This window comes from Vicia villosa, linkage group LG6 (genome assembly GCF_029867415.1).
Source record: "Vicia villosa cultivar HV-30 ecotype Madison, WI linkage group LG6, Vvil1.0, whole genome shotgun sequence".
Classification (NCBI taxonomy): Eukaryota; Viridiplantae; Streptophyta; class Magnoliopsida; order Fabales; family Fabaceae; genus Vicia; species Vicia villosa.
The window spans coordinates 24,160,039-24,232,127 of NC_081185.1; the positions used below are offsets into that span (position 1 = coordinate 24,160,039).

The 72,089-nt window shown below is 37.5% G+C and overlaps 5 protein-coding genes across 5 annotated transcripts; 3 read left to right on the forward strand and 2 right to left on the reverse strand.

Annotated features, from left to right (window-relative positions):
* The first annotated feature begins 17,686 nt into the window (after positions 1-17,686).
* LOC131609014 (heat shock 70 kDa protein 4) lies at positions 17,687-20,137 on the forward strand. Its single transcript, XM_058880635.1, has 2 exons — positions 17,687-18,030; positions 18,285-20,137. Exons 1-2 carry the CDS (start codon positions 17,817-17,819, stop codon positions 20,012-20,014), a joined length of 1,944 nt encoding a protein of 647 aa, XP_058736618.1. The 5' UTR covers positions 17,687-17,816; the 3' UTR covers positions 20,015-20,137.
* A 15,666-nt stretch (positions 20,138-35,803) lies between these two features.
* On the forward strand, positions 35,804-38,359 carry LOC131609015 (heat shock 70 kDa protein 4-like). Its single transcript, XM_058880636.1, has 2 exons — positions 35,804-36,148; positions 36,403-38,359. The coding sequence occupies exons 1-2, from the start codon at positions 35,935-35,937 to the stop codon at positions 38,130-38,132; spliced, it is 1,944 nt and encodes a 647-aa protein (XP_058736619.1). The 5' UTR covers positions 35,804-35,934; the 3' UTR covers positions 38,133-38,359.
* A 2,135-nt stretch (positions 38,360-40,494) lies between these two features.
* LOC131613381 (uncharacterized) lies at positions 40,495-41,661 on the reverse strand. The gene is made up of 4 exons (XM_058885054.1): positions 41,414-41,661; positions 41,193-41,332; positions 40,937-41,148; positions 40,495-40,857 (listed from the first exon to the last, which is right to left on the reverse strand). The coding sequence occupies exons 1-4, from the start codon at positions 41,659-41,661 to the stop codon at positions 40,495-40,497; spliced, it is 963 nt and encodes a 320-aa protein (XP_058741037.1).
* A 41-nt stretch (positions 41,662-41,702) lies between these two features.
* Positions 41,703-42,872, reverse strand: LOC131613382 (uncharacterized). The gene is made up of 2 exons (XM_058885056.1): positions 42,518-42,872; positions 41,703-42,331 (listed from the first exon to the last, which is right to left on the reverse strand). The coding sequence occupies exons 1-2, from the start codon at positions 42,870-42,872 to the stop codon at positions 41,703-41,705; spliced, it is 984 nt and encodes a 327-aa protein (XP_058741039.1).
* A 1,330-nt stretch (positions 42,873-44,202) lies between these two features.
* On the forward strand, positions 44,203-47,477 carry LOC131609016 (uncharacterized). Its single transcript, XM_058880638.1, has 3 exons — positions 44,203-44,384; positions 44,923-45,839; positions 45,978-47,477. The coding sequence occupies exons 2-3, from the start codon at positions 45,751-45,753 to the stop codon at positions 46,738-46,740; spliced, it is 852 nt and encodes a 283-aa protein (XP_058736621.1). The 5' UTR covers positions 44,203-44,384; positions 44,923-45,750; the 3' UTR covers positions 46,741-47,477.
* The last annotated feature ends 24,612 nt before the right edge of the window (positions 47,478-72,089 follow it).

Here is a 72,089-nt window from a genome sequence, read left to right on the forward strand (position 1 = left end):
TTCTCAAATACATACTTAATTGGATCCATTTTGGAAATCAATAGGGTGGTGTGGTTCAACATATACTGTCTTAGTCGGCGAGCAGCCCACACCAAAGCACAGCAAGTTTTCTCAAGCAGCGAGTATCTTGTTTCGCACTCGGTAAACTTTTTGCTAAGGTAGTATATTGCATACTCTTTTTGACCAGACTCGTCATGCTGACCCAACACACATCCCATTGAATTTTCAAGTATTGTGAGGTACATAATCAAAGGCCTTCCCTCAGCTGGAGGGAGCAAAATGGGAGGTTCAAGCAGATATTCTTTGATGTTGTCAAAAGCTTTCTGACAATCTTCATTCCACACACATCCCTGATTTTTCTTTAACAACTTGAAGATTGGCTCACAGGTAGCAGTCATATTGGAAATGAACCTGGAGATATAATTCAAACGTCCGAGGAAACCTCTCACTTGTTTCTCAGTCTTTGGTGCTGGCATTTCCTGAATTGCTTTGACTTTATCAGGATCTACTTCAATTCCTCTCTGACTGACATGAAACCCAATAATTTTCCAGAACGGACACCAAAAGTGCATTTGTTTGGATTTAAGCGGAGACGATACTTTCTCAAACGCTGAAACAACTTTAAAAGATCTTCCATGTGCCTCTCCTCTGACTGGGATTTGGCAATCATGTCATCCACATAAACCTCAATTTCTTTGTGCATCATATCATGGAAAAGAGTGGTCATGGCCCTCTGATACGTCGCGCCATCATTTTTCAACCCAAAAGGCATTACTTTGTAACAGAATGTCCCCCATGGCGTAATAAAGGTTGTCTTTTCCATGTCTTCAGGTGCCATCTTAATCTGGTTGTATCCTGAAAAACCATCCATAAAGGAGAAAACCTCAAACTTTGTCGTGCTATCCACCAACATATCAATGTGAGGTAGAGGAAAATCATCTTTCGGACTGGCTTTGTTCAAATCTCTATAATCAACGCACATGCGAACTTTTCCGTCTTTCTTCGGAACAGGCACAATATTGGCAATCCATTGAGGATATACAGAAGTGACAAGGAAACCCGCATCTATCTGCTTCAAGACCTCATTCTTAATTTTTTCTGCCATATCAGGATGACTCCTTCTTAGCTTTTTCTTGACAGGAGGACATTCAGGTTTCAACGGAAAACGATGCTCCACAATATCTGTGTCCAATCCAGGCATGTCTTGGTAGGACCACGCAAAAATGTCAACATACTCTTTAAGAAGCTCTACCATCCTCTTCTTAACATCTTGACCAAGCAGTGCCCCAATCTTGACTTCCTTTTTATCCTCTTCAGAACCCAAGTTGATGACTTCTAACGGCTCTTTATATGGCTGAATGGTGTCTTCCTCGTGCTCAAGCAGTCAGGAAATCTCATCAGGAATACATTCATCACTCTCTCCTTCCGCCTCATACACAGGACACTCGAAGTTGGGAGAGGGTGCAGGGTCATTACTTTCAACGGTTTTATTGATTAATCTGCACAAGTGATTATTATTTCAGAAAAAGGAAAGATATATGCAAACATGTAATCGTGCAGATTATGGCAAATGAAAACAATTTTTAAGGTTTTTTTTTGTGTTACCACTTTCCAGAAAAAGCAAAAAGATAAAAAGCATGTATATGCAGAAACAAAATGACTTTTATTGATGATTTTAATGCTTAAAACAAACAGAAAAAAGCCCCAACAACATCACTTTCATCTTGGGCAGAATGAAAGGATTTTGAAAAACATAAAAGCAAATTACTTTGAAGCATGAGTACACTCAGGAATGTCAATGGTGATCCAATTCTTAGTCATCTTTCCATGGGTCACAAAGTTTGGCACTTCTGGCTCTGGTTCGTCTTCAACAATAGCGTTCACTTCTGGAGGAGTCGGATGTAGAAACCCAGCACTATGGAACATCTCCTGATAAGGACGAAAATCAGATTCAGGTTTCATCACAGACTTGTCTGAGGCAGAAAATCCCAGACCAGCTCTATTCTTGTTCTCTTGCAGACTCACCACTTGTCCCCAGACTCCTGAATGTCCATTCTGAACCACCAGTTGAGCATCTTTGAAGGAGGCAATGGAAGCTTCATCCTTTTCGAATTCATCATTAACGGACAGGGCTTGGAATGCAGTTCCAATGACCACTTCATCAGCTTCTATGGTACGGAACGAAGAGAGATGACTAATCAGCAAAGCTTGTTCTCCATTCACAACGACCATCTTTCCATCTTTCACAAATTTCAACTTTTGGTGGAGAGTCGAAGTAACTGCCCCAGCCTCATGGATCCATGGGCGTCCCAATAAGCAACTGTATGCAGGTAAAATGTCCATCACTTGAAAAGTAATCTTGAAGACAAATGGTCCAATACCAATAGGTAAATCAACCTCTCCAACCACTGATTTCTTCGATCCATCAAAAGCCTTGACAATCACATTACTAAATCTCATTGGTGTGCCACCATAAGACAGTTTAGCCATAGTGGATTTCGGCATAACATTCAGCGATGAGCCAGTATCGATCAACACAGTGGACATTGACTCCTCTTTGCAACTGACAGAGATGTGCAAAGCCAAATTATGATTTCTCCCTTCCTCAGGCAAATCTTCATCACTGAAGCTCAAATTGTTACATGCAGTGATATTACTCACAACCCCATTAAACTGATCCAGCGTCACATCATGATCCACAAAGGCTTGATCAAGTATCTTCATTAAAGAATCCCTATGAGCAGGAGAACTCGTCAGCAACTCCATTATAGAGATCTTGTACGGAGTACGATGCAACTGATCCACAATCTTATAATCACTCATCCTGAAAAGCTTCAAGATCTCATCCATCTCCTTTCCTGAAGATGATCCAGCATTCACTTTTGTCGCATCATTATTGTTCACAGGCACTTGAGTAGGATTCCTCTGGACATCCACAACTGTTTGGGGTTGAGTAAAAACTCGTCCACTTCTAGTCACTCTACTAACATCTGCTATATTCTCAACAGAAGACAGAGGCTTAATCTCGACTTCTTTTCCAGCTTCCAACATGGTGGCATTGTATCTGTAGGGTACAGCTTTGTCAGAACTATAAGGTACAGATCCAGGCAAACATATCACAAGAGGTTCTACAGCAGCTTTGCCATAATAACCAATCTCTACACATTCCGGGATTTCAAAGCATGGTTCAATCACATTGACATCATTTTCATCTCTATCCCTCAGAATCTCGATGAGCCTTTGATCTATCATCTCTTGTAAATCTCTTCTCACAATATAACACCCTTGAGGATTAACTGAACAAATCCTACAAGCAGCATGATTATGCTCATAATGACTATACTCACACAGAGTGGCATGCATCTCTACCAATGATCCTCTGATGTGTTCCACACGATAAATCTTATACTTCCCAGGGCATCCATGCACCATATTCACAGCAGACGCTTCATGAGTTGGCAACGGATTGTTCTGCACATTTGGGCCAATATCACGGAAAGAAAGCATTCCAGAACGGACCAATCTCTGAACTTCATTCTTTAAGGACCAACAGTTTTCCAAATCATGCCCAGGAGCATTCTGATGAAAAGCACAAGTGGCATCAGCTTTGTACCACCAAGGGAGTTTCTCTGGAACAGGAGGTGGTGACCTTGGTTGAACCAACTTCTTATGAATTAGAGCAGGATACAGTTCAGTGTACGTCATAGGGATAGGATCAATATTAACTCGAGGATACGGATTCCGCCTTGCTGGTTGTTGATTAACAGGAGCTACAGGCACTGAATTCACAACAGGAGTTACTGACGCCACTTGTTGAGATTGATTTCTGAATCGATTATTCCTCCCATGAGAAACAACATTAGCATCTGATTCTTTCTTCTTCTGAAATGAAGAACCATACTTCTTCGCACCACCAGACGAATTGTCATTCCGAACTAGACGACCTTCTCGCACAGCTTCTTCCAACCTGACACCCATACCCACCATTTCGGTGAAGTCTACAGGAGCACTTGCAATCATCTTTTCATAGTAAAACGGACCAAGAGTCTTAAGGAAAATTTTAGTCATCTCTTTTTCTTCCATCGGAGGAATCACTTGGGCGACAACCTCACGCCATCTCTGAGCATATTCCTTGAAGGATTCCTTTTCTTTCTGCATCATAGCTCGCAATTGATCTCTATCAGGAGCCATGTCCACATTATACTTGTATTGCTTCACAAACGCCTCAGCTAAGTCATTAAAAGTGTGAATATGGGTGCTATCAAGGCCCATATACCACTTAGAAGCAGCTCCAGTCAAACTGTCTTGGAAATAATGGATCAACAGACCTTGATCATCAGTGTGAGTGGACATCTTCCTTACATACATCACCAGATGTGCCTGGGGACAGGAATTTCCTTTATACTTCTCAAATTCAAGTAACTTGAACTTAGCAGGCACTTTCACATTGGGAACAAGGCAAAGATCATGCACGTTCTTTCCAAACAGTTCTTTCCCACGGAGAGCTTTCATTTCTTTCTGTAGTTCTTCAAACTGATCTTGGAAACCATCCATTCTGTCATGAATTTCACTTGGAGCAGCATCATAAATGGGCTCTGGGACAAAAGGACCAGTATGAACAATAGGAGATGTGTTGACCATAACAGGAGTCAATGGACGAGTCATCTCAGGAACAGACAAATAACCTTCAGGCATGCCCCAGGGATATCCATTAGGCATATGTTGCTGAGTAGCACCAACAGGAACAGCAGGAATTGTTGCAGCAGCAATTAGCTCGAGTGTTATACCGGTGAGACAGCTTGATTCTGTATGAAGAACACTGAATAAGACCTCGGGAATACTCTCGGAAGCAAGACCAAAATGCAGAATGATGCATGAAATGCAATGCAAATGATTTTTATTTTTTATTTTTTTGGTTTTCAAGGAAATTTAAGACATTAATTGTAAACATTAGCAAAAAAACATAAAACATAACAACATTCTTTATTAATAATAGAAAAGCTTACAAAAGGATTCAAAGATCCAAAATTACAAAACAAAGGAAAAGCTAGAAACTAGAAGGGAACACTTCTGATGAAGATTCAACTCCTCTCTGCAGCTTCCTACGGAGCTTCTCCAACTCATCTTCATAAAAGGCCTTCAAATGAGCATTCTCGACCATCAGCTTATCAGCAACTTCCTTCCATGCAACTGAATCTTCTTGTTGTCTCTTTCGCTTTTCTCCATGTTGTTGAAGCAACTCTTCTTGATGACGGATTTGATCATCCTTTTCCATCAACCAATCATCTTGTATATCAAGCATTTCATCCTTTTCTTTCAAATGTATCTTCAACTCTTTATTCTCCATTTCCAAAGCATGAAACTTCTTCTCCCAAGCGTCTCTTTCCAATCTCATCTTAGCCACGAGCTCTAGATGCCCCTCACTACTTTCAATAGGAGTAGTGAAAGATAATGGTGGAGTAATGGGTAGAGAAGGCTCCTCAAGTAAATAAGGCATATGAAAAGTATGAGCTCTAGCTTGAACCCAATCAGTGTAGTCTTTGAGAGTAACACATTGTTTCGTTCCCAAATGTCTCTTCCTATCAACATGGTGCCAAGCACGCACAAACCGATTTCTCATATCTGAATTTCCATCTTGATTAAGATAGAAGATTCCTGACACAAGAATACTAGCGGGTCGCTCCTTCATGGGGTAACAAAATTGACGCCTTGCAAGAATGGGGTTGTAGGTAATTCCTCCTTGTATACCAAGAAGAGGTACATTAGGGAATTCTCCACAACGATCAATAATCTCACCAATGTCATAAGCAGGATTGTACCAATGGATATTCCCATTAGTAAGAGGCATGATCTTCTGAGACCATGAGAGACCATCAGGATTGTTCAAGAAATTCTTAGTCTGAGGTAAGTGCGAAATAAACCACTTATAGAGCAAAGGAGTGCAACAGTTGATAAGTCCACCTTTCTTATCAGTCCTATGGTGAATGGAATGATAAGTATCCCCAAGCAAAGTAGGTACAGGATTCCCAATCATGAAGATCCGAATAGCATTAACATCGACAAAATTGTCAATGTTGGGAAAGAGTATCAAACCATAGATGAGCAAGGCCAAAAATGTCTCAAAAGCAATCATACTTCCTTTACTAGCCAACATAGAAGCCTTTCCAATCAAGAACTTAGAAGTCAACCCCCAAATTCCTCCTTTTTTGGTCATGTTTGCTTTCACATCTGATATTTTCAACTGAAGAAGTTCTGCTATCTCATCAACTTGAGGCTCTTTCTCCAGACCACTAAACGGTATATCATTCGTAACTGGCAAACCAATCCAATAAGAATACTCCTCCAAAGTGGGCATAAGTTGGTAATCCGGAAAGGTGAAACAATGATAAACTGGGTCATAAAACTGCACAAGAGTCTCAAGAATCCCCTTTTCCACTTTGGTCTTCAAGATAGAGATCAATTTCCCATAACGGTTTTTGAAGTTGTCAAGATTAGGAATCAAAGTTGCTAGCTCTTTCAATTCCTTTGCACTTGAATTCCTGAAAGTGTACTTCTTGATGCTTCTCTTTTGATCCATGGTACCTGTGATGTTTACAAAAAATGTCTCTAAGTTCCTTGAAAACCATTTATGAATGTCATTTTTATGAATGCATGAATGCATGGTTTATGCATCAACCACAATCAAGAGCACACAAGATCACAGCAAATCACACAAAATCACACAGTCCAGGTTCGACGTCACGAGCATGGAGCCATGGGTCTACCCATCCCACAAGGCGTGATCTAAGGAGTTTTGTACCTGCCAATCGGGTTCTACAAAGGTTCCCATAGTTTTCAATCTTCTATCGGATATTACCGGCACGCACAATTGCTCATGGGCGCCAATAATATGCCTAAAAAGACCTCGTCTGAGCGTAGTATCGCATGACAACAAGCTCAAATTGGTACTTGATCTTGTTTCTGCACTACATCCTAAAAAGGCTTAGATGGGTTAAAAAGGTTCTAGGCCATTCAGCTTCTACGGACACTCACTATTGAAAGTAATAGCGTTATCACGATGGTTCGTAACAACCTCTACTACCTTCCATGAGGCCTCCACTGATTGGGGTTCCACCATATGACGCTCATGGTAAGGATTGCTCCTGACATGCGACTATTGGTCTTACCACCTCCTATCTCAAGTTACTCACCAAAGTCCGGGTTAGAACTTTATCTCATCACAGAGGAACCATCGAGCACCAAAAAGAAAAAAAAAGAAGATAAACAAACAAAGCACACAATAGTATATACAGGTAAAACACACAGATAAACAAAAATAGGCTTAACACACTTAAAACTGGTTCCCCAGTGAAGTCGCCATTTTTCTGTAGCGGGGAAAATCTGAGATCGAAGCCATTGGATTGACTCGACTCAATATTTCAGTGAAAGTCGCCACCGCGCTTTATTGTTTCCAAAGGAAAAGGGAAAAGAACGAGTAAAACCCAAAGTTTTGTTTTTAAAACAAAAAGAAGAGATCTTAGGTACGGGTGTTGTTTATACAAGGGGAAGATTTTAAGCAACCCTCATATCTGTGGTACTCCACAGGAACCTTTTTGAAAATCTGTGTCGTGTGTGCTAAAAACGGTTTGTTTTATTTTTTAAAAAAATAAGCTCGGCAAGACGTTAAGCCTTGTGCCTACATATCTCCTCGGTGCAATGGAGAAGTCAGAGCTAATGTAGTTTCGCTTAAAAGGGAAAACATTTTTAAAATGAATAAACACTTTATCGTCGTCTGAGAGAAATACTCAGCCATTGATCTTGAGCATGAGAACAAATGAGTTCTTTGCTTCGCAAATGAAAGAAGGGCTCCAACTCGGATAAAATCAACGAGTATGCCACTAGCTCTCTCACGCGGAAAAGATCTCATTATATCAATCAATTTCAAAATCGTGGGGTATAACCACTCGTTTCGACAATTAATAGTGTCTAAACTTTTGAAGAAAAGAGGAAAAGGCCACTAGGGGCAAAAGATATTTTTTAAAGAAAAGGGTTTGAAAAGGTTTGCAAACATAAGAAGGTTTTTGAAAAAGGGAGAAGATTTTGAAAATTTAAGAATGGGAGGAGATGAAGAGGCTATCCTATTGCGTAAAATAAAAGCTAAGGAAAGAAACGGTCTAACCGAAGAAGAAGCCAACACTTGACATTATGAGTCAAGGTAAATTTCCCATCCTTTGGAATATCAATACTAACACATTAACGCTTGGGGATCCAGATGAACTTATTATCTTAGCACCACTTTGCATTAAGCACATTAAAATTCTGACGAAAATCGGGCAGAGTAACGGCTGTTTTCGGGTAAAATCCTTATCTCAATGCCTTGGAATTGACCATCAAGGGCTTTCAAGGAAATATCTGCATACACAAACAGACAACAATCCAATTCCAGACAGACAGAACAACAACAGAGTAACAACAGAATAGGGGTCCAGAGGCACTAAGTCCATAAGTCCGAATCTCCAAAATGCTAGGGATAGTAACCAATAGTCCAAAGAGAGCCTTATGTGTTTTTTAGTTTTTTGTTGTTTATTAGTGTTTTAGCATAAAAGTAAAGTATGGTCCAAGTGGACAAAGAGAAAATGGCGGAAACATAAACATATGTCCAAATGGACAAAGAGAAAATAGCGGAATATAAACGTCCAAATGGACAAAGGAAAAATAGCGGAATGTAAATATGATGAAATGATAAAATAAAGCAATAAAGCGAGAAATATAAAGAGCGGAAATTAAAGTTAGTTGTTAGATGTTAAATATAACCATCTTGAAACTTGTCAAGTATGTTATCAAAGTTAGTAAGAAAGATCGATGGTGAGTGAAGGATGTTCTCGGATTTAAATTCAATGGACATTTATCAAAAGCTTGATAAAATCATAGGGACTACACGATAAACCTCCATAAGTCTTAAATCAACCGCATACAATTCTCTTCTATATTTGATCTTTTTTATTCGGGATACGAAATATTGCGCTATGTTAAGCAGATCACCAAGTGATTTATGTAGAAATCACCCTACAACGAGGCCGGTCAAAACTTTATGTGCTAATGCATGCGAGAGAAGCGATATGTAGACCACTCTCCGAAAGCAATACCGCACGAAAAGAAAAATGGTGAGTGATCTAGTCTTTACCAAGAATCCATAAGAATTCTCAAGGTATTAAGACTTTCATCGATCAAAATAAAGAGAAACAAAAGATGGAACCACATTAAAAACTCCTTTCATCTATAATTTCAATCACTTAATTTTGCGGATTTGGATTCTCATCCTATCGACGCCCTAAGTCCATTGAAATTAGAGAGAAATTAGGCCTCTAACTTGTGATTCAAAGAAAAAAAATCAAAAGAAAGGAGTAGAAGATGAGTTAGAACCAAAAACAAGTCAAAAAAAAGGCAAAAAACACATTCTGCTCAGATGTAAATCGATTTGCACAGAGTGTAAATCGATTTGCATAACTCTGTTTTCAAATCTGCGCAGTTTTTAGTTATGTAAATCGATTTGCACCAGATGTAAATCGATTTGCACGACACAGTTTTTCAAAAAACAGCAAATAAAGAGAGGAAAACTTGTTTAAACATAAAACCAAACACCTTGCGATCTTGGATCAATTTGTGCACGAAAATGTATCAAGTAAGCAAGCAAAACTCATCAACGTAGCACCAAAGGTGCATCAAACATAAACAACAATGGATCACATCTTAAATTATGGAAAGGATCTAGAATTTTACCAAATCTTTCACAAACTTTGAATCTTCTTCAAGAACACACAACCACAAGCTTTGATCTCTCACAATTGATGAAGAAAATAGTGTTTATGTTGAGGTTTAGCTCTAAATTAGTGAGGTTCAAGATGTGACTCACTAATTTTATGGAAGAAGAAAAGAGCTTTGAGTGAGGGGTTTGGAAGAGGTGAGGAGAGAAAGAGCAAGAGTTTTCTTGGCTATCAAAGCTTGAAAAATGAAGAGGGGAATGCCTCAATTTATAGCACTTAGGCTTGGGAAATTTAATGGCTTGGAGTTAGGATTGGAAAATAGAATTAGGCTTGGGAAAAGGTTTTGGAGCCAAAAAAGAGATCCAATGGTCTTGATGCAATCACATGAGGGTTTATGATTAAATGATGTAGGAAATCAAATACAAGAGCTAAGTCATGCTTCCCATTCTTGCAAATGATGTCAACGCTTTCAAAAGCTGAAATTTGCCTTCATTTTTCCAAATTCGCACTGGTACAATCGATTTACACTTTATGCAAATCTATTTACATAGCTGAAAAAGGCAAAATCTGGGGCAAAAACAGTTATGCAAATCGATTTCTGTCTTATGCAAATCGATTTGCACTGATGGCAGAAGCAAATCTGGTGCAGAAACAGTTGTGTAAATCGATTTACACCTTATGCAAATCGATTTTCATAGTGAAAATGTTGAAAAATGCTCCTTTTGATGGATGTTATGACTTGGTACCTACAAAACATAAACACACCAAAGCACAAGGCAATATTTTTGGTATTTTGGTTAGTAAAACAATATATACAAGACTAAACATGGGTGCTTGATGATTCCCTTGCAGATGAATTGAGCATAACACCACAAGTAGAGTTCTAAGTTAAAACTTCTTGATTGATGATTGGTATGCAAATGATGTGTGATCTTAGGGTCAAAAATTGGGGTGTGACACCTTAGTTTTTTTTTAAAACCTTGTTCCCTAAAAAAATCAGGGTTTGCCCTGAATCTTTTCAAAAACCTTTCCCTTTTATTTTTAATTTATTTAAACATTTTATTTTTGTTATGTAATAATTTTATAAAATAGTTATTTATATAATTAATTATTTTACTTGGTTTGTTTGCACCAATTAGGGCTTGTGTAATTAATCAATAGATCTATAATGCACTAACCTTTTCTCTTCTTAATTTTTCAAGGCTGATCAAGGAGCGACGAAGGCTCAAGATGTGTAAATTAATTATTGTTCTCTCTTATTTTCTGCCTTTATTTTTCTGTTACCCTATAAGGGTTTTATTGTAATAGATTAGGTTTATTTTCCGCCTTTTAATTTCCCCCAGCCCCGCAGGTGTTTATTGTAATAGCGTAGGATTTTAACTGTTTTATTTTCTGCCATGGTTAGTAATCTAGGGAGTGCAAGCCTATAATTAATCTAGAATCACCTAATTACAAGATAATATAATCGAATTGAATCACGTGATTGTGCACCCACACACCTTTAGGGTAACCCTTCTTGTTGCCTGTTGCCTGTTGCCTCTAATTATACTAAAAAATAGTCAAGTCCCTCGACTCCGAGGATACCTAAAAGCAAGGTTGCCTTTAAAAGATTGAAAATCATCATATGAGATTTTGTCCCTCGATGCTGCCTCGGAAAAACATGATGATTGTCCATATTGCTAAGGTATCCTCGCCTGTTGCCTAAAAATGACTATTATATCCTTCCCTTAGACTACCTGCCCTCTTTATGGCAATGGACAGTCTTGTGGCGAACGATAACTTCGATGACCATTCAACATCCAATTAAAAGACTTCCTGCCCTCTCATGGTATGGATAGACCCTTTCGCCCGAAAGACTTAAAGAACAAAAAAGACAATCTTAGGGTAGGTGTTCTTAAATGCTTGCTCACATTCAATTCAAAATTCAAAATGCTTTTCACACCTCCTTTTCAAATCAATTCAAAAAGGCCACGCTTATTTACAAGCTAAAGTCCTTAACAAATCTTTTTCCTATTCACACACTACACTTACTTTCAAACAATTCAAACATTCAAAAGTGAGCTAAGCAATTAAGAGCCCATGGATAACCATGGATACAAAGGGTGCTTACACCTTCCCTTTGTATAACCTACCCCCCGAACTCAATCTCTTTTAAAAGGTTTTTCCTGTTCTTTTTGCCTTTCCAATTGAATAAAATAAAAGTCGGTGACGACTCTTGCTTACCACAACATTTCTTTAAAGTTAGTTCACCGTATTACAGTGTGTGTAATGTGAAAGATTTTAGCATGTGAAGTGAGCCTAATATCATGGGAGTGGCCATACTTGAACTGATCATACAATGACTTGTATGTGATTTTCATATCATCTACAGGTTCAAGTTTGTATGGGGTTTCACCCTCATAACCTATGCCAACTCTCTTGTTTCCACTAACAACATATATCATAGAGGCAAGTTGACTTCTACCAATACCTCTAGATAAGAACTTCCTGAAACTCAAGTCATATTCTTTAAGAATATTGTTCAAGCTTGGAATAGACATTTCTGAACCAGAAGATGACTCAGCATCTTTAGATAGTTTTAAAACTTTTTCTTTGAGTTCAGAATTTTCTAATTCAAGCTTCTTAGTTTCAGATACAAAGAGCTTTCTCAGATTTTTTGTATTTGATACTAAGCTTAGCCTTGATTTCAAGAATTTGAGCCAAACTGGAAGCTAGCTCATCTCTTGACAGTTCAGAAAATACCTCTTCAGAGTCAGAGTCTGATTCTGATGTAGATTCTGATTCAGCATCCACAGTAGCCATCAGCGCTATGTTGGCTTGCTCGTCTTCAGAGTCTGATTCTGATTCTGATGAATCTGAATCATCCCAAGTTGCCATAAGACCTTTCTTCTTCTGGAACTTCTTCTTGGGTTCCTCCCTCTGAAGCTTTGGACACTCACTCTTGTAATGTCCTGACTCCTTGCACTCAAAGCATGTGACCTTCTTTTTGTCAGATCTTTTGAGTCCAGAAGATTCTCCTCTTTCAGGCTTTTTAGAACATCTGAAGTTCTTGAACTTCCTTTATTTACTCTTCCAGAGTTGGTTTACCCTTTTGGAGATCATGGGCAGTTCATCTTCTTCTTCTGATTCTTCAGAATCTTCTTCTTCCGCCTAAAAGCGTTAGTGCATTTTTTATTCAAAGATTTTAAAGCAATAGACTTACCTTTATTTTGAGGTTCATTAGCATCCAGCTCTATTTCATGTATCCTCAAAGCACTGATCAGCTCTTCCAAAGATACTTCATTCAGATTCTTTGCAATCTTGAATGCAGTCACCATTGGGCCCCATCTTTTGGGCAAGCTTCTGATGATCTTCTTGACGTGATCAGCCTTTGTATATCCCTTGTCAAGCACTCTTAATCCAGCAGTTAGAGTTTGAAATCTTGAGAACATTGTTTCAATGTTTTCATCATCCTCCATCTTGAAGGCTTCATACTTCTAGATTAATGCAAGAGCTTTTGTCTCTTTGACTTGGGCATTTCCTTCGTGAGTCATCTTTAATGATTCAAAGATGTCATGGGCAGTTTCTCTGTTTGATATCTTCTCATATTCAGAATGAGAAATAGCATTCAGCAGAATAGTCCTTGACTTATGATGATTTTTGAATTGTTTCTTTTGATCATCACTCATTTCTTGTCTTGACATCTTTGCTCTACTAGCATTTACTGGATGTTTGTAACCATCCACAAGCAATTCCCATAAATCACCATCTAGACCAAGAAAGTAGCTTTCCAATCTATCTTTCCAGTATTCAAAATTTTCACCATCAAGTACTGGTGGTCTAGAATATCCATTTCCATTTTCATTGTTGTGTTGATCATTTGAAGTAGATGTAGAAGTGGATGTAACAATATCAACCATATTGACTTAGTGTTTTTCTCACCCTGAATCTTTTTCTAACACGGTTAAGTGCTTGCACCTAGAACCGGTTCTCTGATGCCAATTGCAGGATAGAAAAACACTTAGAAAGGGGGGGGGGGTTTGAATAAGTGTAACTTTAAAAACTCTTAAGATAAAAACAATGAACACAATATTTTTATCCTGGTTCGTTGTTAACGAAACTACTCCGGTCCACCCCCTTAGAGTGATTTACCTCAACTGAGGATTTAATCCACTAATCAATCTTGATTACAATAGTTATCCACTTAGAAACACTCTAAGTCTTCTAGAGTATACTGATCACACCTTGATCACTCTAGGAAATCACCACTTAGAAACTTCTAAGTCTTATAGAGTCTACTGATCTCACTGATCACTCTAGGAACCTTTTACAAATCAATGTAAAATAAATGTTTACAAGAGTATGAATTTGCTTCTTAGAAAGCTATAATCACAACTGTGATATTTCTCTTAAGTTCTAAGCTTAACACTCACTACATATTACAAAGATTGTGAGGTTGAAGATGAAGTTTGTAAGTATTGATTTCAACAGCGTTTTGGTATTCTTGCAAGAGTTGTTTTTTGCTTCTGATCAGAACTTCACTATATATAGACGTTTGAGAAGATGACCGTTGGAATGCATTTAATGCGTTGCGTGACTGGACAGCTTTGCATTTAATGTTTTCACTGTTTTGTCAACAACCTCGAGCCATGCTTTTCTCTGCTTTTACTGACTTTGCCTTTTGTAGCTTCTAACGTTCCTTTTGTCAGTCAGAGATTAGACTTCGTAGCTTGTCATCTAGTACTAACTTCTGATCTCAGATTTTGTGAATACAACGTTTGAATAATCAGAATCAGAGTTACAGCTTGGTGCAGAGCATCTTCTTGTCTTCTGACTTTGAAGTGCTTTAGCGTGATACCATAAGAACTTCAGTGCTTCTGCTTCTGATCTCAAGTTCTTCTGATCTCAAGTTCTTCTGATCTCAAGTTCTTCTGATGCTTCATAGACCATGTTCTGATTCTGCTTAACCATCTTCTGATGTCTATCGAGAGCATGTTCTGATGTTGCAATCCTGAACCTTTTGAGTCAGTGCTTCTTAGCGCTGAATTGTGCATACTCCTTATATATTTCCTGAAATGGAAAATGCATTGGATTAGAGTACCACGTTGTCTTATACAAAATTCATATACATTGTTATCATCAAAACAAGAATATTGATCAGAACAAATCTTGTTCTAACACTTACAATCTTATATCCACACATGGAACAATAAGATGTAATCAATACAAACATAAAGAATTACAAGTGGTTGAATATTTTTGGTAATAAGTAAAGTTTTCTCACAATAGGTTCTTATGTACTCAATGGAAATGATGAAGAAAATTTTCTAAGTATATGAAAGTGTATGCTGAAAATTTTCTTTCTTAAAAGAGAAGTTTGAACACAATGAATATTTGAAAGCAAGAGCACAACAAAATGATTATGAAAAAATTGATGGTTGGTGTGTGTTTTCAAAAAGAATCAAGAAGCCTTTATATAATGTTAAACACCCTTCCAAAAGGCTGCAAAAACATTCTCAAAAGGGTGCAAACACATGACTTAATTTCAATTTCGTATCGCTGAAGAAACAATGAAAAGATGCAATGTTTCAGTGGTAATCGGTTACCCACTCCCAACGTTCATATTTTTTGAAATTTTTAATTCAGTAACCGATTACTGAAACAAGGGTAATCAGTTACCCATACAAAAACCAGTGGGAATACTTTTCATAGTTTCAGTAACCGGTTACCATATAGGCAGTAACCGATTACTTCATCAAAAAAGCCAAAAAAACATTTTCATCAAGTATCATTTTTTATCAAGACCTTAGGTTTACCTCAAGAGTTTAGAGAATTTCACACCAAGCAATAGGAACCAAGCTTAGCTCAAATTTTTCTCATCGTATTCGTAATAGACTGTCAAATTGAGTGAACTATCCAAGTTTTAGAAGACCTTTTGAGAGCTTATGTCTTACAGCAGGGTGGTAGTTTGAATAATCACTTACCTCTTTTAGAGTTTACTTATAATAATAGTTTTCATTCTAGTATTGAGATAAATGCTTTTGAGGCTTTGTGTGAGAGGAGGTGTAAGGTGCCTACGTTGGCTTGAGTTGGTGAGAATGTTGTGCTAGGACTCGAGGTAGTTCAGCAAACCCCAAGGTTTGTCAGGCATAGAAATATTGTAAACTTACTCCTAATTTTATTGTTTCTTACCAAACTTGAAAAATAGTCAATAAAGTCTCTTACAAATTAGCTTTACCTCGATAGTGTATTTCATGTCTCTGATCTTCACATAAGCTATTGATCTTTCACATGTGATTGAGTTGGAAAATTTGCAAGTGAGGGAGAAAATATAGTCGCCACTGGATCAACAAACGTTGACATACTATTATGTAAACTTGCCATTATGGAAGTTAGCATGCCATATGGCTGTTGAAGACCATTCATTGGCATTGTTAAATCAGTCGCATAAGGCCTAAAATTACTAGTCCCCACTGACCTTGGGGTCACTGGTTGACCCTGCGTTTGAATGAGGGACAATCTTGGTCCATTTACAACGTTCGACAGTATGTCCGTCATACTTATTGTAGAGGGAATCGCTTCGGTCATAGTTGTTGCAACCGTGTTTTCCCCTGTCGAATGGGGAGGTTGTTCTACATTTCTATTTGATGGATTAACCATCCTTCTAACGTACTTCCTTTTTGGTATTGGTTTGTTATTTCTGGCTACCATATCACTTCTCAATCTCATGCAACAGAGTTTGAGATTAAATTATATGCAGAACTAAAATAAAACAAGGTTTCAAAGACAAACCAAAACTAGACAAAAAGGATCCCACTGAGCGTGCCAATTTGTTTACCATGGATTTTGGTAAACAACCGCTAGTCTTCCAAAATTGTTACTTTGGTTACTTACTGGATCGACTAGATTGATCCTAGGATATATGTGTATAGTTTTTCTTTTAGGTTTTCTTATCAGTAAGTTCTTCGATGTTGAAGATTAATTTAAAAGTAATGCAAAGAAGACTCATAAAACAAAATGTAAGCAAGAAAAGGTAACTTCGACCGAAATTTAAATTGAAATGAAAATGATTTGAATGTAAATGAATTAACGTTGGAATAAAAGATGGTGCTTCATACGTACATGTTCTCTGAAACTCTTTCTCAACAAACACTTAGATACTTTGAGTGATTAAGTATGGTACAATATTGAACACACCGAAATCTAATGGTAAGACCCTCATTTATACTACTTCGATAGAAACAATAACAAACTGTCTCTTTTCCAGAGGATGACACATTCTCGTCTGCATGTGCTTCGCCTTTCATAGGTCTTCATGCGTCTTTCTAAAGAACAAATCAGGCCAAAATACATTTATCAGCCTTATTTCGAATGTATCTTTGTCAAACTTCAAGTCCGAACTACTTCAAAAACCTTCAGTGTAACATCATTTCGCCAGTATGACAACCTTTTTGACAGGTCTTAGTTGAACTTCTCTAATTTCACGTAGAAATCAGCTTGTTTATCTAAAACATTTCCTTAAATTTTTAATCTCACACCTTCTTAAGTGTCGAAATTATAGCCAACACTCCCCCTCAAAGGATAAGGACATACTCTAAGTCATACACACTATCTACAACCTAAAGAGCATCATGCTCACTACAACCTTAACACACGACTAACTTAATCGTCTGTGTGTCTACAACTAAATAACATCAACCATCTACAGAGTTTCTAATCTCAAATGTGCTGCTCCCTTGAATAACCTCAAAACTACTTTAATGAGATTAATTGTTAGTAATTCTTTTGTTCATTCTAGTAGCTATTTGATTTTAAAAAGTGATTCTAGAAGAAAGAAGCATCTAGAAGCAACCAGAAGCAGAAAACGTGTAAACGCACTATTAGGCTATTCGCATCCGTCCTACTATTCTATTCCAACGGAAAAAATAGAACATTCTAGAATCCCTTATTCCTGTATAAAAATCAAAACAAACACTCCCTTATTACAAACTCATTCACAGATCCCTACTTCGAAACCCTAACCCTAACGAACTCTTTTATCTTTCCGCTCCTCTTACACGAAATCAATCTCTATCGTTCAAAATCTCTTCGACGATGGCCGGAAAAGGAGAAGGTCCAGCGATTGGAATCGATCTCGGCACAACATACTCCTGCGTTGGAGTATGGCAGCACGATAGGGTCGAGATCATTGCCAACGATCAAGGAAACCGTACGACGCCGTCTTATGTAGCTTTTACCGACAGTGAAAGGTTGATCGGTGATGCCGCTAAGAATCAGGTCGCCATGAACCCCATTAACACTGTCTTCGGTAAGATCTCTAACTTTTCATTCACCACCAAATGATTGATTCATATTTATTTTTAATTTTCAGTAAAAAAACCTATAAATTTGTGGGATCTATAGTGATTTATGAATCTGTTCTATTGAATACTAGTATGAGGCAAAAGTATCGTTCGATTTTAGATTACTGATATAATGATATGCTTGGTTGTTAGTATTTTGTTTTATGAGTTTTAACTAATTTGTGTGCTAATTGGTGATTTGAATTTGTATATACTTTAGATGCAAAACGTTTGATTGGAAGGAGAGTTTCTGATGCTTCTGTTCAGAGTGATTTGAAGCACTGGCCATTCAAGGTTATAGCCGGTGCTGGCGAAAAGCCTATGATTGTGGTTAACTATAAAGGTGAGGACAAGCAATTTTCTGCTGAGGAAATTTCCTCTATGGTGCTCATTAAGATGCGTGAGATTGCTGAGGCTTATCTTGGTTCTACTGTCAAGAATGCTGTTGTTACTGTTCCTGCTTACTTCAATGACTCTCAGCGTCAAGCCACAAAGGATGCCGGTGCCATTGCTGGTTTGAATGTTCTTAGAATAATCAATGAACCAACTGCAGCTGCTATTGCTTACGGTCTTGACAAGAAGGCGACAAGTGTTGGTGAGAAGAATGTGTTGATCTTTGATTTGGGTGGTGGTACTTTTGATGTATCACTTCTTACTATTGAAGAGGGTATTTTTGAAGTTAAGGCTACTGCTGGTGATACCCATCTTGGTGGTGAAGATTTTGATAACAGGATGGTTAACCATTTTGTTCAAGAATTTAAGAGAAAGAATAAGAAGGATATTAGTGGAAACCCTAGGGCACTTAGGAGGTTGAGAACTGCTTGTGAGAGGGCAAAGAGAACTCTCTCATCAACTGCTCAGACAACCATTGAGATTGATTCTTTGTATGAGGGTGTTGATTTTTACACAACAATCACTCGTGCTAGGTTTGAGGAACTTAACATGGATTTATTTAGGAAGTGTATGGAGCCTGTGGAGAAGTGTCTTAGGGATGCAAAGATGGACAAGAGCACTGTTCATGATGTTGTTCTTGTTGGTGGTTCCACTAGGATTCCTAAAGTTCAGCAGCTTTTGCAAGACTTCTTCAATGGCAAGGAGCTTTGCAAGAGTATCAACCCTGACGAGGCTGTTGCTTATGGAGCTGCCGTCCAAGCAGCTATTTTAAGTGGCGAAGGTAATGAGAAGGTTCAAGATTTGTTGCTTTTGGATGTTACCCCATTGTCTCTTGGTTTGGAAACTGCTGGTGGTGTCATGACTGTACTGATTCAAAGGAACACCACAATTCCAACCAAGAAGGAGCAAGTTTTCTCTACCTACTCAGACAATCAACCCGGTGTCTTGATCCAAGTTTATGAGGGAGAAAGAGCAAGAACCAAAGACAACAACTTGTTGGGCAAATTTGAGCTTTCTGGCATTCCTCCTGCTCCCCGTGGTGTTCCTCAGATCACAGTCTGTTTTGACATTGATGCTAACGGTATCTTGAATGTCTCTGCTGAGGATAAAACAACTGGGCAAAAGAACAAGATCACTATTACTAACGACAAAGGTAGACTCTCAAAGGAGGAGATTGAGAAGATGGTTGAGGAGGCAGAAAAATACAAGGCAGAAGATGAGGAACACAAGAAGAAGGTGGATGCAAAGAATGCTTTGGAAAACTATGCTTACAACATGAGGAACACAATTAAAGATGAGAAGATTGCTTCAAAGCTTTCAGCCGATGACAAGAAGAAGATTGAAGATGCAATTGATGCTTCAATTACTTGGTTGGATAATAACCAGTTGGCTGAGGCAGATGAGTTTGAAGATAAGATGAAGGAACTTGAGAGTCTTTGCAATCCAATCATCGCTAAGATGTATCAAGGTGGAGCTGCTCCTGACGTGGGTGGGGATGATGATGAAGTTCCTCCAGCTGCAGGTGGTGCTGGCCCCAAGATTGAAGAAGTCGACTAAGTTGTTGATTAAATGTTGTTCCAGACCCATTTAAGTTTAAATTTAATTTTGGTTTTATTTTGTTCTGGATCCTTTTAATTTTAATTTGGTTTTAGAATATTTATTGGTCAGTGATTTGGCAAATTCCTTTTTGATATGGATACATTGATACAGTTTTTGTGTTTGATTGTGAAAGTTATATGTATCAATTCTTTTTAGTAATGCAAGGAAATAATTTTACTGGCCATATCTAGCCCTTCATTCTATTTATATCATCTGGACCTTCATTCTAATTTTAAATCACTTAAAGTTAGTACATTGAAAGAATTATTTGTCAAACGGTGAACTATTAAAGGCAAAAGAAAGAATGAATGCTATTAATGAGCTCATTCTAATGAGTGAATGCACCACAACAGTTTTCAACCATGATGATTATGAGTGATAGTAGATTAAAAATGACTCTTGCTGTTACATTTAACTTTAAGAGGAATAACTTTTTAGTTATTTGTTATGAGTGAAAGTAGATAAAAAATGAGAAGAAAGAAAAATGTGATATTATGTAATGACGATAATAACCTTTGTTTAAAATTGAAGAAAAACTATTAAAGTCTTAAATAATTTTATTTTTATCATTCTTAAGTAATATTTATTTTAATAATTTATATAATTTCAAAAGATACCATACTTCACAATTTTGCTTTAAAATATCTGTGCCAAATTTATTTTATCTATATTTAATAACTTAATACAATTAATTATATTAATTATATTATATTAAGGCCGCAAAAATATATATATTTTTAAAAATAACATTCATTCATGTAAAAAGAATAGAACAATTTGTATCTAAAAGATTTAAATGAGAAAAATGATAAATTGAAGTGGTAATAAGACTGCTTTGTCAAAAAAAATATATTTACAAATTGGGTGTTTCAGTCATTTTGATTGTATTAATGGTTCATGTTTATTTTCTTTGCAATATAGAAAGGAAAGATTATGAGTGTGGGACCCATCAATTTTAAACTTTCATTCCCCTATGACACATACTATTTCAAATGGTGGAAGCACATTTTACTAAAAACTTTCACTCCTTACAATTTTCCATCCCTTCACTTTCATGGGAAACTAACAATGTGTTAGTGACACCATCTAAAATGGTGCTAGCTAATCATTTTGGCAAAATTGAATCTATCATCACATATAACAAAGTCTATATACCACAGAAAGTAATACTTGACAACTTGATCGGCAGATACTAAGCCAGCCCAAGATTCACACTAGAAACTAATAATCGCTGTGCTCTTGAACATATAAAATCAACTCTAAATTAAACGCACCGGGTCATACCACCTGCACTAGATTAAACTAAGACAATACCAAATAAACACTTCCCCCTAGCTGCATATTCGAAAGCACCACCAAGACCAGAACACACTGACAAAATCCAACAAATATCAAGATCAAGACTAGCACTACCCCAATACGAAATTCTAGGACGCAAAAAGAGAAGTAACCACCAATATATGCTGTTAGTTATATCAAAACATACCGGTCCATGGACTCCTAATCAGACTTTTTATTCGAAGTTGATTTTAGGGACGAAAATAAAAACACACCAACGTACAAGGATCAATTGACTATTTAAGCCAATTTTTTATATAAATTATTCGCAAATTGCAAATATCATAATTGACCTCTCTCTCTCTCTCTCTCTCTCTCTCTCTCTCTCTCTCTCTCTCTCGTGTTTGGAGTTACTTGGTCAACAAGATGGATTTGATAGAGCAATTTAGAGACATGGTCTTAGTCTGTGAGATAAACATTGGGAGTTTAAAGTTAGGTATGTTAAAAGTAATTAGTAATATGTTAGATGAGGCTAGAGATGGTCAAAAGATGAATATGCGTCTTTTGGACCAGTTTGTGCTAATAACTTAAGGACATGTTGTTTGTTTTAAGGAAGTAAGTGATGGTATCTGAATGTTTTAAAATTAAAGATGTATACCTCATCTGATAGATCTCAGGAATTTAATATTAAAGAGATGCCACCTAAGTAGCTTAACTGTTCACCCTAGAGTTAAAAAGATGTATCAAGATCTTATGAAAATATTTTGGTGGTTTGGTATGAAAAAAGATGTGGCAAAGTTTATATACTCTCGTTTATTTTTCCAAAAAGAAAATATAGAGCATCCGAAGCTATCCAGTTTAATGCATCCTTTGCATTTTCCTGAGTGGAAATGGAATAATATTTTGATGGACTTTGTGGTGAGTTTTATTAGGACTTCTAGAGGCTGTGATTATATTTGGTATGTGGTTTATAGACTAACAAAATCAACTCAACTTCATTATAATTAAAATTTCTTTTATATTTAGGAAGTTGAATGAGCTTTATATCAGTGAGATAGTGAGGTTACATGGAATTTCATCAACTATCATTTTTTATCAAGACTTTAGGTTTACCTTTAGGGTTTAGAGAATTTCATACCAAGCAATAGGAACCAAGCTTAGCTCAAATTTTTCTCATCGTCTTTAGAATAGACTGTCAAATTGAGTGAACTATCCAAGTTTTAGAAGACCCTTTGAGAGCTTATGTCTTAGAGCAGGGTGGTAGTTTGAATAATTACTTACCTCTTTTAGAGTTTACTTACAATAATATAGTTTCCATTCTAGTATTGAGATAAATGCTTTTGAGGCTTTGTGTGGGAGGAGGTGTAAGGTGCCTACGCTGGCTTGAGTTGGTGAGAATGTTGTGCTAGGACTCGAGGTAGTTCAGCAAACCCCAAGGTTGGTCAGGCATAGAAATATTGTAAACTTACTCCTAATTTTATTGTTTCTTACCAAATTTGAAAAATAGTCAATAAAGTCTCTTACAAATTAGCTTTACCTCCATCTCTTTCAAACCTCGATAGTGTATTTCATGTCTCTGATCTTCAAACATAAGTTATTGTTCTTTCACATGTGATTGAGTTGGAAATTTTTCAAGTGAGGGAGAAAATATAGTCGCCATAGGATCAACAAACGTTGACATACTATTATGTAAACTTGCCATTATGGAAGTTAGCATGCCATATGGTTGTTCAAGACCATTCATTGGCATTGTAAATCCAAGCACATAAGGCCTAAAATTACTAGTCCCCACTGACCTTGGGGTCACTGGTTGACTCTACGTTTGAATGAGGGACAATATTGGTCCACTTAGAGCATTCGACAGCATGGCCGTCGTACTTATTGTAGAGGGAATCGCTCCGGTCATAGTTGTTGCAGCCATGTTTTCCCATGTCGAATGGGGAGGTTGTTCTACATTGCTATTTGATGGATTAATCATCCTTTTAACGTACTTCCTTTTTGGTATTGGTTTGTTATTTCTGGCTACCATATCACTTCTCAATCTCATGCAACAGAGTTTGAGATAAAATTATATGCATAACTAAAATAAAACAAGGTTTCAAAGACAAACCAAAACTAGAAAAAAAGGATCCCACTGAGCGTGCCAATTTGTTTACCATGGATTTTGGTAAACAACCGCTAGTCTTCCAAAGTTGTTACTTTGGTTACTTACTAGATCGACTAGATTGATCCTATGACATATGTGTATAGTTTTTCTTTTAGGCTTTCTTATCAGTAAGTTCTTAGATGTTGAAGATTAATTTAAAAGTAATGCAAAGAAGACTCATAAAACAAAATGTAAGCAAGAAAAGGTAACTTCGACTGAAGTGTAAATTGAAATGAAAATGATTTGAATGTAAATGAATTAATGTTAGAATAAAAAAGATGGTGCTTCATACGTACATGTTCTCTGAAACTCTTTCTCAACAAACACTTAGATACTTTGAGTGATTAAGTATGGTATAATATTGAACACACCGAAATTTAATGGTAAAACCCTCATTTATACTACTTCGATAGTAACAGTAACAAACTGTCTCTTTTCCAGAGGATGACACGTTCTCGTCTACATGCGCTTCGCCTTTCATAGGTCTTCATGCGTCTTTCTAAAGAACAAATAAGGCCAAAATACATTTACCAGCCTTATTTCGAATGTATCTTTGTCAAACTTCAAGTCTGAACTACTTCAAAAACCTTCTAAGTTTCAATGTAACATCATTTCGCCAGTATGACAACCTTTTCAACAGGTCTTAGTTGAACTCCTCTAATTTCCTGTAGAAATCAACTTGTTTATCTCAAACATTTCCTTAAATTTTTACTAGGACATCTCACACCTTCTTAAGCGTCGAAATTACAGCCAACACTCCCCCTCAAAGGAGAAGGACATACTCTAAGTCATACACACTATCTGCAACCTAAAGAGCATCATGCTCACTACAGCCTTAACACACGACTAACTTAACTGTCTGTCTCCAACTAAATAACACCTAGCATCGACAGAGTTTCTAATCTCAAGTGTGTTTCTCCCTTGAATAACCTCAAAACTACTTTAATGAGATTAATTGTTAGTAATTCTTTTGTTCATTCTAGTAAGTACTAGTAAAGAACCGGTGCATTCACACGGGTCGCGTAAAGTCGAAATAAATATTATATAATTATGGTTAAAAAATTTATGTAAAAATATATATGAATTAAGAGAAAAATGATTGTCATATAAATATTAATTTAATTTCTCAGTTTGTAGTTGTTGTTTTTTTTTTTGGAGTAAAATGGAAATTTTATTACCCAAAAACACTCAATACAGGCCGATCAAAGATCCAGGCTTCTAAAAGATCTAGCATCCAACACAACAAACAGATACATTAACTAATTACCAAAGATTCTAAATTGACATGTCTAGCCAACTCTTTTCTGCGAATTGCTCGGCTGATCACCATGTATTTGGCAAGTGCAACAAGATCACAATTCTGATTATGCTTGTTGAATATTCTCCCATTTCGATCCTGCCAGATAAGATATACAACTTCAGCAGTAATCATCTTTAGAATCTTCCGCTTCCACCCCTTTTTTTCTACTTCCAGGCTCACCCAAGAACTCTCTTGAATCCAGTCCCCACTAGCCCTTGTATAACCAAGCCAATTGAGCATCGTTTGCCAGATGGCCTGAGTATGCCTGCAAACAAAAAAGAGATGATTGATACTTTCAATCTGACCACAGAAAACACACAGTCCATCAGTAACCACATTGATTTTCTCAAGTCTATCCTTAGTTGGTAGGCGGTTCCATAGAGCAAGCCATAGAGTAAAACAAGCGCGAGGTCTAGCATAATTGTTAGAGCTAATTTGCCTCCAATACACTGGGGTGCCATTGTCCCTGAGCTCTATGTACATGTCACCAGTTTTAAAACTTTGAGTCTGCACACTCTTTGCCCAACAAAGACTAGTAGCTGCCATCTCCTTCATCTTCATTATGCTTTTAATGATCCAGGAAATCGTTGTGCCAGCTTGCCACTGCAAAATATTAGCACCTTTCAAATAGTATGCTCCTACCCAACGGATCCAGAGCTTATCCGCTTTCATGTGCAAGTTCCACAACAGCTTAGTCATAGTTGCTTTGTTCCACGCCATAAGATTCGTCATGTTCAGCCCACCTGCAATCTTGGGAAGGCAAACCTTGTCCCAGGAAACCAGAGCTTTCCTTCCAACAGCTTTGCCTGACCAAAGAAAATGTTTACAAATAGCTTCGATTCTTCTGATGATGCTTTTAGGGAGAGGGAAAACATTCATCCAGAAACCAGCAATAGTCACAAGAGTACTTTTAACTAATTGCTGTCTACCAGCATAGCTCAGGAGATTAGATGACCAATGTTGGATCTTTTCAAGCATCCTGTTAATTAAGGGTTGACACTGATTCACAGTAATTTTCCTTGTGGATAGGGGCACTCCTAAATACTTGAAAGGAAGTGTGCCTCTGTTATAGCAAATGTTTCCAGCAATTCTCTGTTGAATATGCTCAGGTGTGCCACCAAAATATATTTTGCATTTGGAAGGATTTGCCTTTAGTCCAGTAGACTTTGAGAATTTATCAAAGGTATTCATCAATGCCTGCACTGATTTCTCATCTGCCCTGGAAAAAATCAACAGATCGTCAGCAAAACATATGTTGGTGATGTTTACTTTTGCACATTTGGGGTGGAAATGATAGTCAGGGTTGTGTCTTAAGGTTCCAAGGCTTCTATGGAGATATTCCATGACTAAGACAAACAAGAGAGGAGAAATAGGGTCTCCTTGTCTCAATCCCCTCTTAGCTTGGAGGACCTTACTCAACTGCCCATTGATACAGTACCTATATGATACACTCCTTACTGCAGTCATGATCCAAGTGGTGAATTGTCTAGGGAAACTCATCTCATCCATAATTTGTTCCAAAGCATCCCATTCAACAGTGTCATAGGCTTTCTGCAGATCTATTTGTAATGTACACCTAGGGGTGATGTGCTGTCTATTGTAGCCTCTAAGCAACTCATAAGCCAAGATAATGTTATCATGAATGGTTTTCCCTGGTATAAAAGCAGTCTGACTATCATCTACTACCTGATTGATGACTCTGCTCAGCCTCATAGTTAGGATTTTGGATATAATCTTGTAAAGAGTAGTGCAGCAGGCTATTGGCCTCATCTCTCTCATGGTCTTGGCCTCTTTTGTTTTAGGGATCAAAGTCACCACAGCACAATTGACAGCCCTAGGAAGCCTATTGTTAGCAAAGAAATCTTGAATAGCTTTGATCACCTCATGCTTTATGATTTGCCAACTTGCTTTGAAGAACTTGGCATTAAAACCATCAGCCCCTGGGCTCTTATTATCTCCCAAGCTTTGGAGAGCTTTCCAAACCTCCTCTTCAGTCACCTCTGTAATCAGACTATCCTGGTTTTCCCTATTCAATTGGGCTCCCTCTCTCATAATGCTCAGGTCAATACAGGTTCTACTACTGGAAACATTGCCAAGAAGTTTATTATAGAAGTCAAGGACTTCTCTTTCTATGTCAGCTTGCTCAGTAAGTTTCTGACCCTGCTCATTTTCAAGCATAGTGATTTGAGTCTGTCTATTTTTAGCCTTCAATTTGGCATAAAAATAGGCATTATTGCCATCTCCCAAAACTATCCAGTCCTCTTTAGCCTTCTGGTACAGAATTTTCTCCTCAATCTCAACATTTCTCATCACTTCCTCAGTCCAAGTCTTGACATTTTGGCAAAGCTCAGGGTTTAAGGGATCATTGGTCAAACAGAATTGTGCTTTTTCCAGTTGTTCCCTGCTATCTCTCAGCTTTCTAACCCCTTCAGTCATCTTCCAGTTTAGCCCCTTAAGTTTAAATTGTAATCTTTGGAGATTTTTCCATAAGTGAAATATAGGCTGATCAGAACCCTGCTTGCTCCAGTTCTCTCTCACAATATTAAGAAAATCAGGGTGTGCAGCCACAAAGTTGAGGAATCTGAATCTATACTTGTGTTTAACAATCTGTTGATTCCCATCAAGCTTGATTCGCAGAGGAGAATGGTCTGATATGTGAGAATTCAGCACTTGCACCTCGCTGTTGGGGAATGCAGTATACCAAGCATTATTCACTAAGGCTCTGTCAATTCTGGAATAGATGGGATTCTGCATTTGCCTATTAAGCCATGTGTACATAGGTCCTGTTGTATCATGTTCAAAAAGGCTATTGGCATTCATCATGGTCTCCATATCAATATATTCAGCAATATGGATCTCATTTCCTCCAAGTCTATCCCCCACCCTCAACACATTATTATAGTCACCTACACACATCCAAGGCCCCTTAATATTATCATTGACTCTTTGCAGGTCCTGCCATAGATGTCTCCTATTAACAATCTGATTATGAGCATATATAACAGTTAAATAATGAGAGAAGCTCCCTTGCTTATCATAAGCTTCTACATGAATAAACTGGTCAGATTTCTCAATGCTGATCATATTCCAGACTAGGGGATCCCATGTTAACCAAATTCTTCCATTGGCATGATATTGATAGTTATCAATATACTTCCAATTAAAGCCTAGCTTTTGCCTAATTTGGTCACATTTATTCTGTTTCACATGAGTTTCAAATAAAGCTATGCAGTTTACCTTATGAATTCTGAGGTGGGCTCCAACCTCAAGGCATCTTGCACTCTTATTGAGCCCTCTCACGTTCCAGCAAATCATGTAACCTCTTTCATTTGAGAGCTTTCCCCCAAAAGGCCCTCAAATTCATTGCTACATTCCACCGTTATAATCTCTGGCTGTTTACCCTTTCTAGCAGTGTTGGAGGCAACTAACCACGGATCTTCTTGCTGTGCTTCTTTGGGGATCTCCTTCACCACAGTGACCTTTTTCTGCTCCCACACTTTCGGTGGCTCTTTCACTTTCTTCACCACCTCTTCCTTTTTCTTACATTCATGGCCCACTTTGTTACAGCTTTTGCAGAATGGTGGTTTCCATTCATATTCCACTTGCTGTATCTGTTTTTCTCCTTGGGGGTTCCTAATTGTTATCTGATGTGCTAGTTCCTTTGTGACATCTACCTCTATTAGAACCCTAGCATAAGAAACTCTCAGTTTCTTTGCTGTACATTCATCCGTCATCAAAGGTTTCCCTATGGCACTTGATATCTTTCCAATACTCTTTGCTCCCCAGTAATACAAAGGTAAAGCAGGGAAAATCACCCATATAGGTAGCACCCTGAGCACATCATCCTGCAATGTAAAATTAGGGTTCCATTCATGAAGGAGAATAGGTTTCTTAAAAATCGTATATGGTCCTCTCATGAGCACAGCATCTCTATCCCCTCTGGTTCTGAAACGTGCTAGGAAATACCCCTCTTCGTTGTAATACAGGTCTGGAAGAGATACAAAATTCCATGTAGTAGCCATGAACTTCTTAACTGCGTTCATTGAGAGTTCATTTCCTATCGCATACATTATAAGTGCATTTGTCCAGAACTCCTTCTCCTCTTTCACATCCTGTTCCTCAATTTGGATTTCCATTTCCCCATTGACAACTACCGGGGGTGTATAGGTGAGTTCGTTCCCATTCTCCGGTAGCCTATTACCTTGGATAATGTCCACCCAGAGTTTCGGAGATTTGATAGGCTCCGTGTCCTCCGGCTTTCCTTCTACAGTTGGTTCTTCGACGATTGTTTCCAATCCCTTATCATCCTTTGTTGTAATTTTTCCTGTGAAACCCTTTCCACTTGAAGTCGGAGTTGACGAGAATACACGTACACTCGCCGGAGGGGTTGACGCCGCCTTCTTCTTTGGCCGGCCCCGCCCCATCTCCACACACCAGGGATTTGGATAAACCCTAAATCTCCTCTGCCGTGGTCCCTAACCCTAGAGTTAGGAGTTTAAACCAACACCAGAAGATTTTCAGCGGTTCGTCCTAGTACCCTGTCTCACTGAAAAACGCACTACCTTCAGTCACCGGAAATCGCCTTAGCAGTCACCGGAAATCGCCTTAGCAGTAACAAACTAAGAAAAAGTTTCACATGCTTGTAGTTGTTGTTAGGATATACATTAAATCATGTTGAAGAATATATGAGTATATTGTGTAGTACATTTCACACAAAGACATAATTGTATCAACAATTAACTTTTTCCATTCATAAAAGGTGCAATGCCCGTGTGTTCACCACGCCCCGCACCCAAGGTTTTGCAGGGCGGGGACAAGGTTTTACAACCCGTGTGTCCATTTACAAAAATATTTGTAACTTATTTTCGTTTATAAAAATAATTGTATCAACAGTTACTTTTTCTCGTTTATAAAAATAATTGTAAGTTATTTTTGTTTATAAAAATAATTGTACAAACAATTGACTTTTTCCCGTTTATAAAGATCCTTGTAACTTATTTCCGTTTATAAAATAATTGTATCAACCGGTAGACTTTTTCGTTTATAAAAATATTTGTAACTTATTCCCCTTTATAAAAATAATTGTATTAACAGTTGACTTTTTCTCGTTTATAAAAATATTAGTAACTTATTCCCGTTTTATAAAAACAATTGTATCAACTGTTGACTTTTTCCCGTTTACAAAAATATTTGTAACTTATCCCCGTTTATAAAAATAAAAGGAATCAACGTAGAATATTTTTTCATTTATAAAAATATTTGTAACTTATTCCTGTTTATAAAAATTAAGATTAAATATGTTTTTGTCCTCATAAATATCTCAATTTTCGTTTTTAGTCCCTCAAAATATTTTCTTCAAAGAATGGTCATTCTAAAATTTTTAATTTTAACTTTTAATCCCTCCTGCAGCTTAGCGACAATTTTTATAACTTAGCAACATAATTAGTGATGGTTTTAGCGATGATTTTTTACTTAGCGGCTGAATTATGGACATTTTTAGTGATGGTAGATGGATTCTTTAAATAAAATATATATCTTTTAAAAAGAACTAATTTTTTTTGTCATGCAAGGTTAGAATTTTGTGTGTCTCAATATATTATTAGATAAGCTAGTCAATTAAAATATTATTAGAGATAATTAATTATTATTTTTAATTATAATTTTTACTCCGAAAAACATAGTTTTTAATTAAAATTTAAAACCATTAAAAATAAAATTGGATAAATCCTAATTCTTTTAACTAACTTATAATGAGATTTGGAATATATAAAAACATTATAATTAGATTTGGAATATAAAACTTTAATTTGGAATATAAAAAACTTGATACCTCTGAATCGATTATAACATTTATCTTTAATTAGAATATCTCACATTTTCTTGAGCGTCGAAATTACAGCCAACACTCTTTCTTGAAGAAGAAAGTCATACTTTAAATCATATACATTATGTACAACCTGAAGAGTATCATACTGACTACAACTTTAACACACGCCTAACTTAACCATTCATCTACAACTAAAGGCTATTTTGTTTAAGTTTTTAAAAAATGGATTTTTTCTTTGTATTTTTGAAATTAGTTTTTCTAAAATCGTTTTTCAAAATATTACAAGTTTTTTTATATTTGTTTTTTTTAAAAATAAAATATTAATTTTGACATCTTATAACACAAACACATATAATTGAAGACCAAAACTTAGTCAAAATCATAATATTTTCAAAAAGTTGTATTTCAAAAATGATTTTTATGAAAATTTATTTGAAATAGCTTCAAAATTTAGTAATTTTTTGAAATTTTAATATCCAATTTTTTTCATAAATAAATGAAATAGCTAAAATCACATTTTAAGAATAACTATTCAAACAAAATTTTTATTTGAAGCTTTTATAAAAAGTTTTTTTTTTAAAATTTTGTTCACAAAATTTGATAATACTATAAAAATTATTTTTAAAAAAAGCCAAAACAAACGGGCCCTAAATAGCACGAACGATCTACATAGCACCGACCATCAAAATTAATTTAATGAGATTAATTGTTAGTAATTCTTGGAAATTTCTTTATCCACCCCCATGTCTTCTTGGTCACCTCTAGTGAAAAACCCAAAATACCCCTTACTTCGGAAATGCATCTCCGAAATGCAAAAAAAATGCTGTTTTCGGAGATGCATCTCCGAAAACGTTTTTTTTTTCAAAATTTGTCTTATTTCGGAAATGCATTTCCGAAAACAGCATTTCGGAAGTGCATTTCCGAAATACTGCGCGTTTTGCAGAATAAGCAAAACAGCCCCCTCCCACATTCATTTTTACCCTAAATCTTAAACAAACTTCCTCTCTTCAAAATTTTTGCATAACCAAGTTTAAATCCTACAGTTAACCATTCCAAAAACTACTCAATCTCAACCTAAAGCTACTCAATCTCTTCAATTGGTAAGTTTTTCAATCTTTAGATCTATGATTCAAATCTCCTTTAGGGTATTTAGAAATTACAAAAATGATATAGGGGTAGGTTGGTAGTGGTATTTAGGTTGTTTAGAATCATTATAAGTTGTTTTAATGTTGGATTTTGGGGTCTGCCATGGAAGTTGCAGAAGTGAGCTTCGCAGGGGTGTTTCGGAAGTTCATTTCCGAAAACACCTCCATTCCCAAATTCGGAAATGAACTTCCGAAGTGGTCCTAAACTGTTTTTTTTCAATTGTTTCGCATTCTTATTGATTTCAATTGTTTTCAAGAACATGGCAGGCAACCCACCACGCATCAGACAGGGGAGAGAGACCCAGACAACGTTAGCTAGATGCGAGCGGGCGGCGCAGCTGGCGTCGACGCAGGGACGGGGTCGTGTGCGAGTACCCGTGCAGATGGATGAGGGTACTTCCTCATATGGATCTAGGAATCGTCTGGCTCGGGTCTCTTCTTCCCGCCAGCAGGAGGTACGAGAGGAGGAGGAGGAGGAGGAGGAGGAGGAGGCAGTTACATACCAGGAGGCGGAGGAGGTACCAGATGTTAACCCTCCACACGGGGAGGAGGAGGGCTACCCGGGAGGGTCCAGTGACACGACCTTGCTGATTACCTACCACGAGCACGTCGCTCGACGTATCTGGGGGGGAGAGGTATTTTATAATTTGCCCGACTTTATTATTTAACCGTTTTTTATTTAGTTGTTTATTCAACATTTTCTTAACGGTCTAATTACCAGTTTTTTGTTTTTGTTTTTGTTGTAACAGGAGAGACAGACTTTGAAACAGGTGAACCACGCCCGGAAGATTTTCAATCTCTTTAAACCAGAGGCGCAATGGTTTAACGACGCGGTGACAACTTCAGGGCTAGGTGGGCTGTGCATGACGGGGTATACCACCATCAGCCACGGCATGCAGGGGGCCTTTGTGGAGAGGTGGCACAGGGAGACGTCTTCTTTCCACTTACCGGTTGAGGAGATGACGACCACCTTGCACGATGTGCAGTGTCTTCTCCACTTGCCGATTAGGGGGATGCTGCTGGACCATTCCCGGATCCAGAGGATCGATGCCAGTGAATGGATGACGCTCTATCTGGGTATGGAGCCAAATATGGCTGACTTTGAGTGCCAGACGACATATAGGCCTCATATCTGGTTCACCACACTGAGCGCTTATTTCGAGAACTACCTGGTGGCTGTTAGGAGTGAATTAGTAGTGTTTTCATCTGTCAAATTTACTACCTTTTGAGCTAGAAGTGAACATATCTTGTACTTTTTAAGGATTTTATAGTTAGAATTGAACTTTAGAGGTTTGATGCTAATTGTAGAACAACTTGCGTCACTTTGAGTGTTATTTGTGCAGTTATTGAAGTTTAGACGTAAAGACGAAGAAACACGCAGGTGTAGAGCTGCTAGAGAGGAAGAATCACAAAGAAGGAAGGTGAAACAAAGGCCGAGCCGCGCCAATAAGCAGCGAGACGTGCCATCCCTTCTGACTTGGGTTCGCGCCGCGCCAATACGTGCCGAGGCGCGATGGTTGCGTTACAAGGATAAATTGTTATAAATAGAAGCCCTAATCCTCATAAGAGAGATCTTTGGTGAACGAATTTCAGAGAGAAATCCTATTCTAGAGCAGAAAACAACTTCCGACGGAGAATTCAACATCAATTGAAGACATTCCCTTGATGAAGATGAATCCTTCCATGAAATCTTGTGTGTTCTTCATGGCTATGGAGAGCTAAACCCCATTGTGTTGAGTTTAAGGTAGTAGTTAACTTATGAAGATGCAATTACTTTGATTAATTCCTGTGAACAATTGTTTAAGTTTTATTATCAATGAAAAACCTTGCTTTTATTTTATATCATTGTTGAACTATCAATCGAGAGATAGGGTTTATACTTTCGCCCTAGGTTTTTACATTGACTTGTTGATTAATACTCAGAGATGAGGTTTTGAAGAAGTTTTCATAAATCATCGTTGTTCATTCCCTTTATCGTTATAGTTATTCTGAGAGATCGAATATCATATCGGTAGAGGTGGTTCTAGATTGATCATTAGACATAATATCAGTTTTGAGGATGAATGAAGATAGTAACTTAGATAATGTTCACATGTGGATTAATTGATTATTGTATATGAATAGGTTGATGAACCCTAAAACTCAACATATTCATTCACCATTGTTATTCAATCTTTAAGCTTTTATTCATTTAAATCTTATTTTGTTAATTGCAATTCGAGATCACATAATCAAATCAATACTTTTCATGACTCATTATAAGTCAACTATAGAACGACAGCAATATTACTCAGTCTCTGTGGATACGATATATTAGAAAATATTTACCCAAAAATACTTTCAACAGTGGCGGCGGCCGAATCTGAGGAGGCGGATAACGCCCTATTTGTGGAGTATCACCGTGCCTGCGCTCTCCGGTGCTGGTTCATGTTTGTGGTAGGCGCTGCACTCTTTGTGGACAAGAGTGCAAGATATGTCGACGTGACCTACCTCCGCTACTTCATGGACTTGACTACCGTTCACCAGTGGAACTAGGGGTTAGCTATTCTGGTATACCTATGCCAGAAGCTGAATGAGGCCTCCAACTGGAAGACCAGGCAGTTGACCGGATCCTACACATTACCGACGGTACGTTTCATTTTAATTGTTTCACATTTATTTATGTTTCGTATTTATTTTTAATACATTATCGTGTTTGTGTTTCAGAGCTGGATCATCTCCTACTTCCCCCGCATCCACGACTTCCGCGTTGATCCTGAGTACGAGGACGCCATGCCCAGGGCCGCCCGATACGTTCTCCAGAGGGGGAACGATGCAGTGGGACCATACAGTGGGTACCTCGACTGCACGATGCACGATGACATCAGTTGGAGGCCATTCAGCGACTACACTGATGTTGTCGCCTTTGACAACATCTCGTTATATTCTGGCTGGTTGGCATGCGGGACCAACACCATGGTGAGTTATCTCCCTGAGCGGTGCATGCGGCAGTTTGGATTTGTGCAGATGATACCCATGTCACCTTTTGAGGCTGCTCCCGACACAGTTGCCCGAGTGCAGCTCACTGGTATATTTGCAGATTGGGAGCGTCATGTGGTCCCGGAGGAGTATCGTCGCATGCAGGTCACCCAGGACTGGCACAGTGTGGAGGGGTATGTCACATGGTTCTATCGGGTGTCACATTCTCTGATGACATCCGACGCTCCCGGCGCTTTTAGGCCAGCATACGAGGAGATCTTGGAGAACCAGCAGGCCGAGGATGACCATGCCATTGAACTCCTGTCGATCTGCCAGCGGATAGAGCTGCTTGGGCAGGACGCGTTGGATCGAGGTATCATTGATCCGGGCGGTCCAGAGGCAGTCGTCGTGGTGGAGAGGATCGTCGGTGATGAGGGTCGTGCGGCGGCATACAGGCGCCAGAGGAGGTCTCAAGGAGAGAGGGTTAGGCATACCCAGTAGGGGTTCGGGTTTATTTTTTTGTATTCGGATTATATATTTCGCACACTATGACTCGGTCTGTATATATTATTTGAATTTTATTTATTATATTAGTATTTTACGTTGATATGTCATTTGTTTTGTTCGGCGTTTTTGTTTTGTATATATTACTCGTTTTTGTATATATTTCGTACGAGACTATTTGAAAAAGCATAAAAAAAAAGAGACTTCTGTATAATTCGGAAATGCACTTCCGAAACACCCTAAAATCTGAAAAAAGATATTTTCATAAGTGCATCTCTGAAAACACCTCCAATTTGGTGTTTTCAGAGATGCACTTCCGATGTCTGGGAAAATTTAGAAAAAAAATACTTCGGAAATTCATTTCTGAAGCAGAGGTAAAGTAAGGTTTTCGGTGGGGTGACCTAATTATTTTGTTCATTCTAGTAGCTATTTGATTTTAAAAAGTGATTCTAGAAAAAAGAAGCATCTAGAAGCAACCAGAAGCAGAAAACGTGTAAACGCACTATTAGGCTATTCGCATCCGTCCTACTATTCTATTCCAACGGAAAAAATAGAACATTCTAGAATCCCTTAATTCCTGTATAAAAGTCAAAACAAACACTCCCTTATTACAAACTCATTCACATATCGCAACCTCGAAACCCTAACCCTAACGAACTCTTTTATCTTTCCGCCTCTTTTACACAAAATCAATCTCTATCGTTCAAAATCTCTTCGACGATGGCCGGAAAAGGAGAAGGTCCAGCGATTGGAATCGATCTCGGCACAACATACTCCTGCGTTGGAGTATGGCAGCACGATAGGGTCGAGATCATTGCCAACGATCAAGGAAACCGTACGACGCCGTCTTATGTAGCTTTTACCGACAGTGAAAGGTTGATCGGTGATGCCGCTAAGAATCAGGTCGCCATGAACCCCATTAACACTGTCTTCGGTAAGATCTCTAACTTTTCATTCACCACCTCATGATTGATTTATATTTATTTTAAATTTTCAATAAAAAACCCTATAAATTTGTGGGATCTACAGTGATTTATGAATCTGTTCTATTGAATACTAGTATGAAGCAAAAGTATTGTTCGATTTTAGATTACTGATATGATGATATGCTTGGCTGTTAGTATTTTGTTTTATGAGTTTTAACTAGTTTGTGTGCTAATTGGTGATTTGAATTTGTATATACTTTAGATGCAAAACGTTTGATTGGAAGGAGAGTTTCTGATGCATCTGTTCAGAGTGATTTGAAGCACTGGCCATTCAAGGTTATAGCCGGTGCTGGCGAAAAGCCGATGATTGTGGTTAACTACAAAGGTGAGGACAAGCAATTTTCTGCTGAGGAAATTTCCTCTATGGTGCTCATTAAGATGCGTGAGATTGCTGAGGCTTATCTTGGTTCTACTGTGAAGAATGCTGTTGTTACTGTGCCTGCTTACTTCAATGACTCCCAGCGTCAAGCCACAAAGGATGCCGGTGCCATTGCTGGTTTGAATGTTCTTAGAATAATCAATGAACCAACTGCAGCTGCTATTGCTTACGGTCTTGACAAGAAGGCGACAAGTGTTGGTGAGAAGAATGTGTTGATCTTTGATTTGGGTGGTGGTACTTTTGATGTTTCTCTTCTCACTATTGAAGAAGGAATTTTTGAAGTTAAGGCTACTGCTGGTGATACCCATCTTGGTGGTGAAGATTTTGATAACAGGATGGTTAACCATTTTGTTCAAGAATTTAAGAGAAAGAATAAGAAGGATATTAGTGGAAACCCTAGGGCACTTAGGAGGTTGAGAACTGCTTGTGAGAGGGCAAAGAGAACTCTCTCATCAACTGCTCAGACAACCATTGAGATTGATTCTTTGTATGAGGGTGTTGATTTTTACACAACAATCACTCGTGCTAGGTTTGAGGAACTTAACATGGATTTATTTAGGAAGTGTATGGAGCCTGTGGAGAAGTGTCTTAGGGATGCAAAGATGGACAAGAGCACTGTTCATGATGTTGTTCTTGTTGGTGGTTCCACTAGGATTCCTAAAGTTCAGCAGCTTTTGCAAGACTTCTTCAATGGCAAGGAGCTTTGCAAGAGTATCAACCCTGACGAGGCTGTTGCTTATGGAGCTGCCGTCCAAGCAGCTATTTTAAGTGGCGAAGGTAATGAGAAGGTTCAAGATTTGTTGCTTTTGGATGTTACCCCATTGTCTCTTGGTTTGGAAACTGCTGGTGGTGTCATGACTGTACTGATTCAAAGGAACACCACAATTCCAACCAAGAAGGAGCAAGTTTTCTCTACCTACTCAGACAATCAACCTGGTGTCTTGATCCAAGTTTATGAGGGAGAAAGAGCAAGAACCAAAGACAACAACTTGTTGGGCAAATTTGAGCTTTCTGGCATTCCTCCTGCTCCCCGTGGTGTTCCTCAGATCACAGTCTGTTTTGACATTGATGCTAACGGTATCTTGAATGTCTCTGCTGAGGATAAAACAACTGGGCAAAAGAACAAGATCACTATTACTAACGACAAAGGTAGACTCTCAAAGGAGGAGATCGAGAAGATGGTTGAGGAAGCAGAGAAATACAAGGCAGAAGATGAGGAACACAAGAAGAAGGTGGATGCAAAGAATGCTTTGGAAAACTATGCTTACAACATGAGGAACACAATCAAAGATGAGAAGATTGCTTCAAAGCTTACACCTGATGACAAGAAAAAGATTGAAGATGCAATTGATGCTTCAATTACTTGGTTGGATAATAACCAGTTGGCTGAGGCAGATGAGTTTGAAGATAAGATGAAGGAACTTGAGAGTCTCTGCAATCCAATCATTGCTAAGATGTATCAAGGTGGAGCTGCTCCTGACGTGGGTGGTGATGATGATGAGGTTCCTCCAGCTGCAGGCGGTGCTGGTCCCAAGATCGAAGAAGTTGACTAAGTTGTTGATTAATTGTGGGTTGGGTATCTTGTTCCAGACCCTTTTAAGTTTTAATTTTACTTTGGTTTTATTTTTTTAATTTGGTTTTAGAATATATATTGGTCAGAGTTTTGGCATTTTCCTTATGATATGGGATACTGTGGTGATTATTGGCTCTAGAGTTTGATTTTTAAAGTTATATGTATCAATTTTTTTTTGGTAATGCAAGAAAATAATTTTACTGGCCATCTCTAACCTTATTCTATTTATTTTTTCTGGACAAACACTTCATTCTATTTTTCAGTCACTTAAAATTACATTGCAGGAATACTTTACAAAAGCCTGATTAGTCATTATTACATTTATTTATCTTTTCCTTTACATTTGGTTTGATGTCAAACTGGGAACTAAATTATTTTTAAATGCAAAAGAAAGAATATTATTCATAAGCTCTTTCTAGAGAATGAAAGCATCACAACAGATGAACAGAACTATTTGAAGGCGAGGCTCCATCTGACACAGTCCATATCTCCTTGCCTTGTTAACTAATAGAAAGAAATCTCCACATAGAAAATGATCCAATTTGGCAACTAAAATTTGAAGCACACAGCAGCCAAATCCCAACCATAATGATGCTATACTAATATTTGACTGATTAAAAAGGCTCCTACTGATCCAGCTGACTGCTAACAGATAGCAGAAACCAGAACAAGAAAACTCTAGATTAGCAAACCTTTAGCGGCACATGTAACATTGACTGATGATTTTGTTTTTGGCAGAAGTTTATTGACTGATGATTTTGTTTTTGCCAGAAGTTTATCCGAACAACCAACACGAGATCGAATCTATCGTTAACGGCAACTGATTCTATACCATATAAAGTAACACTTGACAGCTTGATCTGTGGAGTCGATACTCGATACCAAGCAGACGAAGATTTAGACTGGAACTCACAATCTGTCTGCTCTTGAACATATTAAATCAACTCTAAATTATTGTTCCAGATTACACCACTTGCACCTGACAAAACTAAACAATACCCAGATAGCCAAGATAACAATAGACTGTCAAGATCTGGCAAACATCAAGACCGAGACTAGTAATGCCCAAATACGAAATTCCAGGATACAAAAAGAGAAGTATACCAGATAGCCAACCATAGTTCCATACTGTCAAAATAATGACTGCACTGCTACTAGATACTGCTACTAGATATATCAAAAGATACAGTTCCATGGACTCCTAATCAGGCCTTTTACTCAAAGCAGATTTTAGGTGACAGTACCATTGAGACACTCAACTTACTAACCATTTAGATTGTTATTTATCCAATTTCAAGAATTCCTATGTATTGATTAGAACACTTGATCCAATGATAAATCTTTGTTGTTGAAGACTTTGTCATTCCTTGCATGTTCCAAATGCAAGCAAACTACACCTGGCTTAATTTGTTGGCATAAGATTTTCCACTCCTTAGAAGTGATTCGAAATGTCACTGTGAGACACGTATTCTCTTTGAAAAAGTTATGGGTATACTGAGCAAGTTGTTAACCATATACCATATACCTATAAAAGTGGGACACTCAAAAACAGAAGGCGAGATACTATACACCAATACCACACCCCAGCGCATAATTGTGAACCGAGGTTGATGGTGTTTGTCCTAACCAAGATAGTCAAGCATGGGATCTTAAATAAGATCAGACGGCCTGTGAAAGATCGTGAAAGCAGGATCGTAGATCCGCACTTAAGATCTTACCAAAGGGTAAAATAGTAAATTCACATAGACAAAAAACATAAAAATTATTGGCTGAATTACAATTTTGGTCCTCCTATTATCCTTTTTTTTGGGTTTTGGTCTCCCTATTTTAAAATCCGGAATTTTAGTCACTACATTTTAGTTTTTTGAGGATTTTGGTCCCCCTGCAAATTCGAAGACAATTTTAAATGAAATGACGCTCACATTACTGATGTGTCAGTGCCAGTTGAGCAGTGATCTGTTCAAAAAAACTATTTTTATTTAAGATTTATGTTGAACATGTCATCAATGTAAGTTCCATTTCATTAAAAATTGCCTTTGTATTTGCAGGGGACCAAAATCCTCTAAACTAAAATAGAGGGACTAAAATTCCGGATTTTAAAATAGAGGAACTAAAACTCACAAAAAAGAATAATAGGGGGACTAAAATTGCAATTAAGCCAAAATTATAATACATGAACAAGATAACCTATAAATCACAACATTTAACTAATTTAATTAATAATTCATAACCATCAACCCCTAATTTAATAAGCTCAAAAGATCAAGTTTAAAATAAGTAGTTTAAAACGATCAAATTCAAAATAAATAGCTCAAAACACATAAATATAATAAATAAGTAGTCTAATCATCTAAGATATTATGTATTTCTATATCATGATAGTCATATAAATTCCCCTCCTTGTTCTCATCCTCATTCTCTTCCACTTCAATGGCATCATCTTCAACGATGGAAGGAATGTCTAAATCATCACCAATAACACCACTAGCATCTTCTCCAACATCAAGTGTAATATCTTCATCATCTTCATTATCCTCCACATTTGCGATCCATTCTTCCCCTTCATTTTCAGAATCAATTTCATCAACCTCATAGTTAGCACTCTTTCTCTTGTTCTTCTTTTTCCCCAATTTTGAGTTAGTCATCACAAAAACTACCTTATTCATCGTGTTTTGCTTTAAGTGATTCCTCTTCTTAGTGTGAACCTAGATGATTATATAGCATAAATGATTAAAACACAATAGATATTTAGAATACAATTGTTTAATAAATTTGAAAACTTACCCTTTCAAAAGTTCTCCAGTTCCTTTCACATCCAGATGAGCTACATGTCAAACTAAGAACTCTTAAGGCAAACCACTGCAATTCAGGATGACCGCCTCCATAAGAATCCCACCATTGTGTTGGTGTTTTAGTTTGAAGTGCAAATATAGCAAAATCACTACCAAAAGATCCAACTTTTCCTTTGAAATCCTCAAGTGGAAGATCAATCAAGCCTTTTTATTCGGGATCTTCCACCATTCTAGACAAACATTCATACATGCATTTGTAACTTCATTATCAATAGTGAATCCTGGAGCATAACACAATATGGGGTTCAAATAAAGGCCTGCAGCATGTAATGGCCTATGAAGTTGCTTATCCCACCTTTGATCAATTATCTTCCAAAGGGGATTGTAGCTAAAAAAGAGAGAATAATTGAATTACTACTCAAACTAGATGTATGATTATAAAACAAAAATTAAAGTGAAAGACAGTTACCTCTTAACAATCCCATTAAAGCTTGACCAAATCTTCTCTTTCGCCCGATCCATTTCTTCATAAATAAATCCCATGGCCGACTTCTCATCGGAGTCCACCATACGCAACACTCTAGTAAGTGGGAAAGCGCCCCTCATACAATTCAAAACATTCTTCCAAAACAACTTATCCAACACAATCTCTTCCACAATGATTCCATCTTTACTCTTTGCAATTTTTCTACTCTTCCATTCTTTCGAATTGAACATATTAATTACTTCACCTCGATGGTCATTCAAACATCCCAATGTCAATAAGAAGTGGCAAAACGAGTCATTGCAGGTCGAATCAAATCAGCATTATTAGTAAACTTATGCAACAAAGAAATAAGACTTGTTCTTGCATAAATATAAGTTGTGATCTTTTTACCCTTGGCAATTGTATCTTTATGGAGAGGGATTTTCTTCTCAAAATCTTCCAACATCAAGTCAATGCAATGGGCAGCACAAGGTGTCCAATACAACTTTGTTCTCTTTTCCATCAATAATTCCCATGCTGCTTTGTAATTGGCAGCATTGTTGGTAACAACTTGGACAACATTTTCTTCCCCAACCTCTTCAATAATATCATCTATCATCTTAAAAATCTTATCAGCTGTCTTAGTTATATCAGATGCATCAATAGAATTCAAAAAAACAGTTCCTTTGGGACTATTCACCAAAAAATTCAGTATAGTCCTTCTCCTCCTATTGGTCCAACCATCCGTCATTATAGTGTAGCCTAACTTCCTCCAAACAGCCCTATGCTCCTCTAAATCATTGTTAATCTGACCATAATAATAATCTAAATACTTCACTCTAATTTCATGATAGGTTGGTGGCTTAAATCCTATACCATGTTTTATAGCATATTCAAACATTTTTTTGAAACTCTTTAGACCTTGCAACATTAAATGGAATAGAATTATTGTAGAAAAAAAGAGAAATATCCTTACATGCATCCTCCCGCAACTTCTGCTTAAATTTACCATTGATAGTGGTCTGTTTTAGTGTGTTGGGGATTCTCTTTTGAACATATCCTTAGGTGCTATCTCCACCTGACATTTCCTTTTTCCACTTGAACAACCTGTGGCAGTAGAATTATCATCTTCAATGCTAACTTCTTGTGACTTTTGCAACAACTTTGTTTGTAATTTGTAGACCCTATCCACCATTTTAATCTTGATGCCATCTGGAACCGCTAAACACATCTTAACATTATTATGGTTTCCAGCCAAATTATGTTTAAAACGATAAATACCTCCTGTAACTTCACTCTCACAGAATTTACACTTCACTTTTCTGGTAATTGGGTCAAGTAAAACGCAGTATTCCCATGTTGGGTCAGTTTTCATTCCAGTAGCATTTTTTGCGGGAGTAGGAGTAGAAGCACCACTTTCAGCAGTTGATGAAGCATTTCGTGATTCTTTATTTGAAGTCATTACAGAGGGAAGAAGAACAAAGATGATAACAGGGGGGAGATGGTGAAAAGTTTATGTTTTTGGTGAAAGGAGGAAAGTATCGTGAAGGAGGAAAGTATGACAACTTTAGGAAGAAAGCTGCAGCCGTTTTGTGTTTCTTAATATTAGGGTTAGGAAGACACAACTTTAAGTAAGACAAAAACTGGGTTCACTTAAAAATATGACCTAGTTAGAAAGCCCAACAAAACAGGACCAAATCTATGACTTTTACGATCTTACTTAAAAGATCTCGATCTTGACTACAAAAGCACACAAAAAAGATTTTTTTGCAAGATCTTAGCACTAAAAGGCAATAAAAGATCGTAAGATCTTACGATCCTACGACCCAGATCTCGATATTGACTACATTGGTCCTAACTAAATTATCTTTAGTTGAAAGCCTATTATTAAACATCCTCCATATTAGGAAAGATATTTTTGAGAGTATTGCTTTGTGCTAAGCCTCTGGCCAATAACTGTTAACCCTATTATGAAGCATCCTCCATATTAGGAAATATACGTTGACAGGATTGCTTTATGCTAAGTCTCTGACCAATAACTGTTCTATTAACTGTTAACTTAGGTTCTATTTTCAAACATCATGATCATGTAACTCTCTTTAATTACTTTTTATGAAAAACTAAATTATATCTTATATATTAAACATTGAAAGATACGAAGAATATATACATAATTCATATACTATTTAAGGAAATAGTACAAATGTTGTTCTAATTACATATCTCTAGAATTAATGAGATTTTTTAATCATACCAATGTGTAGATAAATAAGAAGATATTACATGTTTCCTAAATTGAGTAGGTGCTAATCATTCTTAGCTTGGACATGATTCTTTCAAAATTGTGGTTGTTGAGTCCCTTAGTTAGAACATCTTTAAATTAATTTTGAGATGACACATATGGTGTGCTTTGTGCATATTAAGCCACTGTCAACTTTTTCTTTAATGAAATGTCTATTAAATTTAATATATTTAGTCTATCGTGTTGCACCGAGCTATGCTAATTGCTGATTTCTTATCATAGTAAAGCTTCATTGGTTCTTTCCGTGGGCAGTTGCAAGACCCAACTAGCCGGACAACCCTTATTTTCTTTGTACCTCCTCAATTTAATAGTTAATTTTTAGATAAAATCATAAACAAAATTAATAAAAATAGGGTGTGAAACTTAAAACACATGAATAACCAATGATCTAAGCTTAGTCCAATTAATTATTTATGAATCAAAACAAAAATTAAATAAAAAACTCTCAAAACAAAAGAACCTAATCATCGTACAACAAGTACAGGTTTTTAAAAAAAAAAACTCTTCGTCTGTATCTTCTCCCTCCCCTCTTCAACTAGTCGTTGTTGTATCCTTTCTGCCGAATCCGACCACCGTTGCTCTGCTGCCGTATTTTCTCCACCAAATCCGACCGCAGTTGCGCTGCTCCATCACTGCCGACGCCGCTGTTTCTCTCTCAGCTGCCGCCATGAGGTGAGAAATTTACATCATTTACTAGCGATATTTCTAAATTTGTGGACAAGTAATTTAGTTTTAGGGTGCTATTTTTGTTCTGTGAGATTTATAAAGTGAAATTAAATTAGTTGGGTGAGTTGAGTTTTAAAATCACAGTCACAGTGATGCTAAGAATTTGGTATATCCCTTTTTATGTTTTATTTTATTAGCATTTTTTTTAATTATTATTGAATTATTAACATTATTAAAATGATTTAACTTGCAATGGTACATGTAGTCTAAAACTATACACTTGTCTTATAAAAAAGATACATAGCTTTTTCTCTTAATACTGTAAAATTAGCGTAATTGTTTTTTACTTTTTCTTTATGTTAGTTTTGTTAAGTAAAGAAGTTTCTTTATTAAAATTAATAAAAAACTTTTAATTTTCTAAGTCTATTTTAATTTCAATTTTGTTTAATGTATCAATTTAATTTCAATAAATCATTGTACGGTTTTTACTTTTAAAGTTTCAATTTAACTTAAGAGTTTTTTTTTCTGGATCATTAAATTTTAGAGATGAGGAGGTTTTTGGTTTCTAAAACAAGTATTGAGAATGTGAATGTTGTGCAACCGGAAGTCGAAGTAGAAGAAACACTGCCTAATGTGGCCAATGAGTTTAATTCAAATGAGATTGTGCGTGATCTAGGATGTAGGAAACAAATTCATGAGTATGTTCTAGATATTCAAGACCAAGTGAGGAGGGCATATATATTAAAGGGTCCAACGCAAGTACACAATCAGATTTAGCAAGATTTTCTCGTACTCAATTTGAGAAGTATTCAAGAGCATTTTGTAAAGCATGGTATAAGAATCATACATGGATTGAATACAGTGAGTTAAAGGATGCATCTTATTGTTTCTATTGTTTTCTCTTTAAGCCGCACGGGAGGGCCAAACACTTTGGTTATGAAGTCTTCAACAAAGATGAATTTAAAGATTGAAAGCATGCATCCAAAGGCTTTAAAGATCATATTGGTAGTCATGACAGTAAGCACAACTCATGTATGAAGCACTATGACGATTATAATAATCAAATGCAAAGTGTGACAGGTATCTTTGCTAGAGCAACTAGGGAATCAGAAGAATTGTATAAGATCCGTTTGACTTGTTTTTTAGATTGTGCTAGATATCTCATAGCATAAGGCATTGCTTTCCGTGGCCATGATGAAAGCTCTACTTCTCTAAATAAGGGCAATTTTAGAGAGATGGTGGATTGGGTAAAATCTTATTATGAAAAAATGAGACATGCTTTTGACCGCGGTCCAAAAATTGCACAATGACTTCCAGTGACATTTAAAAGGAGCTTGCAACTTGTTGTGCACATGAAGTTACAAAGGTGATTATGGAAGAGCTTGGTGATAGACAATTCTCTGTGCTTATTGGTGAGTCACGTGATATATTCGTCAAAGAGCAAATGGTGGTGATGTTGAGGTTAGTAGTTGTATTTTCCAATTTCTATTACATATTATTCTCCATGCCTCTATTGCAATGAATTTGTTATTGTACTTAAACTTATAAGTTTTGTTCAAAATTAGATGAATACATTTGACTTTTTATTTATATTTCTAGGTTCTTGAACGAGAAAGGGAAAGTTGTGGAACAATTTATTGCTCTACATCATGTCAAATATACTACATCTGAGGCACTAAAGGATGCTCTTTATGGTATTCTTGATCATCACACATTATCTATTTCAAGGATACGAGGTCAAGGATATGATGGAGCTTCAAATATGAGAGGTGAATTTAATGGTTTACAAAGAAAGATTCTAGATGAAAACCATTATTCTTTCTATGTCCATTGTTATGCTCACCGTTTGCAATTGATGGTTGTGTCTGTTGCTAGTAGTTGCTTATCTATTCATGATTTCTTTGAGTATATTTCCTTGATTGTAACCACAACAAGTGCATCTTGCAAGAGAAGGGATGCTTTGAAGGAGGCACAACACCAAGATATTTTGAATAGACTTGAGAGTGGTGAGATAACTCAAGGAAAGAGCTTGCACCAATCACCTAGTCTCGCTAGACCCGAGGATATTAGATGGGGTTCACATTATACTACCTTGATTCGTTTGGATCAGATATGGTCCTTCATGTTAGAGGTGCTTAGTATTGTTGATGAAGATGGACGTGGACCATCTCAAGCGGCGGGTTTGATAGAAAAAATGGAGAGCTTTAAATTTGCTTTCATTTTGAATCTTATGTTAAAGTTGTTTGGTATCACAAATGAACTTTCAAAAATCTTGCAAACAAAAGATCTTAATATTGTGCTTGCTATGAAATTAGTTGATGATGTTAAAGCTCGGTTGGCTACATTGAGAGAAAGTAGTTAGGATAATTTGTTTATTGATGTCCAAGAATTTTGTGCTGCTCAAAGTATTCTGGTGCCAAATATGGATGAAGAAAAATCGGTTCGGGGTTGTTCAAGAAGAGAAGGGAGGACTGTCACTAATCTTCACCATTACCGTACAAAGACTTTTTTATGTAGCTATTGACAAAATATGTGTGGAGATGGATCACCGGTTTAGTGAAGGAAGTAACATTGTGCTGGTTTGCTTCTCATGTCTTGACCCAAATAACTCCTTTTTCCAAATTTGATATTGATAAGCTTGCTTGTCTTGCTAATATTTATCATGCAAAATTTTCTGATGATGACCGTGGAACAATAAGGGAGCAACTTGAGACTTATGTACATCAAGTGAAAAGGCATGCTTCTTTTACTTCTTGTGAAGATGTTCAAAGTTTGGCTATAAAGACGGTTCAAACTGAGAAACATTTGGTATTTCCATTGGTATACAAACTCATTGAGTTGGCTTTGATATTGTCGGTGTCGACAGTATCCGTTGAAAGAGCTTTTTCAGCAATGAAGATTATCAAGTCTAATTTGCGCAACAAGATCAATGATGCATGGTTCAATGACTTGATGATATGTTACGTCGAGCGGAAGATATTCAAGTACTTAAAGATGTTGATATTATTCGAACATTCACCGTAAAGAGGTCTCAGAGAGGGCATTTTCCTCTTAATTTTATTTAGCACAGTATTCGCATGTTAGGTTTCATCTCTCTTATGTAGCACACTTTATGACTATTTATATATTATGTCACATGTAAATTACAGTTAAATTTTTTGCCCAGGCTGCCTAAAATTCATGGCTCCGCCACTAGTTCTTCCCACTTTATCTTTAAACCTTCTAGGATGACTTTCAGCCAAAGTAGCTCACATATATCTTGTGCCATGACTCGAAATTCTGCTTCAGCACTAAACCTTGCTACAACACTTTGCTTTTTTACTCTATCAAGTTACAAGATTTCCTCCAAGAAAGGTACAATACCCTGTTGTTGACCTTCTATCCACAATTGACCCAGCATAGTCAGCATCTGCATAGTCTTCAATCCTAACATTTCTATTATGTTTGAATATAATTCCTCTTCTTGATGATCCTTTAAGATAGTGAATTGAGTGCAACTTAAAAATGATTCTCCTTTGGGTTATGCAAAAATTGATTGACTAAACTCATTGTATAGGTAATATTTGGCTTGGTATGAAATAAGTATATAAGTCTGTCCATCGGTCTTAGATACATCTCTTTGTCTATTTCAATGTTGTTAGACGATAGGAAAAATCTAGGAGGGTGGGGGGTTGAATAGATCCCTTTTTTATTTTTGCGCTTTTTTCAAATGTAAGCGAAAGCACCCGAATTCAAATTCGTCTAAAACGATCCATTATTGGAATGACCGGATATGCGAAACCGAATGAATTGAGATTGAAATACGAATCAATACTTTATTCAATATTATCAAGTGCTTATACAATGTCACTAAATGATTATTACTTCCAATGATCTGTTTACAATAACTACAATAATTTGTGGGTTTGTTAATTTTCAAACACTTGGTGTGCAAAATACACCAAGTTCAAACAGTTCAAAATCACACAAATTACGGTGAATGAAAATAAAATGCAAGAATGAAAAACAACACACGATTTGTTTAGGCAGTTCCCCTTGTCGTCATCGTGCAGGGTACGCCTGCCCCTAATTCTAAATCTAGAACTATGATACATGCTATTAAGTTACAAAGTGTTTACAAGAGAAGAATATTTACCAATACCCAATTTACAATTGCAGAAGATTTATCTAATACTCTTCTCTTCCCTTGATTCAAGCTGAACCAAGTATGTCAAATCCTTTGAACAAACCTTCGATTAACGTTACTTGTTTCCATGCACTCGACGTTCTGCAAACCTTTCACTCGACTGATTTCGATCGCAAGAATTATGACCCCAAATCTTTCTTCACAATCCTCCGGTTACCGCGACTCAATTGAGCAAACCAATAGTTTCTCAATCCATTCACTCGGCTGAATTAGATGAAGCAAAGACTTGTGCAAAAACCCCCAAATCTTCAAGATCTTAGAGGAGAAAATCTAATGGTTTTATCCAAGAAAAAACCCACAATAGCTCAACCCAAATCTGAATCTCTATCTTCAATTTGAACGTTATCACTACAGCTCTGCACCTTGATCAACAAAAATTGTTATGTGTATTAGATGATGGATGTATGAGAGAATGAATATGACGAGCTCAATGTGTATCTCTTTCACTTTTTCTTGTTGGTTTGTAAAAAGACATAAAATGGGTGTATATGTGTTAACCAATTTGCAAGATCTGAAAGTGTAGCAGAAAAATGGTCACAAAATAGCGAGCGATCGACCATAACATATGGAGGGTCGGCGCGAGCTCTCCTGAGGTAGGCACAATGAAAATTTATTTCCCGATGCGTCGACCGTTGCAGGGGAAAGCGTCGACGCAACCTGAAGAATCTTCTACTCCCAATGTGAGTCGACCACAGGGGTCACGTGAATGCTCCAGAGATTGGTAGAAGGACCTTTGAGGCTGCCATGCGTTGACTAGGGGTGGCAAAACGGGCGGTGGCTGGGCCGGCCCGCACACCCGCCTAAAAATGGTGGGTTGGGTTGGGATTTTGGGTCCGCCGCCCACCAAAGCTCGCCCCGCCAAAACCCGCCGCTCGCCTAAGCTCGCCCTACTAAAGCCCGCCGCCCGCTAAAGTCCGTATCACCTATTTGTTAAGCTCATTTCGCCTTAAGTCCGCCATTTTTTAGTTAATTCTAGTAATTCAAATTCAAGACGGTTTTATTTTATACATTTATTTGTAAATATATGTAATATTTTTTTAGATATTATTTAAAAGATCCTTTATAAAAAATTGTTATAAAAAATAAGTAAAAAATTTAATTGATAGGTAAAAAAAAGACTATAAATCTATTAAAAAATTAAAAGCAAAATAAATTAAAAAATAGGCGGGCAAGCTCGCCACACGCCAACCCGCCACCTTGGCGGGCATGATTTTTATGCCCATTTTACTTGGCGGGCTTTGTGTTAAAAGTATTTGTGGGTAAATATTTTCGGTAATATATCGTATCCACATGGATTGGTTAATATCACTGCCGTTCTATAGTTAATTATTTTGAGTTAGAAAAAGTAATTGAATTTATTTTATGATTATGATACTATCAAATTTAAACAATAATTTAAATGCAAATAATGAACGTTTGTTAACGATTGAGGAGATATATTGAGCTTTAGGGTTCATCAACCTATTCCTATACAACTTATCAATTAATTCACAATTGAACAATCATTTGAATTACTATCTTCACTTATCCTCAAATATGATTCCATGTCTGCAAATCAAATTAGATAAACTTTTACCGGTATGAGATTCGATCTCTCCAAATATCAATATCGATAATAGTAATAAGGAACGATAATTATGAAAACTCAATCACAATTCCATCTCTGCAAATTGAGATTGAATCAATATAGTAACCTAGGGCAAAAGTTAAAATCCTTTCTTTCGATCAAAGATTCAACAATGGTGTAAAGTAAAAACAAGGTTTCTTATTGATAATAAATTCAAACAATTGTTCATAGGAAATAATTAATGGCATTGCATATTCATAGGTTAACTACTACCTTAAACTCAACAAGAGGAATTTAGCTCTCCATAGACATGAAGAACACACAAGAATTAATGGAGGGATTCATCTTCATCAATGGAATGTCTTCGATTGGTAAAGAATTGGCCTTCAATTGTTGTTCTTGACTGCAAACTCAGAATGCTCTCCTAATTTCGCTCACAAAAGATCTGTTTTTCACTTGGAAGCTAGGGCTTCTATTTATAAGTTTTGGGCTTTTAACGCCGAGACCGCGGCGCGGTAACGGAGGTGCGCGGCGCGATCAGAAACAGAGACTTTGGCGCGGCGCTGGCTAGAACTCCCGCGGCGCGGCTTTGTCAAACTTCATCTTTTTGCTTTGCCTTTGAGACTTCCAGCTTCCTTTCCTCTTCATGTTTTCCTAAAGCTTCAGTTCAGCTCTAAACCTGCATCAATAATACCCACAAGTGATTCGATTTGCTTTACACATGAACTGAACCTTTTCAGTTCAATTCTCACTAAAAACCTATGGATCTATCACAATTTGCATTAGTTTAGAGAAGAAATCACTTATATTAACACATGAATTTACCATTAATTTACTCCTAACAAACTCTCCCCGACTTAGAGCTTTATTTGTCCCTAAACAAAATTACTTACCTCCAACAAAACATACCAACAGTCATGCAACAAGTTTTTCAAAAAGGTTTCTCAAGTGGTTCAATTTAGCAACCAAGTCAAAATACTCCTCCTCTTCCTGCAAACTCAGAACATACACATGAAACAAATTTTGAAAGCAAATTACCTCCAGAAGTTCAAAACACTACACAATTGTAATTGAATCAGCACTAATCACTCTCATCAAAAAGTATGATGAATAAAAGAGGGGTTAAACACTCATCCAATCAATTAAATCAACAAAGATCCATATCATACGTTCACCAAATTGTTAGCATCAAGTCTTGTGGAATCTGAGAATCAGAAGGTCTTTCTAAGGTTTTAATGTGGTTTAGATTCAAAGAAAAGAAGATAATCAAGGGTTGTTCCTAATCTAGGGAAGCATCCGAATCATAACTCATTCCTCCTTCTCTATAACTTTTGCTTTCTCACCCGGTCATCTTTTCTCATTCGTAGCTCGGTTTTTCTTTTTCTCTCTTTTTTTTCCAACAACCGTTATATTCAAACGTTGTTCTTCTTTTTTTTCATATATAAATATATATATTTTTTTCGAGCTACGAATTTCTTTTGTCCTTCACCGCTTACCACTTGTACTTACTTTTCTTCGGATTGTGATTCTCCCCAACTTGGAGATCAACCTGTACTTAGATTGTGTGAATGCTCCCCTACTTTCTAAGAAAGGTCAAAGAGAAAACACATCACCAAATTTTATGGTTGATGGTTCGAAACAATTTTTTTTATTGAGATCAAAAATCACCCGGTATTTTCCTTGGTGCATATTATGATGCTTATCTTGACCTCAGGCTCAAAGAATGGTTAGCAAAGGATCACACTCTCACAGAAGAAAATAAGTTTTACGTTGGAATTGGTTAAAAGAACTCTCAGATTCAAACAAGTGCCTAAATCACTTTCACAGATTTCCACAAACGATGCAACAAACGGTTTAGCATGATACAAACAAGTCAAAACAATTGATGGTCTCCTGCATATAGTAAACAATGGAAGGCTTTCCTCACAATGGTTAAGGCTAAACCGATCCAATAAAATAGTGTACCATAAAGAACTTCTGTTAAGTATTTACTAACAACCTAAGTTTCATGCACACATTAGGAGTTTGAGTTCAAAAATCCATACCTGCTTTGTCACTTTATTGAAAAAGTAAGTGAACTAAAAAAATTTCAAAAATTTTCACTTCACTCACTACCACTTTCACGCATGTTGCTCCGTTGTTGGTGCTTTGCTTGAGATTCTCATTCTGTTGTGGGACTACTTACTCTAAATCGAAATGGATAGAAAAGAAACAACTAATTGCAATACTTAACATAAACTTTAAAGAAATAAACAAGTCATAGTGACCCTAAGGTTCACCAGAGTACAGGTCAGATAAAAACAAATAAAACAGCAGCAGTATTATCATCACATCAGTTACCAGAAATAAACTCTTTTCACTCCTCTCTCACATCACCTCACACAAACATCGAATCAATATCGGCATCAATGTCTTCATCCTCTTGCTCTGGGTTATTATTCCCAGCGCCACCTGCACCTGCATCACCTGCACCTGCATCCCCCCCAACAGGAAAAGGGTTGGTCTCCGGCCAACCACAGTAGGTGAAATAGCTTTCCCGGGTTGGGAAAGTTCTCTCTTCAGGGGCAACAAATAGGTTCCTGAATTGCTGCTGCATGGCATCGTGCAGGAAAATCTGGGACCTCTTATTCGCTTCAAACATAGCCGAATAATAGTGATGAGCTACTAGAGGATCAAAAGGGGCTGCACCGCCATTAGGTGGTGCTGCAGAGACAGAAGGTCCAGCTTGAGAGGTGGCTGCTGATTGATCCCTGTAATATGGTTTTGCACAGAACCTGTCAATAAAAACATCATCAATAAAAGTGTTAATCACATGGTGTCCCTGTCCTGAAATTTCTACCCCTGCCTCTTTGCATAATCCCATAATCAAACCGGGTAGGGGTAGCACACATTTGGCATTAATGCCATGCTGTGTGTCACTCAATGCAGCTCGGCGCAGTTCATTCGAGAGAATGAAGGCAACATCAACAGTGTTTTCGGTCATGATGGCGGTTATCAAGAATGCCACATCGAGCGGAACCGTGGTAACATGTGTCCTTGGCCTGATGTTGTACAGGATCACAGATAAAATGCCCCTCGCATGGATGCTCAGATCCTTCCTGTGGTAGTGGGTTGGATTTCCTTGCCAGCTAAGTTCTGGTCCTCTCCCTGGAATACAAATTGTTTCAGACATCAGGTCCACAAGATTTGCGCAGTTAGTTACATTTTGCCTGTAGAAACACCTCTCATTCTCCGTCAATTGGAGGGGTTCTCTTAAAAAGTCACTGATTGAAGCTCTATCAAATTCCACAATTTTTCCTCTTACATAGGATTGATATGTGTAGGCTACTGATTCATCGGTGGTTTTGATAGCGTTTGCATAGAATTCCTTTACTATGTCATAGTCAATGACGGTGTGTGGTTCAAACACACGTTGCCAGTTCCTATTCTCAAGATAATCCCACATAGTAGCATAAGGACCTCCTCCTTGTCCCAAGGGAACAACCACTTTCTCAGTTAAAATGGTTCGGGAACCCAGATTTTTGAACCTGTCCGCTTGGGCCCGACCTAGAAATCTATCAGATTGGTTTGCCGTAGCACGCGTTCCTCGAGGACCAGAACTTGTTGACTTGGTGCGTACTCTCTTGGCAGGATTCATCTGCAATTATCACAACAAATGACAGAGCAGCAGATAGGGTCAGAAAAACAAAACAAACTTTCTCAAATTTCTCCAGCCGCGGCGCGACTGCGGTTTCCCGCGGCGCGGCTGCGGCGCATCTGAAGGGTTTTCCCTGCACTGGGTCCTTCTTTGAAACCCTAACACCCTTAATTAGGCCAGGGCAGAGTAATTGAACAACAAATCAATGTCATCTACCCTAGGGTTTGCACAAATGCCATTAGATTCCTAATACCTAAGATTTAGGGTTGCCTTCATCAGAGAAAAAAATGGCTAGAACACAAGAGTAGAGAACGAAGAACATACCTTGCTGTAGATTGAGTAATGATAAATGAGAATGACCAAGATTAATGGGTGATACTGCAGATTCGTGGTATTTCGCTCTGAGGAGTTGGAAGTTTCAAAAAAACAGGATGAGGGGGAAGTGAGCAGTTTCAAAATAAAATCTATTTTTTTCACGGTACCGCGGCGCGCAAGGTTACTCCCGTGACGCGCAAATGTCTCTGTTTGGCGTCGCGGCGCCCACATAAGGGCCGCGGCGCGGTCTTAAATTTTTTTTGACTATTTTCTGCTTGTGCTTCCCCACTTCAATGTTTTATAACCTTCCTTGCTGTTATTGCACTGATTTGATGATAAACATATAGAACTAACAGAAAAATTAAAAGGACTTACTTAAAATTAAAGGAACTTACTCTATTGGGTTGCCTCCCAACAAGCGCTTCATTTAACGTCGCATGGCTCGACGGTCGAACTCCTTTGACTAGGTGTTCAAAAGTGAGATTGTGCACACTTCTCTATCAAACTCTCCCCCAAGGTAGTTCTTTAACCATTCTCCGTTAACGGTCCAACTGTCTTTAGTCTTACCATCCTCGATAGTAATGGCACCGTATGGTTTAACTTCCTTGATTATGAACGGTCCTGACCACTTAGACTTCAATTTGCCTGGGAAGAGCCTGAGCCTAGAGTTGAATAGTAACACAAGGTCGCCCACCTTGAACTCTTTCTTTTTGATTCTCTTATCATGGTACCTTTTCATATTTTCCTTATACATTTTATTAGATTCATATGCTAGGTACCTGAATTCCTCAAGCTCATGGAGTTGATTCTTCCTCTTCTTATACGCCAAACTATCATCTCTATTGAAGAAACGTAAGGCCCATAGTGCTTTGTGCTCCAACTCCACCGGTAAATGACATGCCTTACCATAAACCATTTGAAAAGGTGATGCACCAGTCGGTGCTTTGTATGCTGTCCTATATGCCCACAAGGCATCGTCTATCCTTACCGACCAATCTTTACGGGACTCTGACACAGTCTTCTCGAGAATATTCTTGATTGCTCTATTTGAAATTTCTGCTTGCCCGTTGGTTTGGGGATGATAAGGTGAAGCTATCTTGTGGTTGATATGATACTTGTCCAGCACTTTTGCCACCTGTTCATTAACAAAGTGAGATCCACCATCGCTTATGATCACTCTAGGCATGCCAAAACGTGTGAATATGTTACGGTTTAAAAATTTTAGCACTGTTTTGGCATCCGCTTTTGGTGTAGCGATGGCTTGTACCCACTTGGAAACATAATCCACTGCAACTAGAATATATTCATTAGTAAAAGAAGGAAGAAATGGCCCCATAAAATCGATGCCCCAACAATCAAAAACTTCTACTTCAATAATGGTTTGAAGTGGCATCTCATCTCGTTTACTTATCCCACCAACTCTTTGACATTTGTCACAATTCTTTGCATGGTGATGGGCGTCTTTGAAAATAGTTGGCCAGAAAAATCCGGATTGGAGGACTTTTGTTGCCGTCCTCCATCCATTAAAATGTCCACCACTCGGTGAATTATGACAATGCCACAAGATTTGTTGGGCTTCTTCTTCAGTAACACATCTTCTTAGAATTCCATCCTTACCTATCTTGAACAAGTATGGGTCATCCCACACATAGTATTTTGCATCGGCTAACAACTTTTTCTTCTTGTTCCAGTCAAAATCCTCCGGTATCATACCGGTTGCTTTATGATTAGCCAAATCGGCGAACCATGGTCTTGTTTGTATTTCAAATAGTTGTTCATCCGGGAATGTCTCATTTATTTCAGCTTCTTGGTTGGTGACATTTACATTGACCAAACGGGATAAATGATCTGCTACCACATTTTCTGAACCTTTTTTGTCCCGGATTTCTATGTCAAATTCTTGTAAAAGAAGGACCCAACGAATGAGTCTTTGCTTCGAATCCGGTTTGGTGAGCAGATATTTTATGGCCGCATGGTCTGTGTAAATCACCACTTTTGACCCAATGAGATAGGATCTAAATTTTTCAAGGGCATACACTATAGCTAAAAATTCTTTTTCTGTGGTAGCATAATTGACTTGAGCGTCGTTTAGCACCTTGCTTGCATAGTGTATGACATGAAAAACTTTTCCTTTCCTTTGGCCTAATACCGCACCTATGGCATAGTCGCTAGCATCACACATGAGTTCAAAATGGTTTTTCCAATCGGGTGCTACTATCACAGGTGCGGTGGCTAGCCGTTCTTTTAGATCATTGAAAGCTTGAATACAGGATTCATCAAAATTAAAATGCGTACCTTGGTTGAGTAGATTACTCAAGGGCTTGGCGATCTTTGAAAAATCTTTAACAAACCTTCTGTAGAATCCTGCATGACCTAAGAAGCTTCGTACTCCTTTGACATTTATTGGAGGTGGGAGCTTTGAGATTACCTCCACCTTGGCTTGGTCGACTTCAAGTCCTCTTGACGATACTTTGTGTCCGAGTACAATTCCTTCTGTTACCATAAAATGGCACTTCTCCCAATTTAGGATCAAATTGGTCTCAATACACCTTTCCAGTGCCACATCCAGATTGTTCAAGCATGTATCAAAAGTCTTTCCGAATACTGAAAAGTCATCCATGAATACTTCAATACTCTTTTCAATAAGGTCAGAGAATATGGCTTGCATACATCGTTGAAAAGTTGCTGGGGCATTGCATAATCCAAATGGCATCCTCCTATATGCGAAAATTCCAAATGGACATGTAAATGCTGTTTTCTCATGATCCTCTGGGTTGACCACGATTTGATTGTATCCGGAGTATCCATCCAGAAAGCAATAGTAATTCTGCCCCGATAACCTCTCAAGCATTTGATCCATGAAAGGTAGTGGAAAATGGTCTTTTCGCGTAGCTTTGTTGAGTCTCCGGTAATCTATGCACATGCGCCACCCGGTCACAGTTCTAGTTGGTATGAGTTCATTTTTGTCATTACGGATTACCGTCATGCCTCCCTTCTTCGGAACAACTTGTACCGGACTTACCCATGCACTATCAGAAATTGGGTAGATCATTCCTGCTTCTAGGAGTTTGATCACCTCTTTTCTTACTACTTCTTTCATTGTTGGATTTAGTCTTCTTTGCGGTTGGGCCACCGGTTTGAATTCTTCCTCTAACATGATCTTGTGCATGCAATATGCGGGGCTGATACCTTTCAAATCTGCTAATACCCATCCGATTGCCGCTTTATTCTTTTGAAGGATTTGGATGAGTCTTGCCTCTTCTGTAGTATTTAACTTTGAGCTAATAACGACCGGTTTACTTCCCTCTTCATCTAAAAAGACATACTTCAAATGAGTTGGGAGTAATTTTAATTCCATCTTCGACTCTTTCACTTCTTTTTTCAGCCCATAATCTTCCACTTTGTCTTCCTTGTTGGATGTGTTGCCGCCTTTCTCTAATTCTTTTAGGAACAACTCAATTTCTTTTTCTTCTTCTTGAGTAAGTACATTAAACGAATCAACAAGAGATCTCTCTAAAGGGTTAGAAAGATGAATTTGGCTTGCCACTTCTTCTACGATCTCTTCAGTTACATCCATGCGAAAGCAATCATTCTTGTCTTTGGGTTGTTTCATGGCATCAAAAAGATTAAAACATACCTCTTCATCTTGGACTCTTAGCTTCATTATACCATCATCGATATCGATCATCATCCGGGCTGTTTTCATGAATGGCCTTCCAAGAATGATAGGTGAATCTTTGTCTTCTTCCATATCAATCACCACAAAATCCACCGGAAACAGAAATTTGTCAACTTTCACTAACATGTCTTGTGCAATTCCATACGGAAGAGTGGTAGATATATCTGCTAGTTGCAAAGTCATTCTTGTTGACTTCATTTCAATATTTCCCAGCCGCTTCACTATTGATAAAGGGATTAAATTGATGCTTGATCCTAGATCAATCAATCCATTCCCAATATTTTGATTCCCAATTGTAACTGGCAATGTGACTCTTCCGGGATCTCTCGCCTTTTGGGGGAGGCGTGATATGATAGCACTACATTGTGCATCAAGTATAATAACCTCTTCTTCTTCCGGTGTTTTCTTCTTTGTCAAAATATCTTTCATAAATTTTGCATATTTTGGCATTTGAGCAATAGCTTCAGAGAATGGAATATTAATTTGTAGTTGCTTAAAAATTTCCATAAACCTGGCATATTGTCTAGCGTTGTCTTTCTTTGATGGCGCATGGGGATATGGCAAATGTTGACTTGGAATCGTGTTGTTCGCCATCTTATCTTTAGCACTCCTTCTTTTTAATTTCTCCTTCTTGACTTCTTTATTCACATCTTCTTCTTCAGCCCCATTGTTAATAATTTCATATTCTTCGTCTTCTCCATCATGTTTTTCATCTTCCTTTTCTTTATCATCCTCAACCTCATTCGTTTCCATTTCATCCTTGCCACCTTTCTGTCCAGTCCTTGTCACCACCGCTTTGCAATGCTCCTTTGGGTTCTCTTGAGTGTTGGCCGAGAAAGTTGCATTTGATTGATTAGTTGCAATCTGCTTAGCAAGTTGACCCACTTGAGTTTCCAAATTCTTTATAGCTGCCTCTTGATTCTTTTGATTTGTCATTGACATTTGCATGAATTGTGTCATAGTTTCTTCTAACTTTGACTGTCCTCCTTGTTGTGGTGGTGGTTGAGTGTAAGGTTGGAAGGCTTTTTGTTGATACCCTTGATTTGGTGGCCTTTGTTGGTACCCTTGGTTGTTATGCCTTGGTGGATAACCTTGTTGGTATGGCTGATTTTGATATTGATTCTGCCTTTGTCCTTGGTTGTTGTTCATGTAATTCACTTCTTCTAGAACTGGTGGACAGAATCCTGTTTGATGATCTCCCTTGCACAATTCGCACTTAGCAACTTGATAAGAATTAGATACCCCGTTCAGCTCCTTGATTTGTTGTGGTAATTTAGACATTTGTTGTGTCAAAAGTTCCACTTGTGATGTTAGAAGCTTATTTTGGGCCAGCAGGGCATCACTGTTGTTCAATTCTAATAATCTGGGTTTCTTGTCTCTGACTGTTCGATCGTGGTTACCCTGACGATCATTCAGAGCCATTCGCTCAATTATTTGAGTAGCTTCAGCAGGTGTCTTGGACATAAGTGAACCACCAGCTGTGGCATCCAAGAGTGTTTTGTTGGTTGGGGTGAGGCCATTACGGAACATGTGGATTTGGTCAACCTCTACGAAACCGTGTCCTTTGCACTTTCTCAACATAGCTTTATACCTCTCCCATGCTTCATTCAATGATTCACTACTACCTTGAGAGAATACCGCTATTGCCGTTTTTGCTTCAAAAAATCGGTTTTGAGAATAAAACCGCTCCAAGAATTTTTCCTCTAAGGTATTCCAATCAGTCATCACCGTTTCAGGTTGATCCAAGTACCAATCTTTTGCCTTAGATAGTAAAGAGTGTGGGAACAACCTTTTGAATAATGTTTCCTCATCAGCTTGAGCGACACCCGTGGTACCCGCTAACTCATAGAATCGAGTAAGATGCGTGTACGGATCTTCGTGGTCCAATCCGGCGAAAGGACTCGCACATATCAACTGGATGATACCGGTCTTCAATTCTGAAGTCCGCCCGTTGGCGGCAGTTCTAGCGAACTGTGGGTTGAGCCTTGGACTATTAGCACATGGACCATTAGCAGCCATGTTGACAGCAGTAGGTTGTATAATAACTTCCGGTTCTTCTTCCGCAAATAGTTCGTGAAAGAAAAGTCCTTCTTGCGACTCGTCAATGGTTTCAAGTTGTTGTGACGATGTCGCGGTTGCGTTGTCTCTTGCTTTTGCTATGTTTGCTCTTCTTCGTGCTTTGCTATTTAGCCTCCTAGCGGTCCTTTCGATCTCGGGATCAAAAAGAAGTTGATCACTGGGAACTTTGCTGCGCATACACGATCTTCTGCAAAAACTAGCAAACAAGTGAAACAACCAAATCGAGAAAATAAAATTAAAACTCAAAACAAGAACTATTGCAATGCGTGCAATATTAACACCAATCCCCGGCAACGGCGCCAATTTGTTGAAAGTATTTGTGGGTAAATATTTTCGGTAATATATCGTATCCACATGGATTGGTTAATATCACTGCCGTTCTATAGTTAATTATTTTGAGTTAGAAAAAGTAATTGAATTTATTTTATGATTATGATACTATCAAATTTAAACAATAATTTAAATGCAAATAATGAACGTTTGTTAACGATTGAGGAGATATATTGAGCTTTAGGGTTCATCAACCTATTCCTATACAACTTATCAATTAATTCACAATTGAACAATCATTTGAATTACTATCTTCACTTATCCTCAAATATGATTCCATGTCTGCAAATCAAATTAGATAAACTTTTACCGGTATGAGATTCGATCTCTCCAAATATCAATATCGATAATAGTAATAAGGAACGATAATTATGAAAACTCAATCACAATTCCATATCTGCAAATTGAGATTGAATCAATATAGTAACCTAGGGCAAAAGTTAAAATCCTTTCTTTCGATCAAAGATTCAACAATGGTGTAAAGTAAAAACAAGGTTTCTTATTGATAATAAATTCAAACAATTGTTCATAGGAAATAATTAATGGCATTGCATATTCATAGGTTAACTACTACCTTAAACTCAACAAGAGGAATTTAGCTCTCCATAGACATGAAGAACACACAAGAATTAATGGAGGGATTCATCTTCATCAATGGAATGTCTTCGATTGGTAAAGAATTGGCCTTCAATTGTTGTTCTTGACTGCAAACTCAGAATGCTCTCCTAATTTCGCTCACAAAAGATCTGTTTTTCACTTGGAAGCTAGGGCTTCTATTTATAAGTTTTGGGCTTTTAACGCCGAGGCCGCGGCGCGGTAACGGAGGTGCGCGGCGCGATCAGAAACAGAGACTTTGGCGCGGCGCTGGCTAGAACTCCCGTGGCGCGGCTTTGTCAAACTTCATCTTTTTGCTTTGCCTTTGAGACTTCCAGCTTCCTTTCCTCTTCATGTTTTCCTAAAGCTTCAGTTCAGCTCTAAACCTGCATCAATAATACCCACAAGTGATTCGATTTGCTTTACACATGAACTGAACCTTTTCAGTTCAATTCTCACTAAAAACCTATGGATCTATCACAATTTGCATTAGTTTAGAGAAGAAATCACTTATATTAACACATGAATTTACCATTAATTTACTCCTAACACTTTGTAACATCCCAAAATTTCTAATTTAATTAGTTTAATTTAATTTTAAATTAATTAATTTGAATTAGCATTTTATTGGAGTTATGTGGAAAGAAAAATAAAATGTTAAGTTGTTGGGCCTTATGGCGGAATAAGTAATATGGGGGTGTAAGTGTGAGGGAGCCCATTTCTAATTTTATGTTTTCATAAAATAAGGAAAAACCAGAGGAGAAAGGGTTAGAACGTGAAAAACAGGAAGTTGTGAGAAGAGGAGCTGAAGAACGTGAAAGAGGACCAAAGAGAAAGAAGACCCATCCAAGGATTTGGCTAAGGTAAGGGGGGACTTGTCTAATTATCATCTATTATCGGGTTAGGGGCCGATAATACTGAATAGATGTAGAATTCGGGTCGATTGAGTCATATGATAGGTTTAGGGATTGAGTCCAATTGTGTGATGTTTGATCCTATAATTGAATCCATGATATCTATGTTGTTATGATCTCAATTGATGTGTAATTGATGTATTATGAGGTGTTTTTCGTGTTGTTTGTGCATTCTATTTCCTCAGGTTCGTACTGGTATGAATTGGATGAGTTTGGAATGTATGGAATGCTGTTTTCTGCAGGTTGGGGTTCCTGAAATCGCCGGTTCGCGCCGCGTGCATAGGGTTGTGTCATACCCTAATTTTTGACCCCCCTGAGATGGCATATCTTCAGGATTTTTCATCAGGTCAAGACAAGTTCCCAGAGCAGTCACTTCTCCATCTGGTATCCAATCGAGGATGCTCAAAGACAAGAAAGCTCAGGCAAAGGATCAATCAATACAAGGATTAGTCCCTAATACAATCATGAGGCTCAAAGACTTCACTTTTCTCATCTATGATTGATTAGACATCCAGTCATATGAGTACAGGTTTACTCAGGTCACCAGACTAGGGTTTTGAGCCTATCAAGGACTAAAATCAGGGATCACTTTTGGGAAACCCTAAAAAGCCTCAGGGAACCATTCAAAGACATCAATCATCTTCAAATAACTCATATTACAAGATCTACTGGACATCACACTTCAATTCAAAGTCTACAGTCATTATTTTCACATGGTCGACAAATTAGGGTTTTGACCTAATTCACCAAGATAGTTGACTTTTAATCAGGGCATGAACCCAAAACTCAAGACATGATTCAAGAATCTCTACTACCTCAATATAATCCATTTACATCATTCATTTGAGGAAAAGATCTTGTTTCTACACAAAAGCCCAAAAATTCACTTTGTCAGGAAAAAGTCAACTGTGAAGGATCATCATTGACTTTTAAGGTTTTTGGTCAAAAAATGACTTTCAAAGATCAATATCATCAATATATGGATGTCAAAGTCATTTGACCAAAGAAATTCAAAGAAATTCATCAAGGAGCGAAAAGTCGGGAATTAGGGTTTTTGAAGGCATGGTGAGAACTCAAAATTTCACCTACACAACTCAAAAAACTTCCAACATGAAAGTTGTAGATCTTGCAAAATAAAACAACATCTTACAAACGAACTTTTTTCAAAAGATCAACCATTTATGAAGTTTTGGAAATTTTGAAGTTTAGGTCATAAACACTTAGAAATTTTTCTAAGTGTTTTAACCTAGTTTTCATCCAACTTTGGGCTCATTTTTCACAAATTTCCCAAATGATTCTGAAGAAGACATAAACTAATGATTTGAAGTAGATGTTTAGGGCTTTCCAAATTGTGTTCAACCTTCTCCAAATTCAATTTGAGCTAGGAGTTATGCTTGTTCAAAGTTGGCCTCATGAAGTGAAATTATAGGTCATGTACAATTTGAAACTTTGAAATTTTGTGCATTTTGCTTCACTAAATGATGCTACACGACCTCTAATACATCTGAATACATGCCATACATTAAAATTCATCATTGCATAAGGATTAGAGAAGATTCCCAAAAACAAAGGCATGTGATTATGTAATGATTGCATTTTTGAATTTATGGCAAATGGTGAATCATCAAGGAATCTTGCTCTAAGCCAATTAGAACTCTCCTCTGAATCAGAAATGTTCCCTAAGATCATGCAAGATCAATGGTTGGGGAAGCTAGCCCGAAAATGCATCATTGCATTTGGGATATTTTCAAACTTTCTTCATGGCTAAGAAACCAAACTCACCTCATTAAGCAAGCTTACTATGATCAATTACTCTGAACCAATTCCCTATAAATAGAGGCCTCATTCTCATTCAGAAACCACACCAAAGCAACTCAATTCCTTGCTTTCTCTTTCTCTTCTCATGCTTATTATTTTTCAAAGTTCTTTGGCAAGAAGAATCGTTTTCTTCAAACCAGAGCTCATCTTTGGAAAGTAAGCATTCTAACATCTCAAGGGAGGTCATTTGAGGTGATCCAAGCACCTGGATCACTTCTGTAAGTGGAGGAACACCATTGTTGCTCTCACTTTGGAGCATTTGCAGTTGGAGGTCCATGGAGTAATTCAGGAGGTTCTGAGCCAAGCCAATCATCCAGGCACATTCCTCAGGTCATAGTGAAGCTAACCAGATGGCTGCAGCTCATCTGTAACTCAAGAATCAACACCCTCCATGTTCACTTGAAGCTGAAATCGAGGGAGGACCATAGAGCAATTCAGGAGGTTTCAAGCTCCAACAAGCATTCAGTTAGCATCATTGAGTCTCAGGGAAGCTATTGAGATCATTCATTCAAGCCCAGGTGCTCTCAATCATCCTCACGACCTCCATTTTCAGAGGTAAGTTCCTGAACCTCACTTCTCTAATTTAAGTACTCTTTGTGAAATAGCTCGATTCTATCTTGTTCAGCATCATCAGAGGATTGAAAACCCTCTATCATCATCCATTTATCTTGCAGTATAGTCATTTAATTTAATTTTGAAATTTTAGGGTTCTTCACGATTTCTGGTAAATTAGTTAGATGTAGTTAATATTAATTCATGTTAGTTACATATTTAGAATCGTGAGTGAATTTAGAGCAAGTTTCATGTTTACATCATTGCAAATGGTTGAGAGTTGAGAGAGTTCAGAAATTTGAATTGATGGAGCTTGAGGTTGAAGACGAAGATGGAGGGTGGCGCCATTTTTCAAATCTCTGAGCAAAGTTTGTTTTATTTTTAATGATAGGCATTCCCTTAACGACTGAACAAACTTGCCCTAGTGGCCTCCCATACGCCAGTAGTATCATCATGCCTCAAGTCTGGGGTTCGAACCCCCCTCGCCCCAGACTTTTTGATTCTTTTATTTTTCAAGGATTTGCAACCTGTTTTGAAACATAACCAAATGAAGGCAAGTCACTATCACTACACGCGCGTTGGCTCAGTGGTGTTTGTTTTTGAGTGTATGGCCTAGAGGGCGTGGGTTCAAACCCTCCAAGGGCCAAAACTATTTTTTTACACACAATTTCTTTCATTTTCTCACAAAACTTCACATATTTATTTAACCTATCAAATTAATTTATTTTCACTTCATTTTTCACACACTTATCATTTAATATACCTATTTTGTGAATAATCAAAAAAATCATAAAAATATTATTTATTTCATATATTTTTATTAGGTTTAAAATAGTATGTTTTAAGTGTTTTCTTAAATACTTTAAATACATATATTCACTTTGTTTCAACCCAATCATTTTGTAAATAAAGTTTATGATAAAACCCTAATTGTCTAGGTCTTAATTAAGTAAAAATCTTTATTTTTACTTTAATTAAGTTGACTTTTGTCAATTCTCAAAACTGTTTTCAAATCTCCAAATAAATCAAATGATTAGGGTTTTCAAACAACAAAACCTTGTATCATTCAAAATCATTTTCAATTGCTTTTACACTAGTACTGTAAAGTACTGGGCCTCTAATAGAGTGTAAGTCCCAAAAACCTTCTCTTCTTAGCTTGTTTTCAAAACTGTATTTTCAAAATCTTCTTTCTGTTTTCAAAACATTCTTCTGGTATTTGAAGGGCATTATTCCCGGTGAAACTCTTCAGATACCTATGTGACCTTTGTCCATCTTCACTTCTTCTGTTTTCAAAAAAACATTAACTGTTTATCCTATATATTCAACTGTTATCCATCAATTACTGGTAAGGCTCTGTACATACTTCTTCAAAGGCCTCCACTCCATCCAGGTTAGGCTTTACAAGCTTTCAATTTACAGTCTTTATTTAAATTACTGTCAAATATAAACTGTACATATATTTGTTTAGAACTACGTTTGAGTATAAACCTTAGGACAGTTAAACTATATATATATTATAGGAATATGACCTAGGATTGAGAATGTCTTCCCGGTGAAGGCTCTTTCCTAATTAGAGATCTGTAGTTCAAACCCCCAAGATGAATTATTCCCGGTGAAACATCTTGGCAAAAACCTTAGAATCCAAATAATAGGACACATCCACCCAAAGAGGAATTATTCCCGGTGAAACCTCTTACCCATTTGCTTAGAGCCAAAATAAGTTCAAAACTACATAGCTTTCTCTTGTGCTATAACAAGGACCCTCGATTAGCCTCCTCTTGGGCTTTGTACAAGGACCCACAGGCTTCTTAAAAGCATTTCCAGCTTCCTCTTGAGCTTGTATACAAGGACCCATCAGGTTTCTTATAAACATAGGAACAGGTCTTTAGTCACCTTTTAGCCTACCCTGGTGAGTTTCTTCCAATTTAAACCAGACTTTAAACAAGCTAAGTTGGTCTCAATTTTACATTGAGTACACCTTTTTGGAATGAGAGACATGGACAGTCTCTGTCACCCTTATTTTCATCAATCTTCCTTAGCAGAGTCTAGGATCCATGTTTGATCATCCTCAGTATTGAGTCAGCCTTCATCTTGGGCTTTAAACAAGAAGTCTCCACTAGATAATCTTTCTGCCATTCATTCATAAAACCCCTGGAAAGGGTTAGCCTCCAACATCTGTCTAAAATAAAATCCCTGGAAAGGGTTAGCTTCCACACATTCCTTCATTTTCAATAAAACCCCTGGAAAGGGTTAGCCTCCAAAGTCAATTAATAAAAAGTCAAAAAAATATTCATTTCTCTTAGGAGATAATTTCCCCAAAAGAGTCAAAACCCCTGGAAAGGGTCAGCCTCCAAAAACATGATAAAAGTCAGTCTTTTAATAGACAAATTCACCAGCTGAGTCAAAATCCCTGGAAAGGGTTAGCTTCCAAAGAAAAACAGTCTTTTTAATCTCCAGTAGAGTTAAAACCAACAAAAACAGTTAGCCTCAACCTTGGGCTTCATACAAGGCACCAAACAATAAAACTCCCCTGTCAAGAGTCAGCCTCAACCTTGGGCATTGTACAAGGCAGATAATAGAGTCTCCCCAGTGAGTTCTTCATCATTCAGTAGCCACAACCTTGGGCTTTGTACAAGGCAGATAAACCATACTTTCATGTGTCAAAGATTCCTAACACCTAGGATCTTTTCCCCTTAGAGTCATCCATACTCAATTCATTTATTTAAGAGTCCGCCACAACCTTGGGCTTTGTACAAGGCAGAAAATAATGTTTTTCATAGCTAGAGTCAGCCACAACCTTGGGCTTTGTACAAGGCACATAAATAGAGTCTCCCTCAGTAGAGTCAGCCTCAATTCTGGGCTTTGTACAGAACACCAAATAAAATCCATCAAATAAACACTCTCCAAATAGAGTCAGCCTCAATTCTGGGCTTTGTACAGAACACTAAAATACCCTGTAATTAATCCTCAATGGAGTCATCTCCCAGAGTCAATAATATTAATTAATCAATCAAAAAGCCTCAAGCTTGGGCCTCATACAAGCCAGCTAAATTCAAATCTTTTATACAGTAGATAGACATAGCTTATCTCTATAGAGAGATATTTTTACTACTCTACCACATTCAAACAAACAAACATTTCAATTTCAATTTCAATCAAAGTCTCCCATTTAGGACTCTGAAAGACATGCTCTGGCACATCCCCAGACTTGTACACTTTCCCTAATTTGGACGAGCATCTTTCTTTCATTTAAGAGGCATCTGACTGGCATACTTGCACACACACAAGTAAGGTCCCCCTCTTGAATGAAATGAATTCAGTTATTCTGTCACTCTTTCAAAATGTTTGTGGTAGAATAGTACAAATACCTCTCTGTAGAGATGATTTCATGTCTCTTTACTGTAAACAGAGATTTAATTCCAAGCTTCAACCTTGAGCTTCAAGCAAGGCACCAAAAAAAAAAAACAATTAATTTCCCTAGTTAATTCCCCGAACTACATTAAGCTCTGACTTCCACTAGGGATATGTAGGCATGAGGTTCACAAGGAATCTCAGCGAGCTAATAAAATACCAAAAATAGTCAGTCTGTCTGTCTGTCTGTCTTTTCAAATCAAATCAATTCCTTCTCCTAACACAAAGGAGAAACTTTCCCAATCATTAGCAGCAAACACAATCACAATGACACAGAGAAGGTTCCTGTAGAGTACTACAGATATGTAGGGTGTTTAAACACTTCCCTATGTATAACCGACCTCCCGGACTCCAGAATTTCTAGTCTAGGTGAAATCCCCACACTTAGCAAACTCCTAGGGTTTAGTTGAGATCTTTTTTCCCCTTTCCTACTCGTAGGACAAATAAGAAAGTTCGTGTGATATCGTAGGAAGAACTGAAATAAAATTCATCCCGCCACGGGCGCATTCTCCTTCCAAATTTCGCGTGAAGGGTCTAGCGTGCCGTCCTCCCAAGTGAAACGGGGAGGTAAAAGAAAACGACACCACAGGTTGGCGCCGCGAACAGGTGGGTAGAATGCCAGGAAGTTGTGATACGCTCAGGTCGCGCCGCGTACCTGTGTTCGCGTCGCGAAGGCGTAACTTTTTCTCGTTTCGCGCCGCGTGCAGATGTTTGTGCCGCGAACAGCTTGGCAGAGAGCCAAGGAATTCTTGGAACGCTCAGTTCGCGGCGCGAACTGATGATGGCGCCGCGTGCTGTTGGTGTTTGAGATATTTTTAAAAGTTCAAAGATGCATAACTTTTTAACTGTTGGTCCGTTTGATGCGCCGTTTCGAGCTAAACGAACCTTATAGAATAATCTATATGGTGATGATTGATTGGTTTTTAGAATGATGAAAATACATGTATGCTATTCTTATTGAGTATGATGATTGATGCAAATACGTGTATGTTTTGTATATGATGATGATGGAATTGTGATTGAATGATGTTAATATATATGAACATACTCGAATGATGATGATGATGTTGATGATGATGATGATGATGGTATAAGTATGTTGTATATGTTGCATTCATTCATGTTCATTGATGATACTGTATCCTTAAGGGTGTGTTGGATGAGTAAAGGGCATGATTCCCATTGTGTGGAATCTGTGCTGGCAGGGCCGTATCTTGGATGATGTTGGATCGGTCATGGGTTATTCCCATATGATGATGTTGGTACCACATGCATAGTGTCAGTTCATACATATGCATAATTTATAACATGATTGGATGTATTCCAGTGTTGTAAATGTTGATGATGTGTTGATTGTTGTTTGACTTGTTTGATTGTCTGTTTATGAAACAATTGGGTGAATGATGCAACTGTGATGTGTTATTGCTTTATAACCTTATAACATTTGTTAATTATGATGAGACTCACCCTTACATGTTGTCATTTTCAGATTGAGGATAGCGGCTGTTCGACTCGGTGAGGATTAGCTCATGAGTCAGTGTTTTAGTAGCGTCAGGTGTCATGCTCTGATAGTTGTAACACTGGGGACGCGATTGTTTTAGAGTTTATAATTATGACTCTAGTTATGTTTTGATGTTTTGAAGGATAAGTTTTAAAGATGTTAAACTTAGTCCGTTTTTGATAAATTTCCGCTGTGTTAACATGAAACGTTTTAATTTATGATGATTACCTCAGTGAATGCATGACCTGACTGAATGATGTTTATTTATTATGAATTGTGGCACCCTTATTTCATGTACTCTGAATAATTGTTTTAAATTGCCGCGGGGTTAGTAAGGGGTGTTACAGGCTTGCCTGCCCCGCTCGCTTTTTGGCAGACATTAGGCGGGGCGAGCGCGGGAGGCCCGTTTTGCCACCCCTAGCGTCGAACACAGCAGGACATGCATCGCCCCATGCTAAAAATTTCATACTTCCAGTTTTGAGCTGACCATCAGGTCAGCGTGAGCTATCTTGAGATTTGCCCAAAGCTATGATTCACTCCATGAGTCGACGCATACGAATCATAGGTCGACGCCTACTGAGGATTTCTTCAAAACAATATTTTTCAAGGTTCTTCATGAAGCCGCACACACAATAGTAGGTTTTGACATCATTAAAACACGGGGAGAGGTGTATTGGCCTCACAAATGTCTTTTCTGACTTCCCAAGCTTTTGGTTTGGATTGAATGGAGTGTTGATAGGTGTGCAAGCTGATTTTCCAGACTCTTTAAGTAGATCTATCACGTGCTTTTGCTGAGATATGAAAATATCCTTCTGGGAGTGAGCTACCTCAATTCCCAAAAAATATTTCAGATTGCCCAAAGTCTTGATTTCAAATTCATTTGCCAAGTAATAGCTCAGCCTTTCTTGCTCATTTACATCATCTCTTGTTAAGATAATAACATCAATATAAACTAGTAACACGATCACTTCCCCAGACTTTGAGTGATTGATAAACAAGGTATGATCATCTTGACTTTGTCTATAACCCAAATTTAACCCAAATTTGTCACAACTTTGGTAAACCTACCAAACATGCTCTTGTGGATTGTTTCATGCCATACAAGGCCTTTTTTAGTTTACAAACTATGTTGGCAACACCCTTTCCACCATATCCTGGAGGCAAATGCATATAAATTTTATCTTCAAGTTCCCTGTGTAAAAAAGCATTTGTTACATTAAATTGTTGCTAGTCCCAACCATAATTTGCTGCAAGGGATACAATCACTTTTACCGTGTTCATTTTGGAAATCGGGGTAAATATTTCTAAGTAGTCAACTCCATAAGTTTGTGTGAATTCCTTAGCCACTAACCTTGCCTTATGGCTTTCGATTAAGCCATCAGCTTTGTATTTTATTGTATACACCCACCCGCATCTAACTGGTTTCTTCCCCTTGATAAAGTCACTAACTCCCGTGTATCATTCTTCTCTAAAGCTTCCATATCTAAATTCATGGTCTGCTTTCATTTTCTATCTGGTAATGCCTCAGATAGGGTAGTAGGTGTATATGTATTATTAGGTTAGTAAGGAAGGCTTTATGGGTATGTGAGAAGTTTCCAAATGATAAGTAATTTGAAAGAGGGTAAAATGGATGATTGTACATTCTTTTCTATTTTCTTCCTAATGGTTATAAACAGGTTATCTTCATTTATTTTCTTAGTTTCTTCCGGTTGTGTTGGTGGATTAGGAATTAATAGATAATTAGAAAATTTTACCTTGTTAGGATCTTGATTTTGGGTGGACTCTTTAACATGCATAGTATCTAAAACAACCTTTGGTTTTCTAGAGTACACCATATTTTTTCCAAATCTGACATCAACATTTTTCAGGTTCAACATGCTCAGGATGCACAATATGTTTAAGATGGCTAGCAGGCTCTGATGACAAATCAGGAAAAAAGAATCCCTCGTCTTCTTTAAAGCTCCCCCCTGAAGATGAGAGTTACAGAAATAGCTCTCATATTCACCGAAAGTATCATCTCTAGACACATGGAATTTTTTTTCGTTGGAAGATGATAGTATTTATATCCCTTTTATGGGGACATTTTTTTATCTGGTTGCCAAGATCAGCTCAGTCCGTCTCTTTCCCGCACTAGTTGTCCTTCATCATTGGTCGGTTCATCAGCTGGACAATAAAAATGCCTTTTTGCACAGAGAATTGGAGGAGGAAGCTTATATGGATCAGCCCCCAATATTCCTTGTAATTCTAGATTTGTTTGTTGGCTTTATTGTTCTCTTTATGAATTGAAATAGTCCCCACGTGCTTGGTTTGGTTGCTTTTTCTCTGCCTTGATACAATTTGGTATGACTAGATGTGAAGCATATCACTTTGTATTCTTCCTTCATTCTTCCATCAGGCACTGCAATCACCAATGCAAGTATGCATTAGACATTCTCATTAAAACTGCTACGCTTAGTTGTTGTCCTATGGATCTCAATGTCAAGCTTCTTATGGGTCACGGGGAGCCATTGAAAGACCCAGGAAGATATCAACGACTTGTGGGTAGATGAAACTATCTTACAGTCACCACACCAGATATTACATTTACGATGAGTGTAACACCCTCTAAACCCATGGAAAATATATTACATAAATTAGAGTAAAACATACATATCAAAGAGGGCATTACATGTATTTAAAAATACAACAACAAACAACAACATAAAGCCTCTGGTCATGTTCATAACACACGTTTAATTATCATGTTTCATATGCACATCACAAAAGAATTAGAATACGATACCAATAACAATATCTCAACATAATATCTCATAGCATATAATCATGTATAAACGTTAGGCATTATGGCCACATCACATAATCAAACATAATCAAAATGTAAAAAGAGTAAATACAATATCTCTCAACAACTATAAACATGAATCAAACGATAAACCCAAAAGTGTTACATAACTAGAGCATGAGTTCCATCTATACCTAAGAAAACGATAAACGGAAAATAAAGCTCCTCGGCTAAATCCTCGAAAACAACGGGCACCTCTACTTCTCGATACCTGAGCGATGTCGTACAAAATATTATTTTAACAGAAGGGTGAGAATTCATATAATTATAAAAATATATAATAATA

What these genes read in the sequence shown, in the direction of transcription:
- LOC131609014 (XM_058880635.1), top strand. Translation starts at nt 17,817, where the DNA reads ATGGCCGGAAAAGGAGAAGGTCCAGCGATTGGAATCGATCTCGGCACA. An exon ending in CCCCATTAACACTGTCTTCG is followed by an intron (nt 18,031 to 18,284) that starts GTAAGATCTCTA and finishes TATATACTTTAG; the next exon opens with ATGCAAAACGTTTGATTGGA.
- LOC131609015 (XM_058880636.1), top strand. Translation starts at nt 35,935, where the DNA reads ATGGCCGGAAAAGGAGAAGGTCCAGCGATTGGAATCGATCTCGGCACA. An exon ending in CCCCATTAACACTGTCTTCG is followed by an intron (nt 36,149 to 36,402) that starts GTAAGATCTCTA and finishes TATATACTTTAG; the next exon opens with ATGCAAAACGTTTGATTGGA.
- LOC131613381 (XM_058885054.1), bottom strand. Translation starts at nt 41,661, where the DNA reads ATGTTCAATTCGAAAGAATGGAAGAGTAGAAAAATTGCAAAGAGTAAA. An exon ending in TAATGAAGTTACAAATGCAT is followed by an intron (nt 41,149 to 41,192) that starts GTATGAATGTTT and finishes CCGAATAAAAAG; the next exon opens with GCTTGATTGATCTTCCACTT. An exon ending in ACTGGAGAACTTTTGAAAGG is followed by an intron (nt 40,858 to 40,936) that starts GTAAGTTTTCAA and finishes ATAATCATCTAG; the next exon opens with GTTCACACTAAGAAGAGGAA.
- LOC131613382 (XM_058885056.1), bottom strand. Translation starts at nt 42,872, where the DNA reads ATGACTTCAAATAAAGAATCACGAAATGCTTCATCAACTGCTGAAAGT. An exon ending in TGATAATTCTACTGCCACAG is followed by an intron (nt 42,332 to 42,517) that starts GTTGTTCAAGTG and finishes TAATGTTGCAAG; the next exon opens with GTCTAAAGAGTTTCAAAAAA.
- LOC131609016 (XM_058880638.1), top strand. Translation starts at nt 45,751, where the DNA reads ATGGAAGAGCTTGGTGATAGACAATTCTCTGTGCTTATTGGTGAGTCA. An exon ending in CAAATGGTGGTGATGTTGAG is followed by an intron (nt 45,840 to 45,977) that starts GTTAGTAGTTGT and finishes TTATATTTCTAG; the next exon opens with GTTCTTGAACGAGAAAGGGA.